This window comes from Gopherus flavomarginatus, chromosome 1, assembly GCF_025201925.1.
Source record: "Gopherus flavomarginatus isolate rGopFla2 chromosome 1, rGopFla2.mat.asm, whole genome shotgun sequence".
NCBI lineage: Eukaryota > Metazoa > Chordata > Testudines > Testudinidae > Gopherus > Gopherus flavomarginatus.
This window is the reverse complement of record NC_066617.1, coordinates 191,387,266-191,459,354: the sequence shown is the minus strand read 5'-3', so window position 1 is coordinate 191,459,354 and position 72,089 is coordinate 191,387,266. Positions and strand designations below refer to the sequence as shown.

Sequence of the window (72,089 nt, the reverse complement as noted above, 5' to 3'; positions counted from 1 at the left end):
GTAGAGCAGCTCAGTACAAAGAACTAAGGAATATGCCCCTGGATACACATGGACAAGTGCGGAAACAGTGAGGACACAGTAATGTGAGCAGAGCTTTGCAGTGTGGATACTCATACCTGTGCTAGGCTCACCTGGGTGTGGATCACCTGGCTTAACCATGCAGTGAAGATATACCCTGACAGTGGCCAGAGGCTTCAGAGGAAGGTGTCAGAACTCTGCAGGAGGCAGATGTGGGATACTCTGCTCCCTATCCAGGTCTCAAGCTAGTCTATGCTAGTTTGAGATTGGCTGAAAATCTGAAGCATGAGATTTAATATCCCTTCCAAAATGTTTATCTTCATTGAGAGCTTCCTTTTCAAAGCATTATTTTAAAACTAAAATAGCAATAACTTGACATTTTTCTTAATAACAAGCTTGCAGATAGTTAGGGCCAGATTTTCAGTTGTGTGCAATGCCTAATTTACATATGTAAATACCCAAGGTGTGCATGCAGATTAACTGCACGTACATGTATGTGCGCGCGCGCACGCACACACACACACACTGCCATTTAGGTGCCTAACTAACCTCTCTCTCTGAGTACTACATTGAGTTTCTGCATACATAAATTATACGTACACACCAAACTTTGAAAATGTACCTGCCCCATGATTTTGGAATATGAAGGGCAAAATCCTCAGCTGGCGTACATTGACATATTTCTGTGGAGTCAATGAAAGTTGATTTAGACCAGCTAATGATCTGGCCCTAGATCATTAAATACACCTTTGATCCACTACAAATGACTGTGATTTTTTAACAAGCTTTTATAGCTAACTATGCAATCTTGCTACCCTCTTGTGGACAAATAGGCATTACTGCAGTACATCACTTATTTCAGCTCTATGAATTATTGCGTGGGCTTGGTAATACTCCACACAGAAGAAAGAGAGATCTACTTTCTGTACTTAAGTATTTTTTTTTCACATGGGATGTCACTTTTAAAAACACACAGATTTTCATATGGAAATTTTAGCACACGTCAGCACAGAACAAACCTGTAGCCCTCTGTCTACACTGTAATTTTTCCATGCTTAAAATTTTACTATGCTCTGTTTTTCTATGATAGTGTTTTAGCTTGGTCCATTACTTAAGTTCAGCTGGAAGCCACATTTTAACAGTATTCCTAGATTGTGAGAGAGTCCTGCAAATGTTTAAGGCTAACATGATTTGGGGACGGGATTAAAACACATCTTAATGATATTAGTAACAAAATTAATGTTAAACATTCTCCTGTAACTGCTATTGTTATCCTAATGGTGTCCTTTTAAATGACATGGTATCTGATTCTGCAGGCCTTGCTCAAGCAGAAGTTTCCCAGACTTCAGCAGGCATCTGGCCTGAATAAACTCCAAAGGCTGCCACACAGGGTGGAAACCACATGCCCAGATATCTAATCCAATTACCACTGCGAAGATCCATGCCTTTAGCACTAAAAGGGGGAGAGCTTGTTCAGATAAAGTAAGACTCAAACTTCAACATGGTTGGAGGCTCAGAAAAATTCCATTATTTTTCCTTTCAATGCTCATGTGTGTGAGCGGCTGCATTTGCCCCATACTGGACTGGGAAGGGTTAACCCTACACTGTGGGCTGAGTAAGCTATGCCCCTCATATCTACTGGGCATGTTCCAAATGCATCAACATAAAAGGGAGCAGCTCAACTCGGTTGGGGCTGACCAGTGGAGAGGAAGGAGGTCTGCTGCTGGCTTCAGCCAAGAATCAGCCGAAGCCAGAGGCTGTGGGAGCCGGAGATGCCATAACCCAGGCAGACACCAGGCTACCCACAGAGGTCCCGCAGAGTCCAGAGTCACTGAGGACAGTGCAGCCGGGGAACCCAGAAACAGCTGAAACACCCAGACTGCAGCAGTGAGAAACACGATAGGAAGCAGCCCAGGGGAAACAAATAGTGGCCCAGTTAGTGAACTGGAATATTGCGTCAGTGTGTTTCAATTAGACCCACACACACACCCGTGCTGACTCAGCGGCATGTGCTCCTGCCACTACCAGGGCCATGGGTTGAGGCCCAGTGGAGAGGGATGGCCTGGACCCCCCTACCTGGGCTGTTGCTACTCCCCTTTCTGCATTTGGCCCCTTTCCCTGACTGAGGCTACTTGGCCACAAGGCCTTATTGCTCTGCGAACAGGGGTGAATTCATTGATGGTGGTCACTGGGCCTTATTCCCCTGCGGACGGGGATGAATCCATGGACTTTGATCACCAGCCCTTACTGCCCTGCAAACTGGGCTGTTCTAACTGACTTTGGCCCTGAGGCCCTACTGCTGTCCTAAGAGGGGTGAACTTATTGACTCTGGCCACTGTGCCGCACTGCCCTGCTAACAGGGATGGATACAGGACTTTAGTCACCAGGCCTTGCGGCCCAGTGAACAGGGACAAACCCATTGACCCTGGCCGCTAGGCCTTACTGCCCTGCCAAGAAGAGGAATATACTGACTCTGACCATTATGTCCATACTGCCCTGCTAAGCAGGGCTAATACATTGACTTTGGCAATTAGGTCTCATTGCCCCTCTAACAGAGGCCAGTATATTGACTCTGGATATGGAGCTATAGATGCAGGTGACATATACTTTGCCCCTACATCCTAAGGGAGCCGGAGTGCACTTGCCCTGCACTGGATGAAGTCTCCTGCAACCCTATCACAATGTGCCTCTGCATTTTCTGGCTCCATGTGGGACCCAGACTGAAATACTATGAGACACAGTTGTCTAGATAATCTTGAGCTGGGCAATACCAGGCACCACTGGAAACTTCACAAGATAACTTTGTTCTCAAGGGACTTCCAGACCAAAGATGTCTGTATAAGCAATGAAACTGTTCCAAGCTTATCTGACAATTGAATCTCATGGAGTTATATCACCAGAACTCTGGTGAATCAGACTCAGATGCTCTAAAACTTTTGTGTATTTGTTAGTGAATGGATATTAGTTGGCTGGTTCCTGCTGTGATGCCTATCTGAAGTATGCTAATTAACAATAGCTTGAGGGCCATATGAGGTTAGTTGGCACTCTCTCCATTATTTTTTTTTTATAAAAGTTACAGATCTACAGATCTGATTCCATCCCTCTGCCCCACCTTTAGTATGCCACTTGATATCTAAGAGCCCAATTTTGCAAACACATGAATAACTTTATGTATGTGAATTTATGGAAATAAGGCATATTTTTTTTAATGGTGAGAGTAATTAACCATTGCAACAATTTACCAAGGGTTGTGATGGATTCTCCATCACCAACAAGTTTTAAATCAAGATCAGATTTTTTTTAAAAAAGATCTGCTCTAGGAATTATTTTGGGGGAAGTTCTATGGTACGTGTTATACAGGAGGTCAAACTAGATGATCAAAATGGTTCCTTCTGGCTTTGGAATTGGTGAATCTATGAATAGTCTCCTTTGGGCTAGAGAGGAAAGATGGTCTGCTGCCCCTCACTTCACCCACCCCCCACTATTAGACATGGGTTGCCTCTGGTCCACTCATTAGGGGGATAATCTAGGACCTGAGTTTGGTTCTTTGCTCTGCCACAGATTTCCTGTGTGAACTTGGTCAAGTCACTTGACCACTTAGCCTCTCTGTTCCTCATTTTCCCATCTGTAAAAGGGAATAACTGTAATTCCCCACCTCACAAGGGTATTATGAGGATACCTGTATTGGAAATTGTGAGGCAGTCAGATACAGTGATAATGGGGGTCATATATGTGTCTTAACTAGATAAACTTACTTGCCTGTGCTTATTTGCAAGATTGGGCCCTTACACTTTAATGGCCAGGGACTGTGTGTTTGTATTTGCCTAGCACATCAGGAACCCAATACTAAGTACTACCATAATAGAAATATTAAACAACATGAATATTCATCTGTCATTGACATCTAATGTCAAAAGGTGTCCTAAACTATTCTATTGCTTGAATCAAATGGAATATGCTTGGGTCAAATTTTCAGAAAGCAAATTGCTATAGTACTTACAACTATTTGGATATATATTTTTTTTAGTCTAACTGAAATGAAATAATTAACTGGACTTGTTACCCATGCAGCCACCAGAGGGCATAGCATAACTTGCAGAGCTAATAGTAGGGCTAATAATGGCAATAAATGTGTGTGAGTACTGCATTATTTAGTTGCAGTCGTTCATTACTGAGGGTTTGGGGCTCTTTATTCCTTATCTCATTCAGAATGTTGTCCCTTTAATAACTACATGACATTCTTCTTTAGCTATTTACTGAGCTGCCAGATGTGTGCCTAAAATGTACACAATGGACTGAAATAAAGGATGGAAGCTATGTTATTTTAAATACCAGTGATTTAGTTGCAGAAATATTGATCAGATTAAATGGAGGCTCACACTAAACAGTGAATGAATTTTAGTGCAAGTGGTTGTGTTTAACTGCTCAGCTGATCTTGTGTCTTTTTTCTAATGTTCTTTTCTGATCAGCTGCAGTTAATTTATGGTCATTTAGAATTACAGCAACAACAATGTATTTTTAAGAAATCCTTAGGACCAAAAACTTGCCTCTGTATTTTTGTTTTGTGTTTGAGGCTTTTTAGGAGAAGCAACACAGGCCAATTAATAAACAAAAAATCCCTCCCAGAAAACTCAACAAACTCTGATGCAATACCTGACCTGAATTCTTTTGGACCCACATGAAATGAAGTACAGTTTTCCCTCACCTCTTATTTGCTGTAGTCTTCTATCTCTGCCTCCATGATCTCTTTGCAAGTGCATGATAATCTGTCTAGACCCCAACCAGCTCTCACTGAAGTCAAAGGAAAACTCCTGAAGTCAGGAACCTTGTTTTCTTATCTGTCTCTAGGGTCTTGTCTACATAGTGCATTTGTCCATGCCAGTGGGGTGTGAATTCTAGTCTGCACTAGCATGTTGCGCACTCACTAGCTCTTGTGGACCCTGCTGGAGCACACTAGAATTTCCCTAGTGCACATTAACATAGTACTGTTTGGGACTATGGCAATGTGCACTATGAATTTTCAGTGCACATCTGCGGAAGCCACCTGACCCAATTAGTGCACAGCATGTGAGTGCAGACTAGAACTCACACCTGTGCTCACTAAGGCACTGTGTAGACTAGTCTTAAAATGCCATTCTCAGCATTGGTACTACATAGTAATTTAGAAAATCTATATTGATACTATAACACCTTTCATCGGAGGGCCTCTAAACTCTTTAGAAAGATGGGTGCAGTAAGTATTGCAACGGGGTAAATAATACACAGCAATTAACTTGACAAATTAATGGTCTAGGTGCAGCATACTTTTTTCTTTAAAGGGTTCTTTATAGGATGGATCCTGTGAGGTACTGAATGCTCCAGCCCTGATCCAGCAAAGCTCTTAAACATGAGTTTAACTTTAAGCACTTGAGTAGTCCCTTTGCCTTAGGTGTCATTTTGGGTGAAAGGCCCTATGTAAGATTCTCGTCACATTGTTTTAGGCATGCAAATTAGCCAGAGAATGCATTTTGCTGCAAATCAGTATCTCTTATAAGAAATCTCTCTTTCATCTTCCTTTCAAAGTTCCATATGTATATGGGACATGTGGGCTCCCAATTAAATATCTGACAAATTCCTGTAAGAATGGCATTTGATTTTAATACAGCATGAAAGTCTGAGATGATATTGACTAACCCATTTATGACTCTGTTTGCTCCACAGCATGTGAGTTCACTTATTTCTCACTTGAGTATATATTGTTGCTTGTGTAGGATTCGGAAGCCCACCATAAGAAAGAGAAGTGTCTTTATACGCTAGAAATGAGCCCAAGCTACAAACTTCAGACCTGAGCTTCTCTGGAATTCAACTGTTTGGATCTGGAGCTATGGATCAACCCAATATAGTACAAGGGATAAGTCAGTTTGGCTCCAGATTTTTGAAGTTCAGATACAGGGGTGAAATCTTGGTCCCATTGAAGTCCATGATAAAATTCCCATGAACTTCAATGGGGCCCAAATTTCCCATCAGAACTGTGCAGATCCTGGGCTTAGGGTCAGGCCCATCTCTGTTAAAAACAGATGATTAAACTTCTTGGGTAAGATCTTCAGCTAATATAAACTAATGTATTTCCATGGTCTTCAATACAGCTACATCAGCTTCTGCCAGCTGAGAATCTGTCCCCTTTAAAGGAGACATTCAAAAGTACCCAACAGATTTAGGAGCACAAATTCCATTGGCTTTATAGCAGGACTTGTGCTCCTAAGCCCCTTAGGCACTTTGAAACTATCCCTTATTATTCCGGGGGGAGGGGTCACAATTTTGAGAAAAACTCTTCTTAATTTCATAAGTGCTGCCTTGTGTGGCGATGTGGACAGATCATCCTAATTATGTGATACTCCTGTCTCATCACATAATGCAGTACAATGTGATTGATGCTGCCTGACATGATGTATCACGCTGGAAGGTGAGAAATAAATGTAGGGTTGTGGTTTTAGGGCAGGGGTAGGCAACCTTTCAGAAGTGGTGTGCCGAGTCTTCATTTATGCACTCTAATTTAAGGTTTTAACTGGGTTTGATTTTACTGAGTTTTTTTTTATTAGTTTTGGCCCATAACTTGCAGCTTGCTTTCCTCTTTCATCCACTGGTGACAAGATGATGTGACAGGTGTTCTGAGCATCTTTCTGAGCTTCAGAGAGCCCATGTGTGGGTATTTTTATTCACTCATCCATCCTCTGTCATGAAGGCAACAAAGAAGAACTGAAAATAACTCCTACAGCATCCATCTGTGCTGCTCCCAAATGTACCTTAAAGGCATTTCCTTCATTCCAGAGCTTTATATGTTACCTCCTTCTAGCGTAGGAGCTAAGGCCCACCTCTCATAGTGCAATGAGTTGTTACAAGACCACCAAATTGGCCCAACTTCCAGTTTTCACCATACAAATGCTTTGCATTTCTATAGTGCTTTTTATCTGAGGATCTCCAAGTACATTATAAACATAACTTCACAACCACCCCTATGAGCTACTTAACTATAATCTACATTTTACAGATGAGGTATGTGAGAGAGGTTAAAATAGTATGCCCAAGGTTCAACTTTTTTGCAGAACAAGATTAGAACCTGGGCCACCGACTATCAGTTCTGTAACTTAACTTCAAGACTTGCCTTTGGCTAGGGCAGTAAAAGAAAATTACTTTTCAAGTTTTCTTGTTTTTTAAAGTAGTATTCATTTTATTTCCTCCCTCCCTCCCCTGGGGGCAGCATAAAGTATAAAATTAGAGAGCGGATAAGTATATTTAAAATTGCAGATTGAGCTGGTAGAAAATCTAAAATTCCTTCCTGGGAAATCCCAGTTGTATGATTTGTTTTCATCTCAAATCAGAGTGAACAGTATTGAAATTTTTTGCAGAATGGAAACATCTGAAAAATTTGGTTTGGAAATGTTGAAATATTCCATTTTGGCTTGGTTCAAAATTAATCTTTGTCCCTGTCACGGGGTTCTCTCATCTCACTGCTGGAGTGCCTCCTTCTGGCCATGTGTTGGGATTAGCTCTGCCAGCCTGATACCTTCTTTCTCGGCCTGTTGTCTCACTCTGTCACCCTGCAGCCCCTCTCTTGTTCCTCAGTAGCTGCCACACCTCATCTTTGTGTATTAGCCCACCAGCTAATAGTCCATCCCTTCTGCAGTACTATCAAATTCTTCCACATTGTCCCAGGCAGTCCTTAAGTCCACTGCCCTGACTGAGCCACTCAGTCAGTGACTAGAATGAATGGTCTCAGACAGTCTCCAAGTTCACTGCCCAGATTGTGTCACTCATTCAGTGGCTGGTAGGGGAACCCAGGAGCACCCCTACACTGGGTTCCAGTCCAGGGACCCTCAGTCTAGCAGCTGCGGTCTGTACTACCATGTACCTTCCTGACGCTCCCTGCTCTACTTGTCTATCCCATGCTCTCATTCTCCACCCTTCTGGCTAAACCCCTATTTCCTGGGTCTGCTGGACAAACCCTTCCTCTTGGTTACAATCTCTTTCTCTTCCTTGTCCCAGGGGCAGTGACTGCAGCCCACTTTCTGTTACCCTCTGCCTGGTTTTATAGAAGCCCTGCGTGTTCCTGCACAGTCCAGCTTCCCTTAATTAGGGCTCTCCTCTCAGCCTAAATACCCCCAGTTTGTATCCTAATAGGTTAATTGGTCTATCTGACCTACTTTAACCCTTCCCAGGTGAGTTTGGGGAGCACATCCCATTACAGTCCCCCTGAGCAATCATCAGGACATGGGAATTGTAGTTCAGATATCTCAGGCCCTCATTCTCTTCTATGGGCTGGGCATCTTGGCTACTTCTCCCATGATGCATCATCACAGGAGAGACTATGGTACATCATAGGAGATGTAGTGTAGCTAGGGAGCCTGGCCCACAGAGGATAATTGGGGTACAAGGCACCCAGACTATAACTTCCATGAGGCATTGCAGCAGCTCAGGCAAATGCAGCTTAATATAAAATCAGCTTCAATGAAATGTTTCAAATTAGGTGCAACAAATCAGATGTTCACTCCCAAAAAACTAGTTTGATATAAATAGACCTTCTGTATACAGGAAATATACTAGATTTTATTCTTCATGTCAGTTTTTCTATCCTCTCTTCATCTTTTTCCCCCCAGTCTCTCCTAAGCAGAAATGAGAACCCAGTAACCTTCAAGTATGAGTAAAATGTTTAAGCCTATAGAGCTTGATTCACCACATGCCATAGGGGCTGCTGTGCCAGCAGGGGCATTCACCCTGCGGAAAGCAGGCTACAGACAATAGTGGGGAGATTTTCCAGAGCATGTAAGGATTTTACAAGCGCAACTCCTATTAAAAATCAATGGGAACTGCGTGTCTAGCTCCTTTGAAGTCAGTTGAAAATCCCAGCATAAATTCTGAGCTGTTAGCATTTGCCTTACAACTCACTCATTATTTGTTAACACAGCTGAGAGTCACAACGGTTTCATCTCTCCAGGATTATAGAATCTTCTACTAAAAATCCATGTACTTAATCCCATGCCTGTCTAATATTTCTTATTTGTATGTGTTTGGTTCAAACTTCTAGTCATTGCCTAGTACATATAATTTTTGTTTTTATGTAGTATCATTTAATGGAAAAGTAGTTACAACACCATGTGGTAGTTGGGTTATGATGTGGTGGGCTGTTCCTTAGTATGGCAAGGTCAGCTTTCAAGCATTATTCTCTCTCATCCATATCAATGTATAAAGGAAACACACACTGTTGTGTGCTTGTATGAACCCCAAAGGCTTTAAAGTACTGAAATCCTCATGAAGAGACTGATACTGCAACATTTCAGCTCATTTGTCAACAGCTCATTTGTCAGGAAGTGTACAGTATAACAAGTGCTAGAAATGAAGTATTGTTCTATATCAACAATATATTTCTAAAATGAGTGTGGACTGGACTGGAATAGACATAGAAGCTGTAAACAAGGAGGAGCTGTGACCTTTCACATGTCCATAGTTGCAATTCAGGACTTTGTTAGGTTGCAATGTTTCAGTACAGTCTGGGACAGAATATCTTCATCTTTACGGCAAACAGGGAAAGTCTCCAAGGTTTTTATGTCTGTTGCAAGTCCTTTATTTACCATTCTTACAGCCTATTCCGGCCCAGCACTGAAATGCAGTACAGGCCTTAAAGTCACTTTCAAAGTGTCATGTCCAAAAGAGTAATAAATTCTGCAGAATTCCAGCCCTTTGATAATTCAGCTGTAAAATCATCCTTACTTTCAATCTGGAATATGGAGAACTCATCCATTCATTAACAAGCTTCTTTATTCACAAGTAGAAAGCCAGATTGGCTTTAGCTTTGGCTGACAGTTCAAGCATGGTAAAATGGTTCAGAAACAACCTATTAGTGATAATCTTTTAATAATTTTGCTTAGAACAAAAAAAGGCAGGGATTATGTGCATTGTTTCAATTAACATGCCAATTGTGCCTTCCTTATAGTTCATGAAGCAGTCTTCCACTCAGACCCAACACACATCTTATTTTGATGGCAAAAATAATTCTTGATCCTTTAACATCAAAGATAATTTTTCTAACTACAGCATTTTTCAAAGGCTTCAGCAACATGCAAGAAAAAAGCTGAACTCTCTTTCATAATTCAGTATGCAAAGTCATCATCTAAGTTTCCCTTACTTACTTGTTTATATTATACTAACAGAGGATCCAGTGCAAAGCTCAGGAGTATGAACACTGCTCAGGATTCATTCTGTAGCTGCTGATGCAGAAGTTCCGCTGTGGTAGTCAAAGATTGTTGTTGGTGTGTGAGGTGTCCTGCAATTTGCTTTATTATTCTGCAGATTTGGTCCCATTGTAGGAATAGATTTCTATTTTTTTTTCAGTGGCTCTGCACCACCACAACATAACCTTTGAGAAGTTTTTTTTTTGCCTGTGAACTAGAAGAAAACTAGCAGAGTATTAATTTCTGATGCATACTAACTGGTGTTGAGACACCATTAATCCCAATCTTGCTGCAGGCAGCACATATCTCTTAGTTTGGACAACAACATTTGAAGGTACATTGACAGTGGAAAATGCAACAAGCTTAGCTTGAGGAGCGCAGAGCCTTTTTAATTAGTCCATAAAGAAGTCAAAGATTGTTTGTCCAGTACTTGCTGTGCACTCTGGCATATGTGAAAGCTGATGCTTTCATTAAAACAGCCAACCAAAATCCCCCCAGGGTTTATATTACAATGTCAGTGAATAGCTTTAGGTACATAGGAACTGCCATCCTAGATCAGATTAGTGTCCGTCTAGTATGATGACCTCTCTCTGACAGTGCTTGGTACCAGAGGTTTCAGAGGAATCCCTATAATGGATGGTCATGAGTTACTTCTCCATAGGGGAGGTTTCTAACTCCAGGCAGTTAGTGGTCATTAATACACTGAAGCATGAACTTTTATATCCCATATAAAAAGGGTGGTTTTTTTTCATCTTATCCAATGTAACTGTACATCTCCTAATTATTCATACAAATGTCTGTTCCTTTGTTGAATCCTGGTAAGCCCTTGGTCACAATTGTCTTATGGCAATGAGTTTCACAAGTTAGTTATGCACTCTGTAAAAGACCTATTTCCATCTAGCAGTTTTAAATGTCTTGCCTTTGCATGTAATTGACTGTACCCTCTTTCTTGAATTCTGAGAGGGGGAGTTCCCTGTGCCTGATTTACTTTCTATGTACCCTACACTATTATTTCATATATCTCTTTTCTGACCTCTCATATTCATTTCCTTTGCATCTTGTTAGTGTCCCTTCATGCAGAGGTCATCATTCCTTTGATCATTTCTTTTGCCTTTCAGTACCTGTCTATCTCTGCTGTGTTGTTGAGTTTTTTTGTTTTTTTATGAGGTGACTAGCATTGACCACAGTATTCTGGATGATATATGAAAATAGGCCAAAAATGACACAGCAAGGTGCACTCAGAGCTAATTTACAGCAGTGAGTAAACTTCCAAATGCATCTGAGTTAGTGCAAGCAAGAGCCTAAGCAGCCTGCATTGGTGTAATTACACTTGCTCCTGAACTGATAGTCACTTTTCTTCAACATTCCTCTGTCTCTGCTTCTGAGGTGCTACTGACATTATTGAAGTCAATGGGAGTTTTGCCATTCAGTAGGCCCAGGATTTCACCTCCAGTATGCAGATGCTGCTGATCTCCATGGTATCAAAAAAGGTGCATCCCTTTTCACCATCCTATGTCTGTCTTGCACATCTAGATTGTAAACTCTTTGGGGAAGGTACAGTATCCTATGTTTCTATAGAATCTATCACAACGGAACCTTAACCTTACTAGGGGTTTGTGGGCACAAGTGTAATAATACAAAGTTCATTTTAAAATTAAATACCCAAAGAACACAATTAGATGTAAATATAGCATAATTGTAGAACTGTTTCCTATTGCCCATTTCTATCAGTAGAGCCACAAATTAATACTTATATAGGTACAGAAAATATTAGTCATGCCCAATGCAAATTGGGACCATATGGGTTGTTTCATATCCCCTAGTTAGCAGTAACAAAGCCATTTGTTTTTAACAAGTGCACAGTCCGTAATGCCTTTTAGAGACAGTGAACATTAATCCCCAAATTGTAGATATTTTAATTATTATTAGCTCCTACGTATTACTGGATGACAGGCCACAGTGGATATATAAGGAACCTGAGTAGCTGATATATGATTTAGTTCTATCAGCAGCACCTGCGAACAACATTCCACCCTACAGAGCAATAATACTATAAATACACTGCTTTATGTAAACCAATTCCATAGAGAGGAGAATCAGTCCAATCTCTCATTTCTAGCAGTTTTGCAATTGTGCAATTTCTGATTTATACTAGTACAGGTGAGAGTAGAATCAGACCTCTTATAATTAAAAAATAGATTGATTAAGTTTGTGTGTGTATCATTAACCTTTCCCACCCTAAAATATCATGGAGAAGTATTTATATTCATACAAAGACCTTTCTTGAATGAAAGATTATCCCTGTTGGAAACTATTGAAGCTGTGTGGCTGAGTTAATGATAGAAATATCTATTTCTGCCGAGGGCCTATGAGCCTAGCCTGCTGCTATTGAAATCATTGGCTAAATGAGACCCATTACCCTGCCATTGCAGGAGGTTATAGACTCAGGTCCTGATCCTGCAACTGACTTCTGATAGGTACCAATGCCCAAGATTTCTATTAGATGTCCTCCATTTCCATCTACTGTAGCATAAAGTTATACATGTTTCCAATGTCATTTCTAGTTTTGGAGCAAAATTCTCCCCTCAGATCCAAACTGTGGCTATGGAATCATCCTGCAGATGTAAGGAGAGAGTTTTATCCTTGCTCTGAGTTTTTCTCTCCCTGTTCCCACTTCAGTTTCAAGAGGGAAACAAATATTACAAAAATTATAGTAATTGGAGCACTCACCAGCACTTCAGAAAAAAAGCCTTTTCTTCAACATCCTTGCTGCAATGTCTCGTTAGTTGCCACTACATTATATTTAAGAATCACAGAACTATTTTCATATGTCAAAATAAAAAGACTCATCTCATACAAGCAATTAGAGCCTGATCCAGAGTCCCTTGAAGTTATTGGAAAAGCTCCCACTGATTTCCATGGACTTTTGTCCTTAATGAAAATAGAGATGAATTTTCTGCACAAAATTTGATCCATGCAGTCTATATCGTAAACAAAAAGACTATCTTGTGATGATGAACTTTGAACTTCTGCCTACATAGAACCTGATTCAAAGCCCGCTATAGTCAATGGGAAAACTCCCTTAACCTGAATGGGTTTTAGATCAGGCTGATAGACTGCATACAGTAAGTATGTAACCCCTGCATGTTCCTATGAAAATAAAAATTAAAGGGAGGCAGAATTAAACATCTTTTGTGTAAATCACACTTTCTCTAACAGCAGGTCCATGATGCTGCATTTAAAGAAGGTAATTTACAATAAGAGAAATGAATTAACACTAGTGTGGGTGGAAGGTTAGCTTGTGCCTAAAAACAAGAGTGTCTTCTATAATAAAAGAGAGCTAAGAGCTATGGTGATAAAACTTTGTGGCAAAGCATGACGGATCACCCCAACCTACCTCATCCCTTATTTTTGTTGGGCTAACAGGCCCCAGTCAGGATCACCTCCGCTGTACTATCCACTCCTGCCTGTTTGTGGATGTCCAGGCCCTTGGAGAGATCTCTGAACAGGCCACATAGCTGTAAGCCACTGATTTCTTACCCACCCTATTTCCACAAGTGGAGGAGAGAACAGTTACAGTCCTTAATAAAGATGTCATCCTAATGTTTTACAGAGTTTGATTGTTGTACAAACTCTTCATGTGGCTGGAATCTGGGGGATTGACTGAGGGGAGCTCTCTGCGGGCAGGGAAGCGGGAGAATAAAGAATATTTTTAGGTGGTTTATTTCATGCTCTAACAGGAGTGTATTTATGAGCTGAAAAACAGGAAATAAATGTAGCTGTTAGAATAAATAAAAATTGACCATGCAACCATTTTAATTTGCTAAATATCCCAGACTGTGCTTTTCAGGGGCTTTTGTGAAATGTGAATAACCTTTTCTGATATTATATTACATTCAAAACAGGAGCTAGCTTCCCACGGACCATGACAATTTGGATTTTGGAAACTAATAAACAGCCAGTTAAAAGCAGCAGTAATGATATCGCCGGTCAAGAAGATATGACAGGTGTGTCTAAGTAATAAGCTCTTTCCTGTTTAAAAAAGAAAATGAAAAATGCCTTTGCTTTCAAGAAAGGGTTATCTGCATAAGACACGCCGAATAGCTTACCCAAGCTCCATGTTGAGCAGATGGAAGGAATAATAACACTGAAGCTATGAGGAGTCCCTACAGGGTGGGTCAGCAGGAAGGTCTAGTTCATTATCTGTTGAAATGTAAATTTTATGTTGCCATGGGGGGAAGGGGAAAATGGATTATGCCTTTGTTTAAAAAGACAGGACCCAATGTTTCCTAAACTTCAGCAGCAATGATGTTTGCTGAAGCTTTCACTCCCTACTGCGGAATCAGGAATCAGCATCTAAGCTTTCATCAAAGAGAAATTAAATTTCTAGCCCTCCTGGCTGTGAAGAAAGATTCCAAAATGTGAACCAAGTATTAACTGATTTAGTCTTAATTCTCCCTACTCTGAAAACAGACAGCTTGAAACAGTAGGCCTGATTTTCAGTTAAACTGAAGCCTCTTTGTGATGCTGTGGTAGTGTAAAGGAGCCCCAAAGGGGGAGAAAATGGCCCCCATGCAAACCTCCCCACCCTACATAGAGGACCTTCCTTGCCTATTTTGAACTGTCTTAAAGGTTCTACAATGCCCTAGTCTCAGCCCTCTGTGTAGGGAGCAGATTGGCAGTATCTCCAACATACCCCCAGAGTCCCCTCCTTTGTACTTTGTCTATTCTCTGCTTCCAGGGCTCCAAAAAGCCCTGTTTTACAGGTGGGGAAGGTGAGGTGGAGAGTGGTTCAATATCTTGCCCAAGGTCACACAATGAGTCAGAATAGGATTTTGGGCCTCCTGTGTCTCAATCCCAGTCCACTAGACCACACTTCCCCATTTAGAAGGAGAAATGTGGTGGGAGTTGTTCCAGATGCTGCTATAACTTACCATATGATGTCTGATGGGTGCTCATGAACTGTAAATTAATGACTGATTCTGAGTTGTACTGGGCAGCAAATCTGTTTTGCTGAATCTATTTGCCTTTTTACTCATGCTGTTTAGTATGAATTTATCCCTCGTGGCAAAATCATATTAATAAATAAATTGTATTGGTAGGATTAAACTTCAGCTCTGAATTTCCTTGAATTCTGAGGATTTAAATTAAAGGTTATTTTAACAGAAGTATTTTGATCTAATCACTTATGGCATTTCTGAGGCAATTAACTTTTTATTCTTCGAAGAACGCCACGTCCATAAAGAATATTCATTATGTCCCTGTGTTCTGCAGTATTTGGTGGAAGATGTAGGCTACTATGCCTACTCTAGAAATAGTACAGCAGTACAGTTGCAACATGTTATAGCACTGTACAATAGACACTACAGCAATGGAAGGGGTTCTTCTGTCATAGTAGTAAATCCACTTCTCCCAGAGGTAGAAGCTAGGTTGATGGAAGAATTCTTCCATTGACCTAGCATTGTGTATATTGGGGCTTAGATTGGTTTAATTACATTGCATAGACCTTGAAAAAAATGTACAGCCCTGAGCAAGGCAATTAAGATGACCTAACAGTGTAATGTAGACCAGTCTTATGTATGAATGAGAGTAGAGTTGCAGGAAAATAAGATGAGGACAGTTAATTGCATTCACAGGGACAATTGTGTCTTAAGTCATTTGGGAGATACAAGGCCAGGTGCGGGGGACAAAAAGCCTTTCCTCCTCCCCAACCCTTGTGCACGGTTTGAGCACCATCCTGATTGTTGTGCTTCCAAGACTTGACCTTAGAAGGCATTGAGTGCTCAAATCACATTGAGGAAGTTGATCAGCATCTGAAAGAATGCTGAGTTCATTGCAGGAGTGATCCCTCATGCCATTGCCAGTGCAGAGCTCCCGAAAAGGAGAGGGGCCATATCTTGAGGAATGCAGAGGGAGCACACACTCTATCAGATAGCAGTGCCTCTGTTTTTCAGGGTCTTCCGCTGTAAAATCAGTAGATAGGTTTTGTAAAATTCACTTGCACTGCTGGAAAAATGCTTTGTGTGGAGGTCTCAAATATATCAAACCCAGTAGCTAATATGCCTTCTACGAAGTTGATGGAGCTCTTGTTTCACATGAGATGGAGAAATTACACTTAGGATAAACCAACAAGCCTGTTTGTAGGGACTTCTAAACCTGAAGAAATAACAAAGGCCAGGCAGGAAAACAATAAGTCAAGAAATGGTGGAAATAAATAAAAGGCTGCCTGCTGAGCAGGTTACAATAGTGCTGCTTTGTCAGTCTCCTGTGAAGGAATGTGTTTTCATGTCAGGTCAGGAGTGAAGGAGGAGAAGGAGGCTGAAGTATTGATCTGACTTTCTTCCCAGAAGGATCAGTGTGTCACCTTGATTTAAAATTAACACCATTTGGGGAGATTAACTTCTAAGCTACACAGTGCTTTATACTAATCAAAATATGTGAAGAAAATTAACATGAAGTTTTTAGTTCTCCTCAAGGGAGAAACTTTTTGGAGTTGTTTCCACTTGATTTTGTTTTTAAATGAGTACGGTTATAAGTGGTAATTAAGTTGGCTGCATTTGGGGTATACAAATGAAGATGAAATGTGGAGTTGCTGCTTCTGAGGAGGAAAGGAGAGTAAACATATGGGAAGCAAATGAGGGTAATATGACACAACTCAGTTTCATTAACATTCAGTATTCAAGTCATGCAGCCTCTACTTCATGTTAACACTACATTTGCTGAACTTTGTGTTTAGATTACATCACAGTCAGTAACAAGGCTGTAGAAAATGCAGAGTTTTCATATATATCTGCCATTAGACCCTAAAAATTAGATGGACCCGTGCCTCAATTATAGCCTAAAGTTTAGAGATGAGCCAAGGTCATGAAGGTCAGATCTAGATGAAGATCCAAATTTCCCCAAAGTCTGGAGGACATCTGAAAAGTACAGAATAATCTCAGATATCACTGTTCCTTTTCCTTATACAAGGCAGAAATTTGCACTGTAGAGAAACATGTCTTAAAACAATAAATAGTTTGTATGCATGCCCCGCTTTCCAAGATAGTCACACATCTTTCACATGAAGACCCTGGCAGATTTAAAATATTTCCAGCCTTTCCACAGGGCCTGTTTCTGTTGGTCATTGTTTAATGCTTATACACTCTCAGATGGTGTGTCTCCCAGGTACAGGCTGTCATTTTATGCATCTTTGAGTTCTTTGTTTTCTTAGTTCTTTGAACCACCAGACCAAAGCATTCTCTGTGCTTTGTTGGGGGAGAAGAGGTGAGCAGTTTAAAAAGACATGTTACTTGCATTGTTTCTGTATTGAGGATTTGCATTAATTACCTCCTATTGTCTTTAGTTCCTGCAGGAAGCACTGTTTATTTTACCCATTTAGCCAGGAGTATAATCACTAGCAAGACCTTACAGATACATATAACATTTATTAAGTTAATATAATAGTCTGAATATTCCATGATTACATAGCGTTTGTCACAGCATCATTCTGTGGTTGGTAAAAGGTGGCCTCACTCGATGTAGTTAAATCTAATTGTATGTAATAACTGAATTGCAATAACATGTATATGGTCAGTTTTAAGTTTCAGATTACAAATTGATTAAGGAAGCACTTCACATTTTCACTCAAAAGAAATTTAGTTGCAACAGATTCATGTTTTTATTTGTTTCCTGAACGATAATGTAAAAGTTAGATGGTTGCAATCTGTTAATCTGTTACAGGGGAAGTAATCTATTAGAGTTCTGGCTTTCTTTCCTGTGTGCCCAGTTTATATCTGAGAAAATAGTTTTGAAAACTGTGACATGACAGTATTTACAGGCTTTGGATATTTTTTCTTAATGTTATATGTGTGAATGTTTTTGTTTGACCATCAGAAATTGGATGACTTAATTACTTGCTGTTTAAACTTTCAGTTATTATTTATGAATAGGGATATGAGTAAATAGTGTGATGTTGTTAATGTTGGGTCTAAACTTTTGGTGAACTTTGGGGAGCCAAAACACACCCAGACTGACTGTCTCTGCATAATCCTTCCTGAACCCTTTTGAACAAAGCACTGACCTGCAAACTACTCATGACACCCCCTTTCCCTAGTAGCCATTAGCCTTTATCTCTATGCATTTACTTGTTAACTTGCTTTTCCTGTAAAATCTTGATTAATTATGCATGACCATTATCTTTTGTTAATCACTTTGTTTACTTCTGTGTATAAATATTGATGCTCACCCCTAATAAAGGGGCCACACTTAATCTAAAGCTTTTTAGAGCTAAGGATAGTGTGAGCCCGTTGATCAACGCATTGGTGTCTGGTCTCTGACAGAATTGTGTGCCCCATACCAACTCCGCACGAACTCGGGTGCTGGAGAGGTGAGTGAGGACTTGCTTTATTACCTAACAATTTGGGGGCTCGTCCGGGATTCCTTCTGGTGCGGTACCTCTGTCCAGTGGTCAGACCACTCATATATGAATTGGCAAGGCGCCACAGGAGATTTCTCCCAGCCAATTCAATATTGAGGGGTCGTGTATTGGACAGCAGGGTAAACGCCAGTTGGAGGGCTCCTGTCAGACACCATGGGTCAAGGGACTAGCGTGCCTCTTGAGAGTCCGTTGGGGATTGTAAATAAGTTATGGAACGAAGGGAAACTCCCAGTACAGACAGGAATGTCTAGGAAGAAGTTGTACACACTATGTGTAAGGAATTGGACTGGGTATACCGCGGTATTGGCCGACCCGGAGATGAGGTGGCCTTCGTATGGCTCTTTCGAACAGGCTGCCTTAAGAGGAGTAAAGAGCCAGATCGAAAAAGACCATCCGGGACAGTTATGTTACTGGCTTTGTTGGAACACAGCAGCAGAGCTGTGGAAATCTTTAAAAATTATGGCAGTCAGGTACTCTCCCGAGAGTGAACCCCCTCCAGGTTATTTCGATGAAGGGTGTAGACCACGGCGTGTTTTGACTCGTCAGCTGGTCCCCTCTGCACCTGCCCCTATTCCTCCGCAGGGGGACTCTCTCCATGTAGCAGAGGGGAATCTGCAGAATCCCAAATTGGAATTTCTGCAGAAGGATGAGGAGGAAATGGAGGGGCAAACCTCGGGAGGAGTAGTTACTAGGCTAATGTCCAAACAGATACAGCAGGGTGCATGCCCCCCCCTGAGGATAGCCCAGAGGATGTCCTCGTCAAATCTCTTGCGAGTAATAAAAGTATAGTTAGAGAGATGCCTTTACAGGTGCACCACCAGCTCAGCCCATTCCCCAGGCCTGGATCAACTACGGGAAACAGCAGCAGCCGCAGCAAACTCAGCCTCCTCAATGACGGTACCCCGGGGGCGAAGACAAACAATGTGATGGTCTTATTTCCTTAATGTCTTTAGCCGGCTCCTTTCTCACTTTCTCCCCTCCCAGCAAAGAGCCTCGTTTAACCCTTTCAGTCCAGGGACTGCCTGTCTCTTTCCTCATTGATACTGGGGCTACTTTCTCTCTTTTAAATCATGCCCCCTCTCCCTGGCTATCCTCTGAGGTTAAAACTGCGACTGGGGTGGAGGGCAACCCACAGTCTCTGGGACTCACTTTGCCTTTGAATGTTATTTATGCTGATAAATGTTTTCCTCACCGTTTTCTTTTTTCCCCAGCTTGTCCGATCCCTTTGATGGGCCGGGATTTACTCTGTAAGCTTGAGGCTACTTTAATCTGCACTCCTGAAGGGGTAGGATTATTGATGACAGTGTTAGGAGATTCGGCCCCTACTCAGGGTAATTGGGAAACACCCCCCTCTCTCTCCCCTGACCTCACTGACTTGCCTTCAACCCTCTGGGGAATTTCTGACACTGATGTTGGCCTGCTCCTTTCGGCAGAGCCCGTAAGGATTCAGGTGAAGCCTTCCTTAACCCCCTCGTCAGTCCCTCAATACCCCCTGTTGCTGGAAGCCCGGGAGGGCATCCGCCCCATTATCGAGGGATTCATTGCACAAAAGCTAGTCCGCCCTCAGCGCACTCCCTGTAACACCCCTATACTGCCTGTCAAAAAGCCTCCTAAAAAGGACGGAGACCCTGTTCGTTGGCGCTTTGTACAGGATCTACAAGTTGTTAATCAGTATGTGGTCCCTCTTCATGCAGTAGTTCCTGACCCAGCTACTATCATCAGCCAAATCCCCTGGGATGCTGAGTGGTTCACTGTTATTGACTTAAAATCAGCTTTTTTCAGCATTCCTGTGCACCCAGACTCTCAGTATCTCTTTGGTTTCACCTGGGAGGGACAAAGTTATGTCTGGCAACGACTTCCTCAAGGCTACAGAGACAGCCCCACGATTTTCAGCCAGTGCCTCCGCCACGACTTGGAAGGTTTCACCAGTCCGCAGGGATCCACATTGGTCCTATACGTAGATGACATCCTATTAGGTAATCGCGAAGAAGCTGCCCTCCGCATCGATGGTAAGGCACTTTTATTATACCTACACACCAGAGGCCACAAGGTAGACCCTAAAAAGATTCAGTGGGTCTCACAAAAGGTCCGATATCTGGGCTTCCTGTTAACCCCAGAGGGAAGACAGATGAACCCAGCCCGCATAAAGACTATTCAAAACTGCCCTCTACCGAACACCAAGAAACAACTTCGAGGTTTCTTAGGATTAATTGGCTTCTGTCGCCCCTGGTTGCCATCCTGCGGGGAGTTAAGCAAACCGCTCCACCGACTCACTGCTAACCTTGCTCCTGACCCTTTGCAGTGGTCCCCGGACACTATTCAAGCCTTTCAGTTACTCAAGGACAGTGTGGCCTCCTCCATGTCTCTCCGCCCCCCCAATTACAGCAAACCCTTTCACCTTTTTGTCCACAAGAGGGGCGGAATTGCTAGTGGTGTCCTTACCCAGCTGAGCGGGCCCCACCATTTCCCGCTTGCTTTTTACTCTCAGCAAATCGACCCTGTCGCTCAGGGAACCCCATCCTGCACCCGGACTCTGGCAGCAGCTGCCCTGCTGATCACAAAGGCAAAGAGCCTAACCCTGGGTCATTTTACCACGGTTTGGACCTCTCATGCCTTGTCAGCCCTTCTGCGTAGGGGCACAACCCAAGTCTTTTCGGCCCATCGTCAGCAACAGCTAGAGGCCGAACTCTTAGAAGACACTAACCTAATTTTTGAAAGGTGTGGACCCCTTAATCCAGCTACCTTGCTTCCTGACCTGCCAGTCCTCCAGGATCAGCACGACTGTGTGGAAGTAGTTTACAGCATCTTACAGATAAGAGACAACCTGTTTGACGTGCCACTGGACAACCCCGATTGCATCCTCTTCTCGGACGGAAGCTCCTTCTATGTTGATGGCAAGCGTTTCACTGGTTATGCTGTCACCTCTGAATGGGACATTCAAGAGGCCGCCTCACTGCCAGGCAACTGGGGAGCCCAAGCCGCTGAACTCTATGCCCTGGCCCGAGCTTGCCAGTTGGCCGCTGGTAAGACCGTTACCATTTTTACTGATAGCAAATATGCTTTTGGAGTTGTGCATTGTCATATCCACCTCTGGAAGTTTCGAGGTTTCCAGACAGCTGCCGGTAAACCCATTCAGCACCTCCCCCTCATCCACAAGCTTTTGGACGCCCTCCAAAAACCCTCTGTCCTGGCTGTAGTTCACTGCCGGGCCCATACTAAAGATAGTAGCCCCGTTACCCGTGGGAATGCCCTGGCTGACGCCTCCGCTAAGAAGGCTGCCACCTTACCTTTAGCCATGCCCACATTGGCTATTGCAGCCTCCTCCTTTACTCCACCGCACCCCGTACCAGTACCCGCTGCTGAACTACAATCGTGGGAGAGCCTCGGGGCCACTCTGGTCAAAGGGACCTGGCTTATGCCAGATGGCCGAGCCTGCCTTCCTCGCTCCACATACCCCGTGGCAGTTCGCTGGCACCATGATAAAGGGGGTCACTACGGCACGCACGCCCTCGTGAACACCATCGCTCGCTTTTGGTATGCTCCAGGCATTCAACCCTATTGCCTATCAATAGTGAAAGCATGCAGCACATGTCAGCGTAATGGACCTTCTCCACCTCTTAACAAAATTAAGGGTGGAAGACCTCCGCCTGCTGCTCCATTTCAACATCTTCAAATTGACTTTGCAGATATGCCAAAGGCTTTTGAAAAAAAAAACACCTCCTTGTTTTGGTTTGCCCTCTGACTTCCTGGGTCGAAGCTTTTCCTACTGCTAATTGTACTGCTGCCACAGTGGCGAAGATTCTCCTTAGAGACATTGTACCCCGTTTTGGCATCCCTCTTGTGCTCGACTCAGATCGCGGACCTCACTTTACTGGTCATGTCCTTGGCCGTTTAAAACAAGGACTGGGCATTTCACACTCCTTTCATACACCCTACCACCCCCAGTCTAGCGGGAAAGTTAAGCGTATAAATAGGTAACTTAAGTTTACATTGGCTAAATACTGTCAGGAAACAGGATTAAAGTGGCCTCAGGTACTTCCCTTGGTCCTGTTTCACCTTCGTACTCGCCCAACCCGCGCATTGGGATTATCCCCCTTTGAACTGCTCTATGAACACCCCCCCTTTCAAAGGCGGGGCGCTACCACGTGCTGATGTTTCACTATTGGGAGGGGATCATTTAACCGCGTGTCAGTTTCTCTCCCTACAGGCTCGCCTCCGTACCCTTTGGAAAGCCTCGCAGTTTTCCCAGACCGTGCCGCTGGAGGAACAGATCCACCCGTTCCAACCAGGGGACTTCGTCTGGGCCAAAAAGTTCGTTCGTGACGACACCCTCCAGCCAAGGTTTACTGGACCCCACCAGGTTCTTTTGACAACCCAGACTGCAGTGTTCCTGGAAGGACGCAAATCTTGGATCCACCACTCCCACGTCAAGCCAGCCGTAGTGGACCACAGTGACGGACCAGCAGCTCTTGTCACCACTGAGGACACTGCCTTCGACCAGTGGACCAGCTTACCTCTCTCAGACATTAGACTTAAATTGACTCGAAAAAAATGAGAGGACCCTTTATTCTGACAACTGTATGGTTTTTTTTTATGCTTTTTTAGTTTATTTTCTGCTTATGAAGAATGCTGTGTTTTTGTAAATGACACCTACTCTAACACTTTTCAACGTACCAAACACCTAAGGGAAATGGCTAATAACTACTCCTCTGGCCAGCCACCTTATGATTGGTGGGGAGCCTTATGAAATTGGCTGCCCGGATTTGGGTGGGTTAAAAAAAAAAAACTCTTGGTGGGTGTTGTTGGGGCCATAGTAGTCCTTATAATACTGTGTTGCTGTATTCAGTGTGTCCCCTCCCTCATAAACTCATGTAAGTCAGTTTATTCTTTTCCCACTTCAGCTAAAAGCCTTACTCTCTTCAGATTGGCCCAGGCTAAAATTGCCAAGCGGCCCTTGAGATCTTAAAATAGGGTGTAGCTTTTTGATTAATAGTTATCTCAAAGCTACAAATGGAGGAATGTTGGGTCTAAACTTTTGGTGAACTTTGGGGAGCCAAAACACACCCAGACTGACTGTCTCTGCATAATCCTTCCTGAACCCTTTTGAACAAAGCACTGACCTGCAAACTACTCATGACACCCCCTTTCCCTAGTAGCCATTAGCCTTTATCTCTATGCATTTACTTGTTAACTTGCTTTTCCTGTAAAATCTTGATTAATTATGCATGACCATTATCTTTTGTTAATCACTTTGTTTACTTCTGTGTATAAATATTGATGCTCACCCCTAATAAAGGGGCCACACTTAATCTAAAGCTTTTTAGAGCTAAGGATAGTGTGAGCCCGTTGATCAACGCATTGGTGTCTGGTCTCTGACAGAATTGTGTGCCCCATACCAACTCCGCACGAACTCGGGTGCTGGAGAGGTGAGTGAGGACTTGCTTTATTACCTAACATTATGTGTGTTATATGTCTTTTCTTCTTAGCTGATGTGATTTTTGCAGAATTTACACTGCGAATGGCATATTGCTCTGTATGCAATAGGGATATAGGACTATTGTCAGTGAATGGGAGGTAATTGTGGTCACTGAAATTGTATTTATGCCTCGAACTATGTAACATGTAGGAATAGCAGTGATTGGGATTATGATGCATAACTGTCTTGAACTGATAATATGGATAATTTGCCATGGACATCACAGGAAGTATAAAATGTATGAAAAAATACAAGTCATGAAAAGTTAACTTTACATATTTGTTAATAATTGCTTTATTCTTAGAATTATAGGGGAAAGTGATTTTGTGCACTGCCCTTATAGAATTGTGCTGTGATTGCGAAGCACCTTATTTGAGTAAGGGACTCAAATTTTCCACTTGTGTCAACATGGAATGTAACTGTGACATCAGATAGCTGCAATTCTGTTGCTACAACAATCCAAGGCTGTAGTCAGCATGGCACCAGAACAGGTATTTTGGCTCTGTGGGTGTGTGTGAAGAGTCTGCCCAATACTGGAGGTCTCGAGAAATGTAGCAACAGAGGAGGCGGAGGAGGAGGACATTGAACCAGCCATTGCTGAGGACATCCTCATTCCCCTAGACAGAGATAGGTACATAGAAGTCTTGCTAAAGATGAAAATATATTTTATGAAAACTTGGTCTTTTCCCATTTTTAATACACTTGTAATGGGGTATATCGACCTTTACGGCCAGAAGGAGAAGTCTCAGGAGCCAGGCTGCTCATTCCAGTAATTCTGCAGCAAACAGAAATCTAGGAATGACAAATGTTTTGAGAAGATAAGTGGTACCAGGATAACAGCTGGGGTCTAGAAAAACCCAAGGCAATTGCTCTCTTTAGGGCCTGGAACCAAGAAGGAGTCTTGTAATGTAGGATGGGGTAGAACTCCCCCTCAGCTAATCAGGACAAGTTCTGGAAAGAAGAACAGAAAATGTTCCATCTCTTTCCTGCTAGGAGGGAGACACATGTTGGAAGAGGGCTGCCTGCTAACCTCTTCCAGGCAAGAGAGAATAACATGGAGCTGTTTGACTCTGTCTCCAAACTGTAGTGTTGGAGAAACAGCAGACATGCCTGGGGAGAAAGGAATATTTGGTTGTGGAGGTTTTGTTTCAGCTAGGAGAAGCTGGCTCAGTGTCATAGCCTGCCCATTTTAAAAAACGGGCCTTTGGGGCAAAGATTTCTTCAACATGAGCCATAGATGCTGGAACTAGGGGTACTGTGGGTGCTATTGCACCTCCCGCTTGAAGTGGTTTCCATCATATTTTGGGTTTGCAGTTTGGCTCAATGGCTCTCAGCAGCCGCACTATACAAATTGCCAGGGGCTTTCCCAACACAAGCGGCATCCCAAGTTTGGGAAACACTGCACTAAAAGATCTGGGGCCCCATGTTTAAAGAATAGTTTTCACCCTTTTAACACTTTTTTTGTTTTAGATGATCCTAGAGGGAGATTATGTTCAAATGGAGACATAATTTCCATAGCACTACTATGTCACACACCAGACTGTGATACCACGGTTGGCTATAGTAGAACAGAAGGCTGGAATAGGCTTGAGGGAGAGCTTAATGGAGCACAGATAGTTTTGATACTATCAGAAGTAACAGACAAATACTGACTATACTACATTTTCTATTAATGTTGTTTTTTCCAAGTTTGCTCCTGTGTGATATTATCTCTTTATGATCTTCCCACCCTTCAACTAAAAATTGAGTTCACTGTGGTATCTACTGTGATTTCCTCAGTCCTTATCAACTGGGAGATATAGTGCATTCTAAAGGCTCCTCTATCACCTGTTGTGTAGGAAAACTGTGAAAGCTAGCACAGTGAAACTAGTGGGGTTCCCTTCAGATTGCTCTGTCATAGGGGCCTGGGGTTTGGTCCACTAAAACTGGCAGGCATGTGACCCACCTATTCCTCATATGTTCTGAGACCCACAAGGAAATTTCACAGATCTGACAATACTTGGGGGAGACAAGAGTATTTTTATGGAGATGCACTACCTTGGAATTAATCTCTGGGCCCCTTTCCCACCATGACAGTGTGGCTCTCTCAGGAGATGGGCTGCACTCCAAATGCTCAGCCTCTTCTCCTCATCTGGGCACATTCCAATGTGCAAAGGTGTAAGCAGTATAAGAGTCAGTACTCTCTCACCTGGCAAATACTTCTCTGCTATGAAGTGGAGTGATGCTGAGAAGAGCAGTCATCTCTCTCTACACCTCACTCACTCACAGCCCCTACTCCTGTATCTGGACTCCAAGTCCACAATGTGTCTGCAGCAGAGCTTCCACGGGATCTGGAGAAGGGGAGACCATTTACTTCTCCCCTCCCACTACACATCCCATTTGCACTTTCTTTGGAAGCCCTCCACTAATCCAAATGAAGGTGACATTCAGGCCCTAAGTATCTCCAGATGCCAGACTTTCACTTTCCAAAAAGGTGACTCAAAATATTTTTAAGTGTTATTTTGGATTTAAAAAGAACCAGACATGATGCTCATTACATGGAACCAGCAGGATTTGAAATGAAATAGGATTAGTTCCCTATCCTGCTGAGTTGTTTTCAAGTACCCGGAATGGATTAACAAAACAGGGTGGCTCTTTCTGAATTTAATTCAGGACTGTCAGTCAGTACTTTTTCCTGACTTTGCTAGCTAAAACTTTTAATGAACCCATCAATGGAAACTAGGCCTTTGTCAACAATAAGCCTAATACTTTCTGACAGTCTTTAAAGATTAAGGCTCCGCTTGCACATACATTGATGTGTCATTTTAGCTTTAATTAAGTAAAAAGCAGAGCTAAACACAGTCTTCACTATTCATTTAGTTCAGTATAGAAAACACATGTATTTAGCAGTTGAACATGGCACTGTCCGCAGCTTTTACATAATGAAAAATTGGTTCTATATGATGGTTTCTATAAGATGGCTAGAAATATAGCACATTTTTGTTTAGAAATGTTGGAGTATATATTTATACTGTGCCCCTTAAGGTCCCCAAGGTCAAAAAGCCAACATATTTTATAGGAACTGTCCATCTTCATGAGGCATCTCTCTCTCTCTCTCCATTGCCTACTTCAGCTCAGCATTGAAACTGTGCTTCCTCACAGTGGTATCTGGCAATATTGTACCGTTCGGGGCAACTGCCTCTGTATTTCTCCTCAGTGGTCCGCAAAGGCACCCAGTCTCAGGCTTCCAGCTCCACAGCTGGTGCCTTTCTTGGGTGCAGACTCTCATCCCTCTTCCTTCTGACCAGCATATTTCCAGGCTACACAGTTCCCTGGCTTCACTGTGATATTCCCAGGAGAGACAGGCTGCTTAAGTACACCTGCTTGTTTTGCTTCAGAGATTGATAACAGAGTGATTGTCAATAGTTATAAGTTACCACACAGCTCTTTCCTTGCAAGCCTATTTTATTCTTAAGGTAAAAGCACTACAAAGAAAGCATATTAAAAACAATGAAAGAACCTGGACGCATGCTAATAAGCTTACCAGACACCATTCCAACTCTAACATGGACTCTGGCAAGAGAAGTCTTTCTTTGTGCTACAAGTTCATCACAGCTCCAACCCAGAACAAGCACATAGTCTTATGGGGCCTCAGTAGGCCAAGATGTTCCAACTCTTCTCTAAGGATTGGGGCCCTCCGGTGATGAGAAGTCCTGTCCATTTGCTTGATCAGAAAGAAGGCCCTGAGCCAGTTTAAAACTGAGCTATTTATTCAAAACTCCATTCTTTGTCTGTTGGTCTCTGCAGAATCCAGTTTGAACCAGTATACGTGCACCTCTTCATGGGGATGGCTTCAAAGGGCTGGTAACAGAGGAAGTACATTAGCATCACACTCCTCCTAGAGAAGGTACATATAATTTCACAATAACACACACAATAACATTTTTAATACAATGGACCGCCAAAGGTATTAACCCTAATTTAATCAGGTTTAATTTAAGAGAATAAAGTTTATTTTAATTCCAGAAGTTTTATCCAGGATATTGTCAGTCTGTCACACTGCGATATGGCACAAGCGCTGACTCTTGGTGCTACGGGATGACTGCATATATAAACAATAAGCCATGATGCTAGCAGTCAGAACTAGCATCACAGTGCTCTATCAGTGCACTTTGACTCATGCACATGTACCGGGATGCCAGTACTAGCCCCACAATGACCTCATGCCCCTCAAAACGAGACACACAGTAGGATCAGAATAACTTAACTATTGGTGTGATGTCAAGGGTGTAGAGTAGCACTAGTTTAAATAAGGGCATATGGAGGATGTGGCTCTCTCTTTCTACAGGGTAAACAAATTAAAGCATTTTTAGTAAGTGTTAAGATTTTTTGATTGTTTGTGTCTCTGTTGTTTTGTTTTTTTTCTTTAGGAAAAGATGAAATAATTACAATGGAACAGATGAGCCCCTGCTGATATCATGTCAATGTGCACATGAGCACATAAGGAGCCAGGAGCACACTAACATCAGGACTACATTACAGCTTTGAAGCCTGTCACATGAGGCAGTACTATAAAGACAGGCATAGTCTACTTTATATTCTGTTGGTGCAGCTTGTGTTATCAGTTTTCCAGGTAAATGCAGCGCATTTGCTAAGAGCCTAGACATCCACATACTTCAGCAGTGGCACATCTGTCAGAATGCTCTTTCAGATTTGTATGTGGTTTCAGGGGAATTCTGCACATAAAAGAAAAAAAGTCTTTCAGATGTTTATCGTGGAAAGACACTGGCATGTCATTAAAGCTTCCTTTCTTGTTAAAACGGACATCAGTCTAGTTTTGCATTTTCAGGGTGAAGGGAGAGGATTTGCCTTTGGCTCACATAGCTCTTTCGGATCTCTGAAAGGGCACTGCAGTTTCATGATGCTATAAATGAAAGGTTGTGCATCTTTTAGTTTAGCTTTACCACATTGTCATTGCTGTGGTTATAATTTATTTGTATTACAATAGCACTTAGTGGATCCCAATCAGAGATCAGGGCTCCATTGTGCTAAGTACTGTATACACAAGTGATGAAAAGACTAGAGTTTACAATGCAGGTTTACAATAAGACACAACGGGTAGATGAAATGGACAAATGGGCATGGTGGGAGGTCAAAGTATGAGTAAAATAAGCATGTTATACTAAGCAGTAGTTTCGGGTCACTATTGCCCAGTTATCATGTGACAGTGCTCTGTAGGCAACATGGCAGAAATAAGACTACGGGAGGGATTAAAAGAGGACAAAAAATGGCTTTACAGTTTTTCCCATAAGGAAGAAGCAGACTGGTAGAAAGCACAAAGGTGATTGTGGGAGAAGTAATGTAAAGGAGTAAAGACCAACATTAGCAGCAGAGAGAAAGTGGGAGTTGATTGCTTGCTAAGAGAATAAAACTGATAGATAGAGTAGAGCCAAATAACGATGGTCCTTAAAGAAGAAGAGAACAACAAGCTTGTGCACTGGAGAGGAAGAAGTCACTGGGGGAAAGCCACAAAGATGAAGGAGGATAACATGGTCAGAATGACCATCTAGGAAGATGATCCTATCAGCAGCATTTTGAATGATCTTTAGGAGAATTGCAGTAATCATGGTTAAAGGGAAGAGTTTACATTAATTGAGGCATGAAATAAGGGCCTAGAAAAAAGCTATGACAGTCAGAAAAGGCTGGATCTTTGAAATGTTATACGAAGAAGCAGCAGCATCTAGATACAGCCTGAATGTGCTGATCTAGAGAGAGAACCAAGTTGAAGATGATACCTAGATCACAGGCTTGAGTGACTGAGTGGATGATGTGGTATCCACAGTATAGTGAAAACGGGGTGAGGGAAGGCTACTGAGGGCAAGATCAGCTCAATTCTGGCCATGCTAAATGTAAGTGGGTGACTAGGAGATGTCAGAAAGACAAGCTGAGGTGCTGGATTGGATGGAGGGAGATAGATCAGCAGTAGAGAGGTAGATTTGTGAGTCATTGGCATAAAGATAATAGTCAATGACAAGTTTGTGGATAAGAATACCTAGAGATAGGACACAGAGTGAGGTGAGGGGCTAAGGAGAGAGTTTTGAGGGGATGCACAATGAAAAAGGGAGTGAGGAGGGAGAGGACCCACTAAACCAGATACTGAAGCAGAGATAGGTGAAAGGTCAGAGGTGAATCAGGAAAGCACAGTCACAAAAACCAATATGAGGACATGGTTTTAAGAAACAGAGAGTGGCTCGTCACGTCAAAAGCCTCTGAAAGATCAAAGAGGAAAAGGATAGAATAGAAGCCCTGGAATTTGGCCGGGAGAAGATCATTAGACTTTAGTGAGAACAGTTTCATTAGTTTGGACAGAGTGGAAACTAGATTGTTGGGGGTCAAGGATGGAGCTGGAAGTGAGAAACTCAAAAGCAGCAGTTTTAGACAGCAAGTACAATTAATTCGAAGTGGCAGTGGCTTTGTAAAGGGTGTTAAGATCTATAGATGAAAAATGCTGCATAAGCACTGCTTAAGAGCTAAGACTTATTATTAAAAACTAGAATCTTACTCATAGGAGTCAGGAATTTTCAAAGTTTTTCCTGGAAAAACAGAGAACTAGGTAAACTAGTAAACATCGAGACTGCTCAGGTAATTTTCTTAATTAGGTTATTGGAACAATGTTTTACGAGAATTTGGAAGGAAGTAGAATCATTCCACTCCTCTGCCTCACACCAGCAGCTGCTGGAGTAGCCATAACTCCACTTTGTTTCATCATGTCTCTAATCCACTGTAACACCTGCCACCCTCTCGCTACTATGACACAATGGAGTAGCTGCTGCTCCACCCCAGTCCTATATGACTCAGAGGAGTAATTGCAGGTTGGCTTAGCTATCTCACTTCTGTGACCCACTGGATGGATGTACAAGCTTATGGATTCACTTTTTACTTCAGGAGAATATCTGTTTCCAGGCTACCACACACATTTTTTTTAAAATCTGCTGGATGTTGAAATTCAGATGAAATCCTAAAGTAAAAAAACAAACAAAAAACCCCCCACTATCTCTGCTACTAAAATTTTGTATTTAATAGCGAGATGATGACACTGTCAATAAGCAGGGCCGGCTCCAGGGGTTTTGCCGCCCCAAGCAGCCAAAAAAAAAAAAAAGCCGATCGCGATCTGTGGCAATTCCGCGGGAGGTCCTTCGCTCCGACCGGGAGTGAGGGACCCTCTGCCAAATTGCCACTGAATAGCTGGACCTGCTACCCCTCTCCGGAGTGACCGCCCCAAGCACCTGCTTGCTAAGCTGGTCCCTGGAGCCGGCAATGTCAATAAGGTCAATGGCACTGAAGTTAACGATTAATTTCTTCCTTTTAATGTCCCTCCAGGAGTGGCGCCAGGGTTTTTGGCATCGTAGGCAAGGGTCCTTCTGCGCTCCCAGTCGGCAGCAATTCTGCGGCGGGGGGCGGTCCTTCTGCACTCCCAGTCTTCGGGGTACTTCAGAGGCGGGTCCCAGAGCTAGTAAAGGACCCGCCGCAGAATTGCCGCCGAAGACCTGGAGCGCGGCAGGATCCCCCGCTGCCGAATTGCTGCCGAGGGTGGCAAAATGCCACCCCCCCAAATCCTGGCACCCTAGGCGACCGCATAGGTCGCCTAAATGGAAGTGCAGGCCCTGTGTCCCTCCAGTTCATTATAGAACTTAGTGGTCTATGTCTAACCTCAGTCCTCATGCTCAAAGGAAACCTGCACAGCACTTTCAAAAGCTGAACCTTGGAGCTTAAATTCATAACTCTGCTCGACTCTAAAAATCATGAACTGAATAGATACACTGGATTTATGGCTTATTACAACAATCTGTAACCCACTCCCTCCCTCTTTTTGTCCTATAACTAGAGGGGTGTTAACAGGCCACTCTACCTGGAATGATCCCTTAGAATATGTGCTAACTACTTATGCTAAACAATCTGCTCCCCCTTGCATTTAGCTGTAATGCCCTGAGAACCTGTCCCAGACCCAAAGAAGAGCTCTGTGTGCCTTGAACACTTGTCTCTCTCACCAACAGAAGTTGGTTCAGTAAAAGATATTACCTCAGCCCCCTTGCCTTTCTAACAGATTTTTATGTAATTTCCTTTTTTTTAATAAAGCCAACTGGAAAAAAAATCAATCGTGCACAACCATATTGACTCCCGCATGGCTCATGTCATAAACAAATAGTTAAGGGTTAATAGAACAGGAGTATTTCATGTCTCTCTTGACTGTAAAGGGTTAACAAGTTCAGTGAGCCTGGCTGTCACCTGACCAGAGGACCAATCAGGGGACAGGATACTTTCAAATCTTGAGGGAGGGAAGTTTTTGTGTGTGCTGTTAGTGTTTGGTTGTTGTTCACTCTGAGTTCTGAGAGTGACCAGACGCGCAACCAGGTTTCTCTCCAATCTCTCTGATACAGTCTCTTATATGTCCAGAATAGTGACTACTAGGTAGATAAGGCGAATTAGGCTTATGTTTGTTTTCCTTATTTGCAAATGTGTATTTGGCTGGAAGGAGTTCAAATTTGTATTTTGCTGAAAGGAGTTTAATTTGTATATTTAGGCTGGGAGGGTATTCCCAGGGTCTATAGCTGAAAGACCCTGTAACATATTCCATCTTAAATTTACAAAGATAATTTTTACTGTTTTTTCTTTCTTTAATTAAAAGCTTTTCTTGTTTAAGAACCTGATTGTTTTTTATTCTGGTGAGACCCCAGGGGACTGGGTCTGGATCCACCAGGGAATTGGTGGGGAGAAAGGAAGGGAGGGGGAGAGAAAGGTTAATTTCTCTCTGTGTTAGGATTACTTTCTGTCTCAGGGAGAGTCTGGGAGGGGGAGAGAGAAGGAGGGGGGAAGGTGAATTTTCCTCTCTGTTTTAAGATTCAAGGAGTTTGAATCACAGTGATCTTCCAGGGTAACCCAGGGAGGGGAAGTCTGGGAGAGGCAACGGTGAGGGAAAGGGTTTACTTTCCTTGTGTCAAGATCCAGAGGGACTGGGTCTCGGGGTTCCCTGGGCAAGGTTTTGGGCGGGACCGGAGTGTACCAGGCACTGGAATTCCTGGTTGGTGGCAGCGCTACAAGTACTAAGCTGGTAATTGAGCTTAGAGGAATTCATGCTGGTACCCCATTTCTTGGACGCTAAGGTTCAGAGTGGGGATTATACCATGACAGCTCATCAGCAGGGTTTGGATCTTTAGAGCCACAGCAGAGCCACACCTACTGCTTGAGCTAACTGAACAGCTATTTGCGATAATAGACTGTTGTCCTCTATGGGGACCAGCCACTAGCAGCAGAAGAGAAACATATTTTGCCAACAGGTTTCACAGTTGCTGAGATACACTGCCCATGGAATGTTGAGACTCTGGACTCCTAGGTCCTATTTCAGGTTCTGAGGGGAGCGTTCTCTAGTAGTCATAGACCCTTCTACCCCTTTTTCCCCAGGCTATTCCCTCATTCTCAGCTCACCTACACACTACCCCAGACTCATGTCTCCCTCTGCTCCTATCCCCTTTCCATTCAAGTCAGGCAATTCCCCCTCCACCATCATGTGGTAACAGGTGTCAGCAAGAGGAGCACTGAAAGCATAGAAGAGACAGTCTCTCTCCTTTGTTCCAGTGCCTGCCACCACAGCAGAGCAATTCTAGGAAAAGTCCTGCATTTACTACAGCCCTAGGCTGGGGCATGTATAACACTGACAGACCCTGGCTGGCAGCAGGCAGGATCGAACCTGGAAGCTTAGTGCATGAGCCTCTACCGCATGGGCCCCTGAGCTCCTGGCCAGGGAGGCTCACCTCTGGCCTCTCCCCTGCTGTTCCCCCTCACTGCACCTCCGGGCAGCTCAGCACTGGCGCACCCTTCTGCAGGGGGAAGAGCAGGGGAGAGCAGGGAGGGAGGCTCTTCTGCAGCCTCAGGGGAGCAGGTTCCAGGAGTGAGCGGAGGATTGAGTAGGAGCACCGGGCGGCCGCGCAACCAGATGGAGAGAAGCAGCGCTTTGAAGGGGAAACTGCTGCTTCTCTCCGGCTGCACAGCTGCCTCTGCCCCTCCTGAGTTCTCTGCCCATGTTCGCAGGACAACATTCCGAAAGGGGCTTGAGAGGTTGGATAGGGGGTGAGGTCCTGGAGGATGGTTAGGGGCGGGAGGTCCCGGAAGGGGGCAGTCAGCGGACACGGAGTGGGGGGGTTGGCTGAATCAGGGGCTCTGAGGGGGGCAGTAAGGGGGCGGGAAGTAGGAGGGGGTGGATAGGGGGCGGGGAACAGGCTGTTTGGGGAGGGACAGCCTTCCCTAGCTGGCCCTCCATATCGTTTTGCAACCCTGATGTGGCCCTCGGGCCAAAAAGTTTGCCTTCCCCTGCTCTACCACATGAGCTAAAAGCCAACTGGCTGTTAGCTAAGGCTGTAGAGCAGACTCATTTTTTATCTCTCTCTCTAAGTTGTCTTGGTGCCACTAGATGGGACAGAACACCACACCCAGGAAGTGTGTGGATTACACATGCATTGTGGTGTTAATGCATGTGAAGTCTGGCCCGAGCATAGGAGATGTGAGGGGAATGGTGGTGTATGCAGGGCTGGCTCCACGTTTTTTGCTGCCCAAGCAAAAAAAAAAGTCGAAGCAAAAATAATAATAAAAAAAGCCAGAGTAATGCCACCGAAGCAAAAAAAAAGAAAAAAAAAGGGACCGGAGTGCCGCCCCTTAAAAAGTGCCACGTGCCGCCCCAAGCACATGTTGATGCCTAGAGCCGGCACTGGGTGCATGCTCAGTACAGAGTGAATCTCTGATGAATAATACTGCAATCCTCTAACAAACCTCTACTGAGCAGCTATGAACCAATTTTTCAGCATTCATAACATGGCCACATTTGAGTGGATGTTCACAGGAACAGCAAAAAGCATATCCCTGACACCAAATTTCAAGTGTCTGCTCCAAAACGTGGAATTACTAGAGCACCTCACTATAAGAATATAACATAGGCAATTGTTCCTTAATCTTATTCTTGCAAACAGCTAAGATGTTTTTATTGAAACTTTAATAAAAATAAATCAGCCTGTGGCAGGCAAAATGCAAGGAAAATTTTATCTCAAAACATGTTAAGTTTAGCAAAGTTAGGAGAAACTGAATACAGGGCTTTATAGTGTAAAGTGTTAGGCAACTATCAATTCTATTATCAATTATACAGATAATAAAGTAAATGACATTTTAAAAAAATCTTTCACTATTATAATCTAATGTGGTAATACAGGTTTAGGTTCCTTGTAATTTTTATTCTTGACAGCATGGAATCAGATTCCCCACAAAATGCAGTGAAAAAATATAATAAACATAATTTAAGTACTGTAGAAACAAGTGTTTCTAAGGAGGAAGTATGATGCAGCAAATATCTTCCTATAATATTAAGCCTCTTTCTTGGTGATGAGTGTGGGGAGACAAAATCCCGCTTTGACATACAGCCACTGTGACGTACATAGCTTTTTTGAACTGTGGAAACTTCTGAAAGACATAATCTACGCCTAACAGTTTAACTCACTCAGGTTAAGTACAAGTACAGAGCAGACCTGGTTTTCCTTTCAGTTTGGATCACACAACCCATATTTGGCATTTTCCACCCTGTCGCCCTCCTCCCCCTCCCCACCTTATCTAACCCTCCTACTCCCTCTCAACCCTACCGTCCTCTCTCACTGTTTTGCCTCACTTCTTCACATTCCACATAAACATAATTTTTTTTACCCCTCTTTAGTAAAAACACCCTTCCTTCCTTAACTTCACGAGGTGCTGTTGTGAAAATAACAACCTTGTAAAGGACCAAATTTTGCTTCCAAAAAGCTTAATTCTGCAAGTGGCAGGGCACGCTGGCCCTGATCCACCAAAGTACTTGAACACATGCCTATAGTACTGTTGACTTCAGTGGAGTCTATGGGACAACTCGTGCATAAACTACAGAGGTACCAATTTCACAAATGGTTAAGGCAGTTGAGTTCTGTTTATTTTTCTTCTCAATGTTCAACAAGCTGACCCCTGCCTCCCTCCCTATATAAAACTGCTGTATTTACTACCTATCCTACTTCAGTTGTTCTCAACCACGGGTACGTGTACCCCTGGGGGTACACAGAGTTATTCCAGGGGGTACATTAACTCATCTAGATAGTTGCCTAGTTTTACAACAAGCTACATAAAAAGCACTAGCGAAGTCAGTACAAACTAAAATTTCATACAATGACTTGTTTCTGCTGCTCTATATACTATATGCTGTAATGTAAGTACAATATTTATATTCTCATTATTTTATAATTATATTGTAAAAATGAGAAAGTAAGCAATTTTTTCAGTAATAGTGTGCTGTGACACTGGTATTTTTATGCTGTTTTTGTAAGCAAGTAGATTTTAAGTGAGGTGAAACTTGGGGGTACACAAGTCAAATCAGTCTCCTGAAAGGCATACAGTAGTCTGGAAAGGTTGTGAGCCACTGGCCTAATCAAGGTGAGTCCCAAATGTGTTCTCAGTTACACTGGTGTATCATTGGAATAAGAGCAGTAATTTTCATAAGCCAAATGCAAATTTAGACTGTGGTAATTACATATGGTATTAGGCCCCACTTGAGACTGGAATTGTATGGATTCTCTCCCTATTTGAATCACCCTCCAACCTGTTCACTTAGCACACTGTGTCCTCTGGAAATAAGACATAACAATATAATTCCAGACTATAGAGGAATGACCCCAACGCAGGGATGTTTGCAGTGGTGTTGTAACCATGTTGTCTCTTTCACTGATAGAAGTTGGCCCAATAAAATATAACATCTCACCCACTTTGTCTTGCCAATGTTCAACCTGCGGGGGCCTAAGTGTGTTTCAACACAATATGTGACAAAACCCCAAAACGAGGGACACAGAAACATCACATAGGAAACTGAGAAGACTGTGGGAGTCACCCCTTCACAGACAATGCATGCCTTTCCCTGCAACTTCAACTTCCCCAAGGGCTAGCTCTGATGTAGATAACTTCTAATCACTAAAGTGAAGGGAGATGTGATGTGTATAAGACACAGGCAACTTTGGGAACAAAATGCTGCTAGCCCTATGAATGGGAGCCATGCCACCAGTGTGCATAGGGGAAGGGCAGCGTTAAGGTTGCCCTGGGTCAGTCCTGGCACCCACACTGACTGGTACAGTCTACAGTCAGACAGTTCGCGCTCCCCCTCGTCCTGGTTTCTCCCGTGTGTGGGAAGCAACGTCACAATGTGCTGGGCGAGTCCAACTGCTGCACACGGGGAGCGTTATTCCACATTATACCTGGCCCGCGAGAGAGGAGGGCAGGGGAGGGGCTTTCTGTCCTCGAGCCCGCCCGGGGCGGGCGTGACGAGAGCCAGGTAGAGAGCTGGGACCACGGTAATCGACCCTCCCCCCCTTTCTCTATAGAGCGATGGTCTCTCCCGGAAGCGCGCGGGCGAGGCCTCGGGGAGCCAGCCCGGCCGCGCCGCTAACAATAGGGGAGCGGAGCGGGGCTGGGAGCTGCCGGCCCGAGAGACGCGGGGAGCAGCGCAGCGGTGAGGGGCTCTGCGCGGCGCGGCGCGGCGGGGCGGGGAAGAGGAAGAGGAAGAGGAAGCGGGATGGGAGGCGGCTGCCGGCGGGCGGCCTCTGTCTGTCTGTCCCGGCCGCGCTCGGCGGGCCTGGTCCCGTTCCTCTGCCGCCCCCGCGAGTCCAGCCGGGGCCCTGGGGCTCGGCTCTGGGAACCTGCTGCGCCCCGTGCCGGCCACTTCGCTGCGAGGGGGGGTCGCTCCCTGCCCGCCTCACCCGCGGGTGCTGCCCGCAGGTCCGTTTCCTGCTGCTGGAAATCTCTGTGAAGTTTCCAGGCGCTGGTTTCAGAGCTGGGGCTCGTGATCGTCTCCGTCCCGGCAGGCTCCTGGCTGCAGCATCTGCCGGGGCTGCCAGAGGAAACCTGCGTGAACTCGTTGTGCCATCAGACACCGGGGGTGGGGGGGACACCATCGCGTGTGCTGGGAAATGCTTTGTTGTTGTCTGGTGTCTGACTGGAGAGTTACGAAGGAGGACGTGATTTATGTAAATTAGTTTCATTAAAATGTTTATACAGTGGAGTTAACAGAACGCATATAGAAGCCGCTTTAGTCCTTCCAGTGTGTTCATGTTGTTTAAATTATGTGAACACATGAAATATGAAAAGGGACAGACACCCGATTGCTTATATTGCTTTTGGAAGTTACACTCTGATGCATAAAACAATAATACTGCATAAATGAGTTTGTAGCCTTTATTTTCTTCAGTGCATCTGTGTCCAGAACTCAAACCACTTTCAGGAACCACAGGGTTTTTGTAGCAAATGTGGATTCATATTGACTGAATATTGGGTTTTGTTATCTTGTCAAGAAATGCAGAATATATTTCTTCCTCATTTTGACAAAAGGGGTAGTATAATGTTCTAAAATAATGTTATCACCTCTGCCTTTCTCCTAGGGGCACTATGAATGAAGAGCAGTTTGTTAACATTGACTTGAATGATGATAATGTTTGCAGCGTGTGTAAACTGGGAACAGAAAAAGAAACACTTTCATTTTGCCACGTCTGTTTTGAGTTAAACATTGAAGGTAAGAAATCAGTACAACTTAACTCAATAGTGTACTTCATTCTAAATGTCCCAGAATACCTTGCATTGAGTTAAAGAGAAAAAGAAAGTTCTAACACAAAATTTTAAAAAGGGAAGTGACTTGGTGGCTTGAAGCCAGTGAGAAACAAACTCTTGTCTGTATCCCTTCGTTTATAAATAGTTATCAGTAAATTTGTAGATGTAATGCATAATTTTACACTATTTCTAAGTAACTGTGTTATAATTTTATGGACATACTTCCTCAAGGCTTCCACACCCTGAATATTTAACATACTTTTTTGCCATTCTAAATAACTTCTTCCTGAGTAGATAACTTCCATTATTACCCTTTGTTTTTCATGTTTCAGTTAGATTTCTTTATGTACTATAAAAATCACCTTGGCTAGGCTTTTGGATAAACAAAAATTTTAGTATACAATCATTTTTTCCGAATAATATTTTATACTTGCAGTGATAAATAGTATCTAATAACAGGAAATGCTTTTCAGAATACCGAGAGAAATTGTATAATGGATGTTTTCCTATTTATTTTGGGAAAGTATATTTGTAGAGTGGTAGCGCCTCAAGTTCCCAGTCAGAGATGGGTGGCCGCCTATGCTAAGCATGGTCTTTTCTTCTTTGATTCCTGCCCATGAGCTCAGCAGCAGTGATTGGGCTGAATTAAATCTTTCCACCACTTCCTGTCTTTTTGTGGCTTCATGGCTTTGTTCATCTTTAAACCTTTTTGTTCCTTGTCATTCACTGTGTCTATCCAGCACATCTTTGGTCTTCATCTATTTCTAGTTCCTTGTCCTCTGGTATGTATCATCATGTATGTTATCTTTTCCGAGTTCATTGCTGACAGGTGTCCAAACCATTGCAATAGTATTTGTTCAATCTCATGTGTTTGGCACTGTACAGAAGTGTACTTCAGAACGCACTCTGTGCCCCTAAGAGTTTACAAATGAACTAACCTAATTACATAATTATCAGATTGTAAAGTGTAAGCACAACACATTTCCTGATAGGTTAAAACATCAGATTTCATAGGAATAATCTAAACAACCACATTGAGGGCAGGGACAATGCCTGCAGCTTCAAGGTTCCATGTATGTGGATGTTTTTGTGGGACTGAACAGCCTTGTTTTAAAGTGTCAAGTTTTACTTTATTGTACTCTTCTGTGTATGAATTAAATTGCACCGCAAAAGAGAGTGCTGCAAATTAGAACTCTTCCATTTTGATACACCATAAATGCTTTGTAGCATCACATTGCTGACAGACTTGAACAACAAAAGTAATCCAGTCTGATTATATAATGGATAGATCTACCCATCCCAGAAGTACTTGTTTAGCAGGGGTGATCCCAGGCTATGCCTGAATTAGGAGTGCTTTACTAGTATAAGAATACCATTATACGATGCTGGCGAAGTGCTCCTGGTCTGGATGCAGCTGTACTGGCAAAGGTGCACTTAGTACCGGTACAATAAAGCAACCCCCAAAGAGTGAAACACGCTGTGCCTGTAAAAGTGCAGATTTTCCAGTAAAGCTGCTTCTACAGTGTGGGCTTTTGCTGGCACAGCGATGTTGGTCAGGGATTACAGCATGCCAAGCTGATGACCAATATAGCTATGCCGGCAGAAGTCTAGTGTAGATTTGGCCTGCATCAGCCATGGCCGACTGAAAGAGAACAAGTTCATTGGTATGCAATGTATGAAGTTAGAACAGCACGAAGGGCACACTAAGTAGTAGCATCTCGTCCTTCATCTTTCTTTTTGATATAGGTAGGAACTAATTGATTGCATTTAACATGAAGGAGGGGTGGAGGGTCACAAACTTCATAGCTTATGTAGGCCAAAAATCCCAGTGTGCCATATTCCTGGTCTCCCTTTCAGGGACTCCCTGCACCTCTCCAATCTCCTCCCCCCACCAGAGGTTCTATGAGTTCCCCATACGCCCTACGATGGCTAGTGGTTTGCTTCCCATTTCCTCCTCCCTAGATAGCAAGGGCTGTATATAATAAACGCTCATTTTCCCTCTTCCCCCATGCGATGGGCACTTTCTGCTGCCCCATACCTGGGTCCCCATTCTTCACTCAGATGAAGGACTGTGTGCACATGCCTCCATGTGCATCCATTCCTCTTCCCCCCCCCCCCTTCTTATTTCTGTCTGGGTGATAAGTCATTCATGGTATCAATGAGTTAAACTATTGGGATGCTGAGCGGAGATGAAATAGGGTATTGTTATGTTGGAAGACGTTGATGGATGCTATCAACCAAAGTTTTTTTTAATCTATAGACTAGGGATCGGCAACCTTTGGCATGCAGTGTACCAGAGTAAGCCCCCTGGTGGGCTGGGCTGGTTTGATTACCTGCCGCTTGCACAGGTAAACAAACCGGCCCAACCTGCCGGGGGCTTACCCTAGTGAGCCGCAGGCCGACAGTTGCCGATCCCTGCTATAGACAATTGTAAAGGTGATTGAAGATTTGCTTACGAGCTGGCAGCAGCTTCATGTGTTTCCCATTCGTCTTGCAGTTTATCCTAAATCAATCTTGTTCCAGTCTGCATAGAATGTTCCCTGAAATATTTGTATTAGTCAGATGCTGCATTCAAAAGTTACCACATTACAAAGAAATGCTGTTGAGTTTTTGACCGAGCTTGTAAAGGCCTTAGAGGAGTTTTTGGGAGGGTCAAGGAGCACTGTTGAAGTTGAGATCAAGGTCTCCAATGCCTTTGCTGTTCCTCAAGATTTATTGAATGCCAGAAGAGTGAAACTGGTGTGACTGCTTGCTGTCTATAATTATACACCTCTACCTCAATATAATGTTGTCCTTGGGAGCCAAAAAATCTTACCGCATTATAGATGAAACCATGTTATATTAACCTTGCTTTGACCCACTGGAATGTGCCCCCCCCAGCACTGTTTTACTGCGTTATATCCAAATTCGTGTTATATCGAGGTAGCTGTGTATATAAAAATACGCTCTGTTTCCAGTTCTAATTGTAGTTTTAATACGTACATAATACTAAAGAATGGTAGTTGTACTCCTATCTCTTAGAATCCAGAAAATATATTGGTCGGTCAGTCTGTGTCGCTTTAATGTGCTTACTCTCAGCTCATTTTGGTAAAAATTAAAATAAAACAGCTTTTACTGTCACTCATTCAGTAAAAAATGTAGTACACATCTTAATCTAGCAAGCACTTGTGTTTAATACTTCAGTAGCACTGCACCATCCGCCTTCCCTTTTTATGTGGAAAGGGCTTCCTACTGTAGCTTCATCTTTTGGTGATGAAACTGGACAGTTGCTTTGAATTAAAGGATATTGTCAGTGTACTTTAAAACCTTGGATTTTTTTCATAGTTTTTAAAATAACTGATAGACTTACAGATTTCTCTTTCTGGTTATATTTTAATGCCACCACCTACACTTTAGGATTAAAGAAAACCTGGTGCCATAATCCACCAAATACTTTTATTGGCAGTTTAGTGCTTTTGTTGCAGTGTAACTGCTGTGCATGACTTGTGAACATAAATGACTTTGATATTCAGATGCTTGCTTCTTGCTGGTAGGAGCCTTGATATAAAAATGTTTCTGCTTTTATTGTGAGATTACTGTATGCACTTGTCTCTCCATGCTTTGTTTTGAGCAGGTGAGCTTGAATCTGACACAGTAGTGGATAAATATATCTTTATAAAAACACTCATTTAATATGATTGCAACAAAATGCATTTATTTCTGGTAATTAGAGGTACTAAGATTGCTGCACAAAAGTCTTTGTTATATATAGCCTTTATTTTTAAGATTTGTTTTACAACAAGCCTAAAGAAACAGCTATTTAAAACTATTTTTTGTTTAAGGTAAGTGTGATGTGTTTAGGTTCATCTACTTATCAATCTAGAAATATTTATTTAAGTGTTGATGCCCTTATCACCATAGAATCTGAGGACTTCATAACTACTGCCTTTTGCCCTCAGTATGCCCCTATGAATTTGGGAAGTACTATACATATTTACAGAGGGGAAGCTGAACTGAGGCACAAAATAAAATAAGTGATTTTTTTTTCTGAAGCCTCACTGAAAGTCTGTGGCTGAGCCAGAAAATGAATCCTGGTATCCTGAGTCCCAGCCCAGTGCCCTGATCACTAGATCTTTTCTACCTTGAAGTGATATTAAGTTACTTTCACTACCACTTCTTAGACCATTGGCTTTCAGAACAGTCTGACATTTGGAATGTAGGCAAATAGTAGTGGTCTTCAGTTGTTCAAGACTTGGGCAGGGAACACATTGAGTAATCCACAAACTTCTATAAAACAAAATGCATCCGGAATTTTCTTACTAGTTTTACATTTGTATCATTCTGTCCTCAGTCACTACTTGCACAAGAAATCAGCAGTCATTTGTAATTGCTAATTTTCTTGCACTGAATCGTTATAAATTATGATACAGAATGTCAGAAATGTCAAGACTTTTTTTAAAATTTAGTTGCTGCTTTTTATTTGAACTGGATGGCATCAGGCACTCAGATTTAAACTTGCAAAGACTTAGTTTATTGGGTGTTTTTTCTGTGTGAGTGTTAGCTATTCAGCATGGAAAGTAAGCAAGCACTTTTACAGTTCTTCAGAAACGAAACTGATAGCTAGGAAAGAGATATTTGTTCTAACTATTGTATACAATGGTTTAACTTAATATCTGAATTTATATTTAGATAAGCAGTTTATGTATAAACTGTTCCCTCTCAATAAAACAAATAAGCCACTTGTATTTTAAAACAAACTTTCAATACATGTAACTGTGCTTAGTACCTTTGCAAGGTAATAAGCATTTCCAGTGTCCACAGTAGCCCATGTCAGCTTCCCCTCAACGCTTTCTGGAAATGAGTTTTTATTTCCCTCATATTTCACAAAGGACCCAAGCTTTCTCGCTTGACTTGGTCTACTTTAAGGTCAGAGTTCTGTCTTCCCTGGTGAGTATTTGACAGCATTTTTTCCTAAAACTGCCTGTACCAATTCCACACATCTTAAGCAAAACTAAACTTATTTGGCATGAGATTAAAACAATAAGAAAATCAGAATTATTGTAGAACATCAAATGTATGTAGATAGGCTGATTTTTTTAATTAACCATAAACCAGTTGGTTAGTATGGATGGAACATTATACTCATGCAGAGCCCTAAAACTGAAATGAGATTCCAAACAACCGTAGAAGTTCATTTGCATGGATAATGAGTGCATCCTTGGGCCTTAGTTAAGTAGAATTAAAAACGTAGTTTGTTTTCATCTAGCTCGTAGGCTGGGAACTTTCCAGTCTGTCATTAGGTTGTTTCCTGGATTGGTGCTAGGGTTTCAGTACGTTTCAACTTCTGCTTTTCTGAGGCTGTTTTTAGGAATTAAATGTTTATTAGCGTGTTTGGACATTAGCTCAGATGGCAGTACATAATCACAAGGATATCTGTACTCAAATTTTAAATGTCGTTCACAACCTTCTGTGAGTGAGCAGGCGAGTTAGTCTACGCCCCTCCCCAGTCACTGTTCTTGTTCATATTAAATGGCATTTTTGCTCATTTAAAAGAATTCCTTTGAACTACTAGGGATTTTAGCCTTTGATTGAAATATAAACGCATGCTTTGTCTAAACTGTTGGTCAATATTTGTACTGAGTTAATACCATAAGCACTAAATCACGCTCAGACCATTGACTAGGTCCTGTACAAATGCATATGAAGGCAAGGAGAGTTTTGCTATTGATTTCAATGGAACCAGAATTTCATCCATGGTCAGTCTCATGAAAAGCTTGTAGTCTAAATCAGTAGGGATCCACTTAGGTTTTGGGGTCTACCTGCTTTGAGCTCTTGGCAGGGTTGGGCCGAAATACAGAAGACACAGGAATAGACATAACATATGCAAAATATTACATTTGCAGCTTTGATTGCCCCTGTTTCTTGATACCTACCTATATAATTTATTTGAAGGGAGGAGGGTTATAAACCATCATTATTTAAAGAAAAACTTGGACTAAGTCACAGCTTAATTTTTCTATACTTGTGCTAAGGTATTGATAAATTTCAAACATTATTTCCATTTTAATATATCTCACATCATTTGTTCACCTGTCTTACACTTCGCTCAGTTTGTGTAGTCAGATTCACTTTCTAGTTCTTATGTGTTAATGTGCACTGTAAGGGAACCTTTGTATCCGAAACTCTTCTTTAGGGGAAAGAGGTGTATTTAGCTATATATAAACCATTTTTATTTTTAAAAGTTTTTTGCCAATTCTGAATTTTGTGCCTGAAGTAACTGATAGTGTCCCATGACACTTACTTCAAAATAGACATCTGATAACATTTAAAACCATGTAATGTTAGTTATGCTGAACAATGTCTGTGAAAACTATAAAAGGTGAATTCTGTTCATGTAGAGCCTCACTGGGTGTTGAATATCAACTTTTCTATGGCTTTAAAAAGAAGAAAAACACAGAGCTCAACCACACACACACAATTTAGTTGCTTTTTCACAACTACAGGAAACAGAAGATTTATGGATTGTACTGAGCTCAAAATGGATTTCCTGTTTCTAACTTATAAGGGTTAGATTACTTAAGTCATAATTCCCTGGCTATCTCAGTTCTACAGACTTTCTCCCCCCACCCTTCGCCCCCGCTTTATAACTCTGTGTTGGCTGTAGGGTAGGGAGGGAAGCTAACTGAGCTGTTTTCAGTATTACCCCTTAGCTAGCCTGGATCTTTAACTTTAGTAGAAACCCTGCATGATCTGAGTTGCTTCCCATCCATCCAGACACATCCTTTGTAAACTAGTTTGAAGACTACTTTACTACTGAGCTCTGCTTTGCCTCTCTGATGGATGCTCGTGGGAACCTTCTAATATCAGAAGCCTAAGACATCTGCATGCGCTTATTAAGAGATCAGATTTGGCAATAAAGGTCTCTTCCAGCATTTTTCCTCCAGAAGTTGGATGTGGGTTTTTGTTTTTCTTTTTTTTAAAGACAAGCAATACAAAAATAGGTGTGGTGTTCTGGTGTAATTCAAAAAAGCTTTTACTTCTTGCCAGCAAGGTAGTCCATTGTATGCTCCTATCACTTGATATGTTTTGGTGGGAGGGACAATAACTGTTCAAGATGTACTAACGTAAAATCTCGTTAATGCAGAATTATTGAATACATTTGACAAGTCTGTTTTTAAAAATAAAAAATGTCTTAAATAAAAGCTATACCATATTACATGATAAAATATAAAATCTGACAGCGTCAGATTGAAATTTGTTACTTAACCACAGGACGTGTGCAGTGAAAGTTTCCTTCATCCACTCTTGCCAGTTTTTTTCTCCTCCTACAGAAGACTACATGTAGGGGTTTATCTAAAAGAATTTTATGCACTTTACTTGTAGCTTCATCACCAGCCCAGGAAAACTAGATATTGAGTAATGGCTGGCTTTTGGCCTCAACACATTAGTTCTTGTTTAAGCTACATGGGAATAGTTACATTGATGTAGTTAAACCAATTTAACATACATTTCAAGTGTTATGTTTACACAGCACAGTGCTATATGGATTTAACTTCAGTATAAGTTGGTATCCCATGGATGTCATAGCTAGGGCTAGATCTCCCAGGGAAGGCAGAAGCAGACCAGCTGTTAAGTGACTGAAGCATCTCAACAGCTGTGAACAGAAAGGAGTGCCTAAAGCCAACTAATAGGCGAGGTAGGAAGGTTTGGGTGCTCCAGAGTACTGGATTAATGGGATGGTAACACAGGTGTCCCAGCACTGTCCCAATGTATCCAGAAGACCATGGAATGCAGTTTCCCTCCTTCCTACACTTTTGTGGATAAATAACCTCACCCCAAAATCCTGAATTAATGGAAGTTGGGGATAGCACAGGCACCAGCACTATACCCAGATAGCAGTGTCTTATACTCCCTCCCCTGGTTCTTTAGATCTTAGGCCTGGTCTACACACTAAACTGCATCAGTTTAATACTCTTGGGGGCGTTCTGCACCAAAAAATTAAAAATTCGGTGCACAATATTTTAAAATTCTGGGAGTTTTATTTGTCAATAAATGAATGCAGAGGCTCCAGGATGACGGTGGGGAGCACAGGCTGCTGGCTGCATGATGGTGTGAGATCACCCTGCAGCCTCCCACCACCCACCCGGGGACACGGACTGGGCCTGCCCCAGAAACACCCTGGAGATCTGCCCCTCTGTGCCAGGTGCACCATATGTGGGGCAGGCAGTCTCAACCATGCAGGATCCAAGTATGAAGGGGGATCCAGGTGTGAGGTGAGAAGGTTCTGTGTGGGACAGTCAGCGCAGGCAGCTCAGTGTGTGTGTGTGGGGTCTAGATAGGGGGGATCTGAATGCACATAGGCTCATTTTGGGGGGGCGGCAGGGACAGTGGGACTCTGCAGGGGGTTCCAGGTGAAGAAGTTTGGGGCTCAGCAGAGGGGTCTGGGTGTGGGGGGCTCAACAGGGGAGTCTGGATGCTGGGGGAATGGAGGTTGGTGGGGGGGATCTGAGTGCAGCTAGTTGGGGGGTCAGTGGCATGGAGGTCTGGATGTAGGGGATGAGGATGGTGCAGGGGAGGTGAGGATCATCAGTGTGGGGGTTGAAGTGCAGGGAACTCATGGGGGGTGGTCTGGGTGCAGGGGTCAGGGATCTGGAGGCAGGGTGGCTAGGTGTGGGGGGCTCCAGATGCAGGGGTTGAGTTCAGTGGGGTGGGGTTTGGGTATGGAGGGCTAGGGTGGGTTCTAGGTCTATGGGTTAAGTTTTGGGGGGATGTCTGGGTATGGGAAGCCCAGGTGCATAGGGCTTGGGCAGATGAGGGAGTAGCTCCCCACACAGGGACCCCTCTGTCCACAGCTGAAGAGCGATAGGGCAGGAAGCAGGGGAGGAACCTGAAACGATGTACCTGCACTGCTAGGGAGTGGTGCATGACTGCTCTTGCAGCTTCTCTTTGCTTCCCTGTCAGAAAGTCATTTTTCTGCGGGGGACATGAATTCTGCACTCACACAGAGGGTGCAGAATTCCCTCAGGAGTATTAAAGTTTAATTAACAAGGTGCTTTCAAACTGTCTCCATTAACACTTTAAGTGTGTGGACATCTTTAAATTGATTTGTAACTAAATTATCACTTTTAATTTACACCTGTAAATTTAATTTTTCAGTGGAGGCGAGTGCCAAACTTACTAACCTTATAGTAAACATTTTAATTAAGAAACATTGCAGTACAGACCTTCATTAACTGGATTAGTGAGCTTTATAGCATTCATGTATCTGAAAAGTGCATTTTATGACTAAAAAGTTCCTTCCTTTCCAGCTACTGATGAAATAAATTGATGTTCACAGTTGTAAAAGCAATTAGAACTGAGAAGTCCTATTAGATGCTTGCTGGGATCTGAAGGTAATGGCAGTAGCTTATTCTATTACATTAATTTAAATTGATAGAGTGGGAAGACCAAAGTGTCTTAACAGCTACCTAACAAAGTAAAATGCAACAGAAGTTAAGCAAAGCAGGCTACTGATCACTGAAACTTGGTCATGTAGGCATGTGAAATAGTCTTGGTGTTCAAAAGCACCCTGTTGTGTGTTCAGCATTTACACCTGTTGAATGGATTTAATCTTGCATCCTTTGAATTTTGGATGACTATTCCCCCCTCTAGGTGAAGTGATCAAAACACCTGCAAACATGGCTGAGAGCTCTTTTTGTTTAGATTATCACCAAGTTTAATCATCACAGGGGCTTGTGATCTGTTACTGCCTTGGTTTTAAGTTGTCAGCCATTTTTGGCTGTTTTTAAATGTACAACTTAATGAATTATACCGGTGATAGTACAGGGTTTGGCTACTAGTATTCTGTGTTAATTGCTACAGCATTCCTTCCTTCCCAGAAAACTGGAGAAAGGGCAAATAGGCAAGTGTAATACATATACATGTAAAAGCAACTACTGATGGATACCTGGCCACTAAAGCCAAGTCGTGCTGGGGACACAAGTGCAGCAGGCTAGCATGTAGGAATGTTGAGGCACAAGGACTAATATTTTAAACAGTAAAATAAAGAAACCCCGGGACAAGGTTAGCCAGGGAAACTCCGGTTAAAAAGTTGGCTAGTGAATATTGCATTATTGCAAGATAAACTTATGCTGTAATTTACCTTTACCTTGACGAGCCTTGCTTTGCTTGCTTATTTGTCCCTTTCCATAGAGTGGAGGAAGAACTAATTTAATTGCTACCTGGACCGAATACCTGTCTTCTTGATAAAACTGACTAAGCTGTTTGGTCCATGGTATTCTTCAGTTTGCAAAAAGTTTTTGATGAAATACCATAAAAGGAAAAAATAAATCTTAAGGATCTGTGTGGAATGTGTGTTTCCAAGAGTGGCATTCCAGTTGCCATATAAAGCAGATGGCCAGTGTTTTGGACTACAATATCTATTGCAAGGAGAGTACTTTTTTCTGTAGGCCTGATTCTGGATGAGTGTCTGTTGGTAGCCTGTGTTGGCTGGCAATTGTAAGTTCTGAGTTTTCAGTCGAAAATGCCAAAGAACATCAAGTCTAGACCTTAGACAGAGCTGCTGTGAAGGAAAGCACAACTTATCACTTAACTGATTAAAAAAATAGTTAGAAACTGTTGCACCAAAATCATGTAGCAAGATTGGGAGTGTGGATGTGTGAAATCTTGGAATGCAAAGCATTTATGTAGCTTAAAGGTGACCTCAAATGATTTGTGCACCTTTTTTTTTTTTCTGTTTTGTTGTATAAACACTACTTCAAATTCCAAATTTTAAAAAAAGTTTTTAACTGACATAAGAAATTTAAATTTTGTCTGTCTTTGGCTTTTTCATAGACAACATTGTGCTTGCGAAAAACAAACGGTTCTGTAATTTATTACAGAAATAAATGATCATATGGTTTAAAATTATGTGGTTTCACAACTGGCATAGTGCAGAACACATTCTGAATTCTTCTCTTTAATTTCTGCTTATATAACAATTGTCTGAAGCTTACAACTTCTATATCATACTCTGACACAGAATAGATATATTTGGTCAGTGTGATAGTTATTTTAAGTCCAGAGCAAGAAAATCAGTAATGCATAAGATTGTATTTGTTGGAATAGTAAAGTTATCAGCCTGGAAGGTTGTTGCAATAGCCTGACTGAATTGACTATATAAAATGATGGGACTAGGGTCATTCTCATGCTTGTGTGCACTCTCTGGCCTGATATTGAAGCTGTTCCAGAGGGTAAATACTTTGGCTGGCGGGGAGGGGGGGGGGGAAGCAAGCATGAGACTCTGTAGCCTAGTGACTTGAACACTCACTTGGAAAGCAGGAGACCCAGGAACCAGTTCCCCTGCTCCAGTGAATTTTTTAATGGTATATCTACAGTGGAACCGCTTCAGCAGGGGAGACTGAAGGAGACCCGCCTCAGACTGTCCCATAGCCCAGTAACAAGGGCACTGACCTGAGAGATGGCAGAGCCCTGTTCAAATCCCTTCTCTCCCTCAGGCAGAGGCGAGTTTTGAACCAGGTGTCTCACGTTCCAGGCAAATAACTTTTACCACATTGGTTAGGTTAGTGTGTGAGAGAAGTTATCCTTCTTTACTCTAGCTTCTTACAAAAACAACTTAATGCTAAAGCAGGGTTTGCAGCTGAGAATTAGAAGCGGATAGAGGCACTTCCCTGCAGCCTGGACATAGGCACCTCTCTCTGAGACAGGCCAAGGGCTTAGTGCACACACTTAACTTGGGATTTCCTATTGAGTAATTTAAGTGGGGAACCACCTAGTATGCTGACTTTTATGAATCCCATTCTAATGCACCTGTCTGTCCCCCTTCATTGTATATGTAGCATAGTTGACAAACTCAGGCTTTGTGAATCCCAGACCCCTGAAAGTTAGGCGTAGTGACCATGCCTAAACTACTTGATGAATAGGGTGCTACCAAGTTCACAGTCCATTTTGATCAAAAAGTCATAGGATTTTAAAAATCATAAATTTCAGGATTTTGGCTATTTAAATCTGAAACTTCATGGTGGTGTAATTGTAGGGGTCCTGACAGAAAAAGGAGTTGTTGAAGGGTTGCAAGATTATTGTAGCAGGGTTGTAGTACTGCTGGCGGTGCTGCCTTCAGAGCTGGGTGGCTGCGGAGCAGCGGCTGCTGGCCAGGAGCCCAGCTCTAAGGCAGAGTGGTTGCCAGCAGCAGTGCAGAAGTAAGTGTGGCAATACCATACCATACCATGCCATCCTTACTTCTGCTCTCCTGCTGGCAGGGTGCTGCCTTCAGAGCTGGGCACCCGGGCAACAGTTGCCGCTCTCCAGCTGCACAGCTCTGAAGGCAGCACAGAAGTAAAGGTGGCAATACTGCAACCCTCCTAAAATAACCTTGCAATCCCCCAGCAACCCATCTTTGGGTCAGGACACTCAGTTTGAGAAATGCTGGCTTCCCTCATGAAATCTGTATAGTACTCCTCTACTTCAATATAATGCTGTCCTCGGGGAGCCAAAAAATCTTACTGTATTATAGGTGAAACCGTGTTATATTGAACGGATTTGTTCTGCTGGAGCTCACCACCCCGCCCACCTGGAGCACTGCTTTACTTCATTGTATCCAAATTTGTGTGATTTCAGGTGGCATTATAACTGGGTAGAGGTGTATATGGTAAAAGTTCACAAAAGACCAGATCTCATGGTCTGTGACACATTTCTCTTAGCGCGACATCCCCCCCCTTATAAATTAAAAAGCACATGAGTTTTTTTTTTATTTAACACCATTATAAATGCTGGAGGCAAAGTGGGGTTTGGGGAGGAGGTTGACAGCTCGTGACTCCCTATGTAATAACTTTGCGATCCCCTGTGGGTCCTGACCCCCAGTTTGATAACCCCTGAGGTACAGCATGGTCTCTACACCCCCCACCCCATATCTCTCTCTCTGTCTTTTGGGAAAGAAAACAGCATATGCCCTGGCTTTTTCTGAGTGAAGGATTCTGTCCCTATTTGCAGCAGATGTTTGACTGTTCTCATGTTAGCTCTCTTGTGAGGATTTCTGGAGGTCATGGACATAAGTTTGTCACTTAAATATTTGAGTAGTTTTAAGGAATAGCTTTTTCTGGACAGTGTCCAAATCCATTTGTGCAACCTAGTCTGTGGCCATCTGTGAGCAAATTGATGGAGTCTGCTGCCTAATCTGGAATCTTTTGTGTGAGATGGAGGCCTTGGCTACACTGGCGCTTTACAGCATTGCAGCTTTCTCACTCGGGTGTGAAAAAACACCCCCCTGAGCGCAGCAAGTTACAGCGCTGTAAAGCACCAGTGTAAAGAGTGCCGCAGCGCTGGGAGCGTGGCTCCCAGCGCTGTAAGCTAATCCCCACGGGGAGGTGGAGTACCTGCAGCGTGGGAGAGCTTTCTCCCAGCGCTGGCGCAGCGACCACACTCGCACTTCAAAGCGCTGCCGCGGGAGCGCTTTGGAGTTTCGAGTGTAGCCAAGCCCTCAGTCACACTAACTACTTTGCAGGACTGATGTCCTTGCTCAAAAATCCTATAGTTAGTCTGTGTCTGGTAGACTTTTTTCAGCCTTCGTGCGGACTACATGATGTTTCGTTTTTTAAAGTATTATCTAAATAGATTTGGGACATCAAGCTGTGGGTTTAAAATTCCTTTCATCCGTCCTCCCCATCCCCCGAACAATCGTAGTTAAGAAACTAACTTTGTGGGGAAGGCGACAAGAAATTCATTCTCTATCGACTAATGACTTCCTTATTTTGCAAGGGAGGAAACAAATGAGTATATTGTAAGTATTGGCATAACTCTTTAAACTGATCATTCCATATTACAGTCACCATGGTACTAGGCAAAAACTTAATCACTTAGAGACATTGTATACTGAAACTTGCATTTATTCTGAACTTAATGATAACACATTTTCTGTCTTCCCTCCCCATTTTTTTACACAAGACCTTCAGGGCATCCTTAGTTACTGCTACTTTGGACGTTTTTTGTCCAGCCAACAAAAAGAACATTAGTAGCTTCTTTTCTGTGTAGCACTGTTGGCCAAAGAGAGAGTCTTAAAATATAGTTACTTGTATAATACTTTCCCTTAAAGATATGAGAGATTTGAAGTTTTTATAAGCATAAAATAACATCAGCATTTCATGCTGAAAAGGGGCAGGGGAGGGGGGCTGTATTGAAAAAATCAATCTCTCAAAAAAACATGGTGGCTTTTAAGCAGTGTATTCACTGTAACTTTGACTTACAGATCTTTTTATTACCCGATGGCTTACAGATCTAATGACTTGCAGGAAAGGCTTGTTGCCTCTTGAGTTAAGCAGATTTGCTATATTTAGGTTATATTGGAAAGTCCTGAAAAGAAAAATGGTTTGCCTTTCTCTGGTTTACACTAGAAGACTATAGAGTAGCTAAACCAGAGCTCAGGGAAAAAAAAACTGTTCTGCCACATACTAGCCAGTAGTAAATATGAAACATGGAGGGTGGAAAGATGTCAGTGAAGAGTTGAGGCAGTATCTTGGTGAGAAGCCCAACCTGTAGCTGCTGGGTAGGGATCTGTCCTTGGACCTTACTTGGAAGGTCAGTCTTTCCTGTATCTGGCTAGTAGTGTCTTTTTAACCTATGTAGCTCCTGGAAGGTGAGAAATTTTGTTTCTCCTCCAGCAGAGCCTTCTGGCTGCTGAAAAGAAAAAAGGGAGAGAAGATCTCCATTGCTCATTTTTCTCCCTAGCTTTCTGTTCTTTTGGTTCCTCTCTCCTCATAAACGGTTTCAGCAGGACATGCTTTCTTAAGCCACAGTATGAAACTGACACTCTTAAGTTTCACTGCTGTCCCGAAAGTTCAAAATCAGAAATAAAACTAACCTGAGTCTTGTTAATTTAATTCTGCTGCAGCTTGGGAATCTCTAACTGGCAATAAAGGGACTAAGGGTGAAACCAGTGCATTGTTGTGCACTAGCTTCACGCTTAGAAGGTTATCTCTGAAACTGTAAGGGCTAGAAACTTAGTTTTGAGTAAAAGCTTGGATTTTTACTCAAGAAGTTGATGTAGAGCACTCAGCCTTTCCACTCACCAAAGATGAATAGGTAATAAGCTTTCTCAAGCCTTGTGGTAAAAACTATTTAAAGAAGAGTTTTGTGTAGCTCAAAAACATATCTCTTTCACCAACAGACGCTCATCCAATAACAGATATTACATCACTCACCTTCTCTCCAAAACAAAAACAGTAAGTCTAATAGTCTGATACTTAAGTGTTTGATGCAGCATATACTTGTGGCCTTTTTGTGCTCATTGAAGCCTCAGTTGTCTTCAGATCCACTTACATGGAAAACTGCCAACACATTTTGTATGAGAGTCCTGGAAACAATATATAGAACCACAAATTTAACTTCTAAAATGTAAGCATTTGCTTTCTAAGTATTAACGGTATTATGGAATAACACAGTTTACATTGTCAATGTCATTTCTGTCTTTGTAGGGGTACCAAAGTCCAGTCTTCTACACACAAGATCATTAAGGGGGCACAGAGACTGCTTTGAAAAATTCCATTTAATAGCAAATCAGGACTGCCCGCGGTCAAAACTCTCCAAAAGTACCTATGCAGAAGTAAAAAGTATCCTGAGCAAAAAAATTAACAGGATTATACAGTATGCACAAAACAAAGATTTGGATTCTGATTCAGACAGCACAAAAACTTCTCAACACCAGCTTTTTAACTTCAGACATCAGACAGACAGAAAACTGCTTCCACAATTTGACTCCCAAGTACCCAGGTACTCTGCAAAATGGATAGATGGAAGTTCTGGGAGTATCTCAAAGTGTTCGGAAAGTATTTTGGAACAAAAAGAATCTACTGATTTCAGACTTGATATGTTGCAAGAAACAGGAGCTACATTCTGTTGCAAGAGTGTTTTATGGTCTAGTTGCAACCAAGCACCGAAGACAGAAAAAGCTAAAAGTGATTCAGATGCCAATGTCCAAAGACAACATCCCCGATACAGCAGGGACGAATGTAAGTAGAGGGGGAATTAGGTGGGTACACTTCTTCTTCTCACTATGGTCTGTATATTCTGTAAAACCATCTGTAGTCTCTTAACAGTTACGTTCTCCCGCATACCAGCTATAAGTGTCTAACCTACTGAAACAGTTATTTTATGTCTATAAAAACTAGCTTTCAGGAATCTACACAACCAAGTGAATCTTTGTGATGTGTTCATTTTATATTTCCATGCTAGTCTTAACCCAGCCATCACATATCATGTGTCTCCTAAACTTATATGAGGAGAGTTCTTCGCTTATTCTTCATGTTTCAGACATGACAATGACACACAATCCTGCCAGTGGAGGTTATTAGCAGATTTCTGACAGTGACTTTTTCTCATTATTGTTCCTAAAATATGTAATTCAGAGACCAAACTGCCTTGAATGGTAGAATGAATTTGTGGAAACTAGTGAAATCTTTGCATAGAAATCAAAATAATGTGCAAAGTAAAATAGTTGAGATTACACTCTAAGTATCCCAAAGTACTTAATTATATACTGGTAACGATTATAGGTTGTCATGTATTATAGGTTGTATAATTCCCCACTCTGAACCTTAGCGTCCAAAAGATGGGGAACCAGCATGAATTCCTCTAAGCTCAATTATCAGCTTAGAACCTGTAGCGCTGCCACCAACCAGGAATTCCAGTGCCTGGTACACTCTGGTCCCCCCAAAACCTTGCCCGGGGACCCCCAAGACCCAGTCCCTCTGGATCTTAACACAAGGAAAGTAAACCCTTCCCCTCACCGTTGCCTCTCCCAGGCTTCCCCTCCCTGGGTTACCCTGGAAGATCACTGTGATTCAAACGCCTTGAATCTTAAAACAGAGAGGAAAATCCACCTTCCCCCCTCCTTCTCTCTTCCCCTCCCAGATTCTCCCTGAGAGAGACAGTGATCCTAATACTGAGAGAAATTAGCCTCTCTCTTTCCCTTCCCTCCTTTCTCCCCACCAATTCCCTGGTGGATCCAGACCCAGTCCCCTAGGGTCTCACCAGAATAAAAAAACAATCAGGTTCTTAAACAAGACAAGCTTTTAATTAAAGAGGGAAAAACAGTAAAAATTATCTTTGTAAATTTAAAATGGAATAGGTACAGGGTCTTTCAGCTATAGACACTGGGAATACCCTCCCAGCCTAAGTATTCAAGTACAAATTAAAATCCTTTCAGCAAAATATAAATTTGAACTCCTTCCAACCAAATATACACTTGCAAATAAAACAAACATAAGCCTAACTCGCTTTATCTACCTAGTACTCACTATTCTGAACTTATAAGAGCCTGTATCGGAGAGATTGGAGAGAAACCTGGTTGCACGTCTGGTCCCTCTGAGCCCCCAGAGTGAACAACAACCAAAATCTAACAGCACACATACAAATTTCCCTCCCTCAAGATTTGAAAGTATCCTGTCCCCTGATTGGTCCTCTGGTCAGGTGACAGCCTGGCTCACTGATCCTTTTTAATCCTTTACAGGCAAAAGAGATATGAAGTACTTCTAGTCCATTAACTCCTAACTATCCGTTTATGACATAGGTATATACAGAAGCCCTTATGCACTAAAGCTTTCAAACACCCTTGGACTTGGTCTTATTCAAAGGCATATTGACTAGGAGAGTGAAGCTAACTTCCAGCATAAGATCTATAACTCTCATATGCATGGGAAGTAATCTGGTAAATTCACACAAGCACTCTATTATATAGCAGTTTTTCTCATGCTGAGGTCGCCTGCTGCAGGCCAATGGGGGCTGCTGGAAGCGGCAGCCAGCAAGTCTCTCGGCCTGCACCACTTCCAGCAGCCCCCGTTGGCCTGGAGCAGTGAACTATGGCCAGTGGGAGCTGCTGTCGGCCGGACCTGCAGACAGGGCAGGTAAACTGGCCCTGCCCACCAGGGGCTTTCCCTACACATGCGGCGACCCCAGTTTGAGAAACACTGCTATATAGTATAACACTACACTATGGCCAGTTTATTGGGGAGGGAAGGTACTTTATTTAAAAGGAGTCTCTGACTAGAGCCTTTTAATCAACTGCAGTATAATTCTTGTCATTCTTGTAGTATAGAGAAATGCTAATTTGTGCTTCTGATTGATCTAGTCAAATCAGAAGTGAACAGCAAGAACTCTGTGGCTGTAGTATTCTGGTTGAGTGATACATACATACACAGTGTGACCACACAGTATAATATGAATGCCTCAGGTGTTCTCTCTTGATGGTGCTCCGTATACTATGCAATATCAGCAGATGATATAATTCAGGTGCCTAAATAAGGTGGTTAATGTTGGCATATTGCTCAATATCACTTCAGGTTTGTGTAACTATATAGAAATCTTCCATTGCATTGATGTGGAAGAAACCTGAGCATTCTCACTTTCTAGCAGAAGAGAACTTTTTTAATGGCTGCTTATAGGACAGGGAGAGAAATGCTGAGTCCAGAGTGGTCAGGTGAAAGCTTTGTGCAGCTTTAAGTTAATGCTTATAGCTAGGGCACTGTGTTTATCACAGAGGTCATGGTAGTAATGGACTCTGACTTCTGCAGTGGCCAGTGTGGATGACCCCACTCCTTTCCAGAGGGTGTTGTGAAGGCCAATACTATAACAGGGTTCAAAAGGGAGCTAGATAGATTCATGGAAGATAGGTCCATCGATGGCTATTAGCCGGGATGGGCAGGAATAGTGTCCCTAGCCTCTGTTTGCCAGACACTGGGATTGGGTGACACGGCATGGATCACCTTGATGATAACCTGTCTGTTCATTCCCTTTGGGGCACCTGCTATTGGCCACTGTCAGGACAAGATACTGGGCTTGATGGACCTTTGGTCTAACCCAGTATGGACGTTCTTATGACTAAATAAGTCATGGATAGGTCACCAGCCATGAATTTTTGTTTATTGCCTGTGACCTGTCCATGTCTTTTACTAAAAATATCTATGACTAAATTGTAGCCTTACTTATGGTGAATGTAGGTCATTGCTACCATCACATTGCTACTTGTCACTGCTAATTGTCCTTTCCACATCCATTTAAACAATCTGAAGTGTCTGAAAGTATGCTTGGGAATGAACTGAAGAAAATGCCCTTTGAAAAATGGAATTTTGCTTCCTAAAAATGAGTCTTATTTTTCACTTGCTCTATGATCTAATTAGGATTGATTTTTCCCGTGTCACTTGAATTCCAAAATTAAGATGTATGGAGAATTGTTCCTGTCTATGCTGGCATAGGTGACTAAACTGACCCTGAAGGCATTTCAAGCACAGGAAAACAAAAAGAGGGAAGGGATAGTTCAGAGGCCCCTAATGCATGGAAGGCTGGATATAGATCCCTCTGGTATCTATTGATGCTGCTGCTTCAGCCTAAGTAGAGCATATTTGCAGGGGATTCACTGGGAAGCAGTACAGGGTATGACTTCCACAGTCAGAGTACTGCTTCCATTGAGAACAAGGAGCAGTATTTAGTCCTTGAGATAATTTGGAGGTTCTGTCTTTACTACTTCTGAATTGCAGATTTTATGAAATTGCAGCATGAGATTAATGTCATGGTAAAAGTGTGTGCATACCTGTCTCCACCATGAGTTAACATGAGGGGAAGCTGTTGCAGGGTGAACAAGGGGATGGATCTTGCTTGCCTGATGCAACACAGTTGATTACCCTTCCTGTCCCTTCCCCCAGTGGAAGAGTGAGCTAGAGAGGGACTTTGCACATGGGACATTTGGTGTTTTCTGAGTGATCTGTATTCCTTGCTTTCTCTCTTCAGGAAAGAGCAGTGATGCTAGAATCGGTGCAAGTCTGTCTACTAGTATGTGTTAAGCACTCATAATCACCACATTGCCCCTGAGAGAGTTGAACTGTAAACCAGAAACTTCACACCTTTTGCGTGGGTTGTGGGATGGGGCATATCTAAACAACAGAATCTGAAGGGTACTATGCCCAGAGGGACTAGGCAGCTGGATAGCAGGTTCCAACACTCAAAGTGGGTACCAAGTTAATCTGTGTCCTGAGAGGTTGCCTCCAGACCCTGAGATTGGGGCAGTGATTGGATTCTGTTCCAGCTTTGGGAGCTGGAAACACCGCCAGGTTCCAGAGTGTCAGAAGTTTGGATTGCCCGCTAGGACTGCTGGAAGGGGATGCTCGCTAGGATCTGATATACTAACTACCCTTTTGAGGACTAATGAAATAGTGGGGAAGGTTTTTGGCTCTTGGGAAGGTGTGGTGAAAGAAGAGATTAGCTAAGTGTGTGGAAGAGAACTGAAGAAACAAAGGGAGAGGACAGAGGTAGAATTCAAAATGGAAGGAGTGGACACAGATATGTGTCTTCATATCAAGGTCTGGCTGTAAGGGGAGATGGTATCTGTTTCTTTGGGCTACTGCTCTCCAAGAAATCCAAACAAAACCTTCCCCTTAAAACTAAAAGTATTCTTCACAGTATTAAATGTGAATAAATTAAGCACCATGCTCATGAAGTTCTGAATTTCAGACATGGGTTCCAGTATATAATCCTAACTGTTGCAGTGTGTCATATTGCTGATATCTAATGAAGCAACAAATCTCAAAGCAGGCAATAATCTATTTGACCCAACTGTGTTTTGGAATCCTGATTCACTTAATACCAAATTGACAATTTACAGCAAATAAGGAATTATGTAAAGCATGACCTGGCCTGTGGGTTAGTCTGGCTGAAGTTAGTCATCTTGAGACTTACATGTCTGACCTCCTCCTGCTGAAACAAAACCAAAGGTACGAAGCAGTTCTTGTGTTAAAAATAGTTTACTTCCTGATGGCTCTGTATAGCAGGAGGCTTAAAAGGGCTTTAAACTGTAAGAAAATTAATACTAAAATCTAATTTTCCATTTGCAACAAAATTTCCATACTCACAATTTACTGTTGGTTTGTAAGTCACCAGTTGTTTTGAGGTTGCATGTTGATTGTGTCACTTTAGTAGATACTAATGTAATTAAATCTAAACATTTTGTTAAAAAAATAAATGCCGTCTGTCAAAATTGAAGTATGCTGGTCTCAGAGGGTCACCTGCCCTCTAGTAGCAATATAGCTATGTCTGTCAGCACTCCTACTACAGATTTCTTTTTTGTGGATTTATAAATACAGGTTGCTTGGCCTGTTGGTATGTTTGTTTTCACTGTTATTTCAGATATGGATTACATAAGAATACTGTCACTCTCAACTAACTTTTCTCGTAGTTTTTTCTGCAGTAGGATATGTTTGTTATGGACATTATTGGGCTATTGCAGACGGGGCTCGAAAATGTTAACAAAACTTACCAGCCATTGGACTCCAGCTGCTAGCATAGAGGGTAGAGACAAAAATGGGGAGGTGGGAGGGGTTGTTGAAATACCACTAGCAAGGTCCATGTGAGAAGCCTGTCACCAGCTACTGGGAAGGAGTTAGATTTCTACAACATTGCTGTACCTGGAGTCTGTTTAGGGAATCTCTTGTCTGCTTCTGGCTAGTAGCTTTCTTAAAATTTATTCCTGGGGAAATTCTGTGCCTAAAAATTCTGTGCACACTGTTTTAAAATTCTGAATATTTTATTTGTCAAAATAACACAATATAATAATAATCAATTTCAGTTATTTTGGTCATTCATTTCAAAATACCTGTCAGCAAGTATGTCAGTAACAATACAGAAGACCAAAAAGATTCAAGAAATTTTTTGACAGATAGATTTCTTACTGGGCATATTACTGAAGGTTGTTAATTCATTTAAACTACAATACAGAAACATACTTCCCACAGTGCAAAGACTTGAGGGAGTCAGGGGCAACAGAGGAGCGGAAAGAGAGGGAAGTAATTGCTGGGAAGGAGCCAGAGAGTGAAGTGGAGGAGTGGGGGTTGGGTGTGGATGGGAGAAGTATAGAACAGGGGTTTTTGCAGGGGGTGGGGAGGAGGATTTAGGGAGCCTTCCACATGCAGACCTATTTGACCCCCTAACCTCTTCCATTCAGTCAGGCATATCTGACCCTGTCCCTATTTGTCCCTGCGCACACACACCCCCGTTCAGCTTCTGGCTCAATGTCACCCCATTACCTCCATGACTCCCTCCCACCATTAGCTCTTCTAAACCCCAGTCTGTGTGCCACACACAGACCAGCAACCCTGTGTGCCCTGCTCTGTCCCCTCTATATCCTGTGCCTCCTCACTTGGCCTCATGGGCAGGGCAGTGTGAAGAAGACATTAACTAAAAATGAGGCAAGAAAAAAATCTTTTTATGATGCATAACAGTCATCTTCTCAGGCAAATTAAATTCAGCCGAGGTTGATTTTAACTTTGACTTGACTTCAAACAAGTGCAAGAATTTTTTTAAATTTTTTTTAATCTTTTAAATGGGTATATTCTGTAGTGATAAGTCTGCAGTAAACAACTCTGGGCTTGTCTACATCACAAAGTTGCAGCGCTGGTGAGGGGGTTACAGCGCTGCAACTTAGGAGGTGTACACATCTGCAGGGCATCACCAGCGCTGCAACTTCCTGTTTGCAGCGCTGGCCGTACTCCCGTTTTGTCTCGGGTGTAGAGCATCCAGCGCTGGTGATCCAGCGCTGGTAATCAAGTGTAGACACTTACCAGCGCTTTTCTTGACCTCCGTGGAATAAGCAGGTATCCCAGCATACCTGAGGAAGCCTCTGGTAATCAAGCAGGTCTCCTTCCCCGGTTTGCTTTCGCGTTCCCCGAACCCCCGAGCAAGCAGGTCTCCTTCCCTGCGGTTTGCTCTCGCGTTCCCCGAACCCCCGTGCAAGCAGGTCTCCTTCCCTGCGGTTTGCAGGGGGGTTCGGGGAACGCGAGAGCAAACCGCGGCGAAGCTGGTCTCCTTCCCTCCGGTTTGCTCTCGCGTTCCCCGAGCCCCCCGAGCAAGCAGGTCTCCTTCCCTGCGGTTTGCAGGGGGGTTCGGGGAACGCGAGAGCAAACCGCGGCGAAGCTGGTCTCCTTCCCTCCGGTTTGCTCTCGCGTTCCCCGAACCCCCAAGCAAGCAGGTCTCCTTCCCTGCGGTTTGCAGGGGGGTTCGGGGAACGCGAGAGCAAACCGCGGCGAAGCTGGTCTCCTTCCCCGGTTTGCTCTCGCGTTCCCCGAATCCCCGTGCAAGCAGGTCTCCTTCCCTGCGGTTTGCAGGGGGGTTCGGGGAACGTGAGAGCAAACCGCGGCGAAGCTGGTCTCCTTCCCCGGTTTGCTCTCGCGTTCCCCGAACCCCCGAGCAAGCAGGTCTCCTTCCCTGCGGTTTGCAGGGGGGGTTCGGGGAACGTGAGAGCAAACCGCGGCGAAGCTGGTCTCCTTCCCCGGTTTGCTCTCGCGTTCCCCGAACCCCCCTTGAAGCCGCCCAACAGCGCTGCAGTGTGGCCACATCTAACACCACTTGCAGCGCTGGTTGCTGTAAGTGTGGCCACTCTGCAGCGCTGGCCCTATACAGCTGTACTAATACAGCTGTAACAACCAGCGCTGCAAAATTGTAGATGTAGACATACCCTCTGGTGCTGCTGCTATACAGCACCCTATGGGCATCTGTGCTAATGACAAGGTTTGTCACTTTCACTCTGCTGCCTCTGAAATCTGAGCACCAGCAGCAGCAGCCCCTACCCAGCCTGCTCTGCACTTGTGACAACATAAAACACTTTCTTGTGAGGTTTTTTTTTTCCTTTTTCTTTTCAGACAGATACTAAGATTTGGCCTCGCTCTCCTTCTATTGACTTCAGTTGAAGCAGAGTTTGGCACCACTGAGCACTTTTGAAAACCCTTCCCTTTATTTGTAATGCCCTCTCCCTGAGGACAGTCAAGCTGCATAGGGAAGAAGCATGGTACTGGTAGTTGAAAAGCAAGATGGGTAGATAATAGAAAAGAGCCTTCTGGCACTTCAGAGGACTCTAAGGTGGTACAGGGTTTGTCTTAGGTGCTTGTGAGAAAGAAATACATGACATTGTTCTGAGTTCCTGAAGGGTTGAAAAAATGTTGCCATTGAGCTGTTTGTCATCATAGGCCAGCATGGCTCTTGACAGATGCTTTCTACCTTGAAGGTATCATGGCTAGAGGCAGTTTCTGCAGGGTCACAAACTTCATAGCACTTCCTATTCACGTTCACCATCTAATTGTGGAGGTCCCTAAAAAAATGAAAATTCTGTTTTTCTAAGTGTGTGTGTGGGGGGGGGGGAGGGGGAGTGTAAATGTGATCATGTAGTTAAAAACTGCATATCCACTCTTGCAGCTTTAATTCTGGCACTTCATAACATTGAATGTTTGACTCTTCAACTTCTAGCATTGAACTAAGTGGTTTTGTATGAAATAGATATTTGTCTTAATAGTGCAGTTATCATGCTAGAAAAATCTCAAACATGACAAATTGCTGCTAATCAACATTAACACAGCTATTAACATTAAAGGGTACAAATAAAAAACCTTGAGGATTGGGAAAGTTCATAGATCCTTTTTTGTTATCCCTGGTTTTGGTGATGGATTTTGTTTATGTTGCAGTGAATATGATGACTTCTGAAGAGGTAGAGCAACTGAATGAAAAACTCCTCAAGCAAATCCAGGGTGAGAGAGCATTTTTAAATACTTATTGATTTTTTTTTTATAGTGCACAAAATGTCATTTGAAATCTACATAAGCTTGAATTCCAGAGCAGAGAAAGGAAAGACACTTCTACATTTTATAATGCACTTACCCCTTGATAAAAGGTTGCAGCACATCTTCTAGGAGCTGTTTCATTTGCTCGTAAGGTATTTGTGCAAAGAGTTTTAACTATTTTAAAGTAACAAGCTCATCTAGCTTAACTTTAAATAAAATTACAAATACATTAAATGGAGTTATTTAACAAATGCAAGTGTTTAGATGTTAACATCTACTGGGATGTTGTGTACCAAGGAGTATTGTAGCTAAAAGTACTTGAATGTTTTCCCAGTTCACATGCTCTCCATTGTGCACCTGTAAAATATCACACTGTATATTCCAAAACCAAGTTTAATACTACATTTTCAGGTAATGACATTTAAATCTAACTGCCCCTTAAATTAAGCTGTTAACCTTCTTACAGATGTTTTTGAAGAGCTGACTCGGGAAGTGCAAGAAAAGGATTCTTTGGCCTCAGAACTCAACGTCCGCCACATTGCTATTGAGCAGCTGCTTAAGAACTGTTCCAAATTACCATGTCTACAGGTGGGAAGAGCAGGAATGAAATCAAATGTCCCCATGTAAATGGAATGAGGATCTTACAAGTATTAACTTTCCTTAACAGTTCCATTAAATAAAGCTGCACAGACTTCTAGGAGCTTTTGGGGAAGTGATGATAAACAAATTTTTTCTTCAAACTTAAATAAAATTTGTATGCAACAGCTTTTGGATGCTAACAAATGCAAGTGTTTAGATGTTAAAATCTACTGCTTTTGTTCACTCTGGACATAGTTTTTCATGCACAATTGGCAGTGTCCCCTGAAGCAGGTGTCATGTCTTACTGATACAGAAATATTTGTTCAATAACAGAATGACCAAGAGAGCTTTACAAGGATAGCAGTATTCATGAAATTCCTTATTTATTATGAGCAATATTTTATTATTGAAATTTTATACTGAACAAAAGTTACTATTTTAGGTACTTTTTCAAATCTCTTTATAAAATGTTTGAATGATTCTGTGTAACATTTATGCCTTGTGTATGGTACTTTCATGATGCAGATGTTTAAAAAAAACCCTGTTTTCTAAAGACAGATTTATTTCCCATTAAACAAATTGTGATGGTGTATCACTTTATAATTCAAGAAGGTGATTTCATCAGGCATGGATTGTATCTTCTGGTAGAATAAACTTAAGCACAGCACCTCTTTTTTGAAATTCCATATTATGGTTTTAGTGTATGGAGTTGATTTTTGTATATGTGAAATATTTTTCAATGCTTAATAAAAGTATATGGCTTCAAAGAAACTGAATAAACCTGAAATACCTCATTAACTGTCTCAATACTAGTGTTTTAAATAGTCTAGGAATGGAAGAGATTTGGTTGTAGTATAACTGTGTATCTTAAAGAGGAACTAGTTCTGGGAGCACCAATACTACTGTGCTTACCACTATTAAAAAGGCACAGTCTCTCTTTACCTAGATGTTACATATTAGATCCCTTCTTCTGAGACATCTAAACATGAAGTAGTTTGTTTTGTTTTTTGCAGTAGCAACAGAATGAGCAAAAGTTACTAGTAAAGGCTGTTCCCAGAGCTGAAATAAATGAAACTGATGCACACATATTTAAGATGGCATGGTGCTGGCTTTCATAGTCAGAAGTAATCTACGTGGGCAAAGGAAAGAGGTGGGAGAAAATACTTGTCAGAACAAACTCGAGGGCAATATTGTTTTCTAGGGTTTGAATACTAATATGACTGTCGCATGTAGTTCAGAGGCCTTCACCTGTCAGAAAGGAACAACTGCTAAATCTGAACACTACACATTAGGAACTTATGAATTGTTTAGTGTCACTGGGGTATTTTGTGATTGGAAGGAGGAAGATCTGTAATATCACATGGCTTGCATGCAAAATGAGGCCCAGAAGTACAGTGGTGCATTAGCTATCCATGAGTATCTAAAACTACCAGACACTATGGCTTCTCTATAGACAAGATCACTTTAAACCTCCTTTAATGTAATATTGAGACTTATAAACATGAATAGGATGTTCAGCAAGGGGATTTTTTGGTAGTGTATTGATAAAGGTCTCTGGTTACTTAACTTGTTTACATGTTGGAATATTTCCCCTTTTAGAGCAGACTAAATTCAACAGTTTTAGCCTATGCCTTCATCTAAATCAAAGCAGTAGTTTTGCAGTTAGTTTTATGTAGATCAGGGATTGGCAACCTTCAGCCCATGACTCACCAGGGTAAGCCCCCTGCTGGCCTGGGCAGGTTTGTTTACCTGCTGTGTTGGCATGTTCAGCTGATCACGGCTCCCAGTGGCTGCAGTTCACCACTCCAAGCCAATGGGATGGCGAATTGTGGCCATTGGGAATCCCGATCAGCCTAACCTGCAGATGCAGCAGGTAAACAAACCAGCCACGCCTGCCAGGGGGCTTACCCTGCTGAGCTGTGTGCCAAAGGTTGCAAATCCCTGATATAGACTGACCAGTCTGAAATATTTCATCAGCATGATGCAGAAGATTTGAGAGGCATTAATAACCACTATGAAAGTAGGCTGTTGCTCCTTCTGAGATGTATGTGCTTCTTGTGTACTTGAGAGAGAGAAAAGTTGTCTGCTTGAGAAGCCAAGCATCTTTTTAATTTGCAGTCTAACATATAACCCAGTTTGTGGGTTGTTAATAGGTGAAGGATACCTACACCTGCCCAAAACTTAACTCCAGTTGCCCTCTTTGTTCCTCTCTCACACTTAGTACCCATGTTGATGCTGTAAGTGGTTAGCCTTACCAGTGCTAACCAGGTGTGGCCTCCCCATCCTATTCACAGCAGGTGGAGGAGAGCTCTGGCCTCTATTTAGAATGTCTATACAGGTTGAGTTGACATAGCTGAGGGCAAGCTTTTAGTCTAGCTACCTTGGATCCCAGCTCAGTGAAGCTGTGGCTGTGTGAGCTGTACAAGCCAACCTGGAACCCTGTGTAAGGGCTTGCAGGGCAAGCCTACACTAAGGCAACTTCAATGCTGGGACCCAAGCTAGCTAAGCTGTGTCAGTTAAAGCTGCAATCACACTTTGCCATTGCATATCTGTACTCTAAAGGGCTAAGTGTTGCAACACCTAATTTGTATTCACAAACCCAGAGATGGGTGCACAGGTTCCCTATACAATATGTGGGGAGACATATGTGCCTGAGAATGAGATCCACAAAAGCCAGAACAGGAAGTAAATCTACAATAGCCAACAGCAGGCAGTGTTAAGAGGGGTATGTCCTAAGCTCTGTCCCTCATTAGGACTTAAGGGCTTGAGATTCACAGCCCTGAACCCTTTCCTGCAAGAAGAGTGGCAAAACAACGTTAACTTTATCCAAAATGCCTGGGAGTGGGAAGAAAGAGGCCTCCCCATAATCTTTAGCCCAGGAGTTAGGGTAGTCTCCAGAAATGTATGGGTGACCCAATTCTCTCATCTGTCTCCCACTTCTTAGATGAGTGGTGTTAGGCTACAGAGATATTTTCACTCTAAATATGCAGAGGGTCAGAGCATGAAAGAAAACTTCTCGATAGTCTGATGGTTAGGGCACTCACCTGCAAAACCAGGTGAATGTACAAGCTGAACCTGTCTCTGCCTGGGCTCATAAAGAGGCATGGGAACTTAACATCTCGCTCCTGACCAATGCCACCTTTGTGGATTTCACCAGTGAGCTGGAGACCTTTCACAAAACTAATGGTCCTGCAGCCTCATCAACCACAGTACTATAGAAAATAGCTAATAAACTCTCCCTAAGAAACAAATTTAGACTAAGGCTATGCCAAAGAACCCACTCCTGACAAAATCCTGGTAGAAAGGAGAGATCTTAAACGAGATGATTTGAGTCCAGGGGTAAGGGTGGGCAACTTCTTCTTACAGAAGCTGAAACTAAAAATCTACAGATAAAATATACTTACTATGTAATAATGCTCAAAAATACATACAACAATGGAGGACATTAATAATTCCATATTTTTTATTCAGAATTATACAAAGCAGATGCCCTTCCCCATGCAACACACAGCCCATATGGAAGCTTTTAATGAATTCTTTGATGAGGCTGTGTATCTTTGCCACCCATCAACAGTATAAGTTACAGGCTCATTTCACTGATAAACAGTGATGCAAAGATTCTTGCTGCAGGTTGTTATATACCTAACCAGGACAGCTTTATTAAATCAATCCAACTGCAATATCATACCACTCAGAGGAACATCTGGTAGCGTAATTGCTAGGTCCTAGAGCCTCAAAGGTACTTAGGCACTGAATGCCCATTGATTTCAATGGGAGTTAGGTCCCTTACTATCTTTGAACATTTAGGCCTAGTTGCTGAAATAGTCTTCAGCAGAGTTGCTTTGGTTGAGCGTGTTAATGTAGTAAAACTAAATGGAATGCTGTATAATATATAGCTAATTAATAACTGAGGACAAAAACCACACCCTATACTGCTATCTCACTACACTGCAAATACTCAAAGCCATCATCTGCTCTGCTCAGAATTCAGCCTGGAAGTACTTGCACTTTCTGAAGTACCTGGCCTTCTCAAATGTAGTAGAGTATTATACTGTTTAGGTGGGCAGTTATTGCTGTATGCGGTTCAAATGAACCCCCCCCCCCCCCAAGAGTTAATACAGATGTCATGAACCAAAAAAAGGACTGGCAATAAGTTTCACACAAACACACCCTCTGGTGGACTAGAGCAATATGAGAGGTTAGAGAAGTGAACTTCAACTAACAATTATGTCTCACTCACTAATAAAATTATCTTTAGACTGCAGTGGTCACCCCCAAAGACTTTACAAAAATCAAAGCTGCCCCCACTGATCCATGTTGGATCTTGGTAGAGAGGGAAGCAAAAAAGGACACACAAACACGAATATTTTGGTCAGGTATTCGATGCTGCTGGACTGGTACAGGTCATAGTTCAATGCAACTGCACCTGTAGTTGCCTGCAAGGGCACCCACTCCAGGCTCCCATTGCATAAAATTGAGATGAGACCATATTGTTTCTCCCCAAAGGGAAATTCTTAAACATATATAATTTGTGCTTAGAAAGTGTCACAGAAGGTCACCAAAATTAGATCACTATAAGAACATGTCAGTTTCAGAAAAACTAGAAGTAATTTTTATTTAATTATCTTTTTAAAAATTCCAGTTTCTGTTCATTGCTTGTGGGCTGTATATGCTTCTATTCACTCCATGTTGCACCAATAAAACATTTGTCTTAGTAAAGTCTTACAAAATCAACATTTAAAAAGCTGAGACTATTTAACAGTTAAAAATCAAAGGGAGAGCTGAAAGAGAGACTAATGGTGTGTGGCCAGAAGATGCCAGGTCTTCCAGGCAGATTAAATTCATTGCAGTTCAAAATTATGATGCTGCTTTGTTTTGTACTGCAGCAGCCCAGAGATGGATCCCATTGGGGTAAGTGTTCCACACACAGTAAGTAGACAACAGTTCCATTGATTTTACCTTCTCGTAATTCATCACCACAGTGCTGAATCCAGCAAGGACCAGAAAGAAGCCATGAGCCTATATAGCATGTTGTATAGCTTGAATGCTTATTTCCAGGTCTGGTCTGTCTTTAATCCTGTTTTCCCCATTACCAAAAACAATTAGATTCATATGAAAGCACTGCTGTATTCACACTCTACACATTAATGCTTGTGCAAGGTATGCCTTGTGAGGTATCCTACAAAAACTACCACACTGATCATTAATATTCTTGTATAATGTATGTATGAAATGCATATTAAGAGTTATAAATACAATGTGTTTCTCAAAGACAAAGCACAAACTGACAGCTCTAACCATCTGTCATCAAAACTGACTGGCATTCATCTCTCAAGTGTCCATTCTTTGGCAACAAAGGGGGATAGGGACACATAGATCAGCATTTTCTTCTTTGATGCAGCTGTGCCACTGTAATGCTTTTGTGATGGGCTGGGGAGATTGCTGAAAGACCAAGGTCTGTAGTTAGAGCAGAAGTCCTTGCTGCATATCAATATGCTGGTGCTTGGAGCCATTCAGGTCCATATCAGGGGCTTAGTTGTTCACATATTTACTGACAATACCACTACAACGTATCATGTGAACAAGTGAGGAGGAGCACAGTCCAGGCTGCTCTGGCAAGAGACGATCAGGTTTTGACAGTTTTGCATTGAGGAGACTATCACTCTTATAGCCGACCACTAAGTTTCCTCTAAGCTGTGTGGCCATGCAGCTATTAAGCCCTGCACAGGGACTCAGGGCTGCAGCAGAAAGAAGTGCCCCTCCCCTGGCCCCAATCTGCTGCAGCAAGAGGGCTGTGGAGAGTCCTCTCTCCCCACTGCAGCCCCAGTGCAGCCTGCACCCCAAAGCCCCTCTCCCCACCCAGCCCTCTGACCCAGCTCTGAGCCCCCTCCAACACCTTAACCCTCTCATCCCCATCCCCATCCCAGAGCCTGCACCCCCAGCCATAACACTCATTCCCTCCACACCCCGGCCCAGTGCCCCCTCAGTCCCACCACCACCACATGAATTTTGTTAAGTGCACCAATATGGAGGTGACGTGTCACACATCACCTCCATATTGGTGCACATAAAATTAATTCTGCACCTGGACATACATTGGAGGGAACACTGTTTAGAATTACCAATGGGAGCTGCGGGAAGGGCAGCTAGCACGTCCCTCAGCCTGCACTGCTTCCTGCAGCGCCCATTGGCCTGGAGCAGCAAACTGCGGCCAGTGGGAGCTGCGATTGGCCAAACCTGTGGATGCAGCAGGTAAACAAACAGCCCGGCCCTCCAGGGGCTTTCCCTGAACAAGTGGCCGACCAGCTTTGAGAACCACTGGTCTAGACAACAGTTTTAAACTCAGACCTCCGCTCACGCTGTAAGTATCCAATAAGGCAATATGTTTCTGAAATAGCCACTTCCCTCCTCTGCTGCAATGCCACTCGCTGTTTGTTTTCCAGCCGTAGGAGACTCCAGGCAGATCCCTTTCCAGCCCCAAACAGGAGTGCTGTCTGGTCCTAGCCCAGCTGAAGTGATTACAGCTATGATTGCTGGGAATGGAACCCACACCAGAACTCAGCTGCTACCCTTTGCAAATTCAGCAAAAACCACCTTTTCACCATTACCCCCTTCATGTTCATGAAAACGTGTCTGTACACCCTTCAGACAGAGCAATGGCATATAGGATCAAGTCTTTACCACTAGAAATACACTTTATCACAAAGCACAAACAAACACAACCATACCAGACTGACGTTTTGGTCAAGGTGACTCCTCTCCCCCTGCACAGTTGATGCAGGTCTCATGCCCTTTCATTACACAACAGGGATAATAATGTTCTAGTTCCCCAAACTTAAAAAGTTAACTTAAAAAGAATTTTGACCAAAATGCCCCAAATTGTCACATAACAGAAATGCAAATAAGGCCTGGCCCTTTCAATCATTTGCTCACCAACAGATGTCAGCAGAGATCCCCTTCACCTATGTAGTCTGTCCATCTGGAGCTCTTAAGCAGCCTTCTCCCTGTTCAACAGTTGTCAACAATAAGCTCTCTGCTGTCTAAGGAGCTTCAGGCCACAAAATTTGCAATAAGACTTAAATAAGAAGGGAAGGCAGTGCTGCTGATTGGTGAGAAAATGTATATTAGTTCATAGTTGAAGGTGCTATATATCCTAACGTGAAATTACTTTAAAAATCTATCAGCAGGGATATACTGGACTATTATAATGAAAACTATGTAAATATACAAGAATAAAAATTGCAAGATGTCACTCTTGCATCTCAGGTTGTAGAAAAATGATGATGCTTCATCTGCAATAGCATGTGATCATATCGCTAAAGGCAACGTCCTCAGTTCATAGACACGAAGGGGAAGAGTTAGTGTAGTGTATGATCTTAACTTTTACATTGGCTAATGTTTGAGTGTTTAACCATGCAGCCTTACAGCTCTTGTACCATTTTTTTTTTTAACAAAAGAAGGTTTAAAAGGAATAATAGTTAATTATTTTAAAAGGTGGGGTGGAATGCTGGAAGAAGGCCCCATGGACACAGATTAGTGAGCAGAGGCACGTGGTGCTATAAAGGTACATGATACGTTTTGGAGCCATCTGCTACATTTGTATTGGTTATGGGCTCTGTAATTTAACACATGGCTCTTACCAACACATTTGTGTGAGTGCAGGTGTGTGTGCCTATATATTAACAATGTGAGATACACGTGCAAGCATGCTTGAAAATACAGCAAGTTGGTGAAGATCTCTTTCTAACTCCTCTTTATTAAATGACGTACTCTATTGGAAAATATTTAAATACTTGCTACTCCCCTCCCTTTTTTGGCCAAATGTTTGGAGGAGGGCTAGAGAGACCTTAGACACAAGACTAACACACAGTTCAATGTTTTTGATGCCTTAAAAGGCCGGGGAAGGGGGAGGGTGCCTCAATAAGAGCATATGCAGCCAGTATTTCTAATGATTCTTGGTATTGCTGTTTTTCCCGGAGCACAACTAATATGTGATTGTCACCTAAAAGGATATATAGTCAAAGCAAATTCATGTTACAAAGCACTAAATAGTATATTATATTGGCAGTGGCTAATCTGGAATTTCAACAGACTAGGAGTTGATGCAATTTGCCAAACTTCTAAACTTTTAGTAACTCTTGCTTGGTACAAATTCCTGTGCAGAATAGCACTCTGTGTAATGATTTCCCTTTAAAATGTTTCTCCAGCTC

The 72,089-nt window shown here is 42.7% G+C and overlaps 1 protein-coding gene across 2 annotated transcripts; it reads left to right on the top strand.

The window, feature by feature from the left end:
- Positions 1-37,383: 37,383 nt before the first annotated feature.
- C1H21orf91 (chromosome 1 C21orf91 homolog) lies at positions 37,384-64,673 on the top strand. 2 transcript variants are annotated; one of them, XM_050961377.1, is made up of 5 exons: positions 37,384-37,491; positions 38,575-38,705; positions 54,184-54,717; positions 63,205-63,267; positions 63,767-64,673. In XM_050961377.1, the coding sequence occupies exons 2-5, from the start codon at positions 38,582-38,584 to the stop codon at positions 63,925-63,927; spliced, it is 882 nt and encodes a 293-aa protein (XP_050817334.1). In that variant the 5' UTR covers positions 37,384-37,491; positions 38,575-38,581; the 3' UTR covers positions 63,928-64,673. The 2 variants fall into 2 exon arrangements, with proteins under 2 accessions (XP_050817334.1, XP_050817322.1); XM_050961365.1 differs by lacking the exon at positions 37,384-37,491 and adding an exon at positions 37,541-37,649.
- Positions 64,674-72,089: the final 7,416 nt, after the last annotated feature.

Bases quoted from the DNA above. Each gene is read 5' to 3' on its own strand.
- C1H21orf91 (XM_050961377.1), top strand. From the start codon at position 38,582: ATGAATGAAGAGCAGTTTGTTAACATTGACTTGAATGATGATAATGTT. The intron at 54,718-63,204 runs GTAAGTAGAGGG...TTTATGTTGCAG, and splicing joins CCGATACAGCAGGGACGAAT to TGAATATGATGACTTCTGAA. The intron at 63,268-63,766 runs GTGAGAGAGCAT...ACCTTCTTACAG, and splicing joins ACTCCTCAAGCAAATCCAGG to ATGTTTTTGAAGAGCTGACT.